This window comes from Marmota flaviventris, chromosome 3 (assembly GCF_047511675.1).
Source record: "Marmota flaviventris isolate mMarFla1 chromosome 3, mMarFla1.hap1, whole genome shotgun sequence".
Taxonomy (NCBI): domain Eukaryota; kingdom Metazoa; phylum Chordata; class Mammalia; order Rodentia; family Sciuridae; genus Marmota; species Marmota flaviventris.
The window spans coordinates 161677170-161749258 of record NC_092500.1 but is presented as its reverse complement, the minus strand read 5'-3'; the positions used below and the strand labels follow the sequence as shown (position 1 = coordinate 161749258).

The following is a 72089-nucleotide window of genomic DNA, read 5'->3' as shown; positions in this document are numbered from 1 at the left end:
TTTAGGTTCTGCGCCTTCTAACCCCAGTGCCTACAGTTATTTATACAAACGTCACATCAGTCCTGGTTCCCTGCTATCTTCAGACATCCCCTCCTTCATCCACTGCATTGGACCCAGAGATGTACCACTCATACCTCCACCTTTCAGAGCTGAAGCTCAGGATCCTCCCCCAGGTGGTAGAGTATTGATGGTTCTCAGACCACAGGGTCCCCCTACCAGGTGACTGCTCTCAGCTGAAGGAAATTTCTTTCCAGGGCAACTCTCAGTGCATGATTAGTTGATGGATACAGAGGAAGACATAAAGATCCAGCCTCCTCCTCAACTTCTGGTAAATGAAATTTTTTCTTATCCCTGGACATTGCTATAGGAGTGGTTAATTGGTTCTATTGTGATTCCCTCTGCCCAAACCTGTTTTCTTCCCTCCAGATACATTCTGATCCTAAGAGCATTCCCTAAAGAACTCCAAGCATGCCAATCACTGTTTAACAGTCAGCTTCCCAGGGAACCTTGTCTGTAACAATAGCAGTTTCTTAACATGGAAGAGACATATAGTCCTAAGGCTTACTTACTTTAAGGCTCTTAGTTTTATACAGCAGTCAGTTCCAAAGGTGAGCAATAGAAAAATTAGCATACAATATATTGCATAGAAATGCATTTTTACCCTAATCAATTCTAAGGCATTATGCATTTTTAAAGACAAGTTATGGGTTCTTTTTACTATGCTTTCCACAAAATCTGGGGGTAGAGAAAGAAAGGAGAAACTGTATGTGATTAACTTCCCAGTGATAAAAGCATAAGTCTCCAAGTCAAATATCTTTTTGAAATCTTTTTTGTTTGATCGTTCATTTCTTTCTACAAAGACAACACAATTTTGTTCATGCATTTTAAAAAACTCTTTATGCCATAAAGAAACACTGCCAGCAGGAAAGAGAACTAATAGATTCCATCTATGAAGTTGTTTTGATATTTTGAGCAGGCTTTGGCCATATTCATTTGTCTTTGATGGCTCTTGCAAATTATGAGTCAAAAATAGACTATTTTCAATTTTATGAAGCAGGTAAATTACAAAAAGGAAGAAATCTTCCCTAGTCCTCATTAGTTGATAAATCCTCAGGGCAGTTTTGAGCACAAAATAAATACTTAGTAGTATTTATTAAATAAATGACCAAATGATTGATGAGCCTCTGTGTTTTTAAAACTCAAAAGATATAACTCTAGGGGTTGGGGTTGTGGCTCAGTGATAGAGCGCTTGCCTAGCACGTGCGAGGCCTTGGGTTCGATCCTCAGCACCACATAAAAGTAAATATATAAAATAAAGGTATTGTGTCCAAATACAACTAAAAAATAAATATTAAAAAAAGATATAACCCCATTGACCCTCATTTGGGTATATTTACATAATTTGTAATAAAATTGATATTATTTTCCCCTTATTTTTTCACTTTCTACATGATTGGTAATAGTTGACAAAGCCATAATCAACTTGAAAAGCACATATTCTTTCCTTTATATTAGAAGCAGAGCCAAGAAAAGGAATCAAGTCTAGAATGAAATCCTGTAGTTATTAAATAAATGTTATTTAATATCTTCAAAGGAAATATAAGACAGTTTTTGAGATAATTAATTTTCTTTGCACTAATTTCTATCACAATTTCCCATCCATTATTTCATTAATAACAGAAAAATAACACAAATGAAGAGATTAAAAATGTGTTTCTTGTATTCTTACATTATTAAAAACACATTTACTGCACTTTAGTTGTGAGTCATTGAAGTAAATTGAAGATCCAAAAAAAAAAAAAAGAAGCTCAAAGAGTTTGCAATCTAGAAAGGAAAAATATGAGACCTGCATAAACAATAACAGTGCTACCATAAAGATAAAGAGCCACAAGGTATAGTAGAAGAGGCCAAGTGCCTTGCAGAGGGAGTTAGGCTTCCCAGAGGAGGGGTCTCCACAGCTGAGCTGATCTTGAAGAATGAGTCAGTATTCACCAGGTTTAGAGTCCAAGAAACTATTGCTTACAATAAAGAGTTTGAAAGCAAGGATGGTGGGGATCTGTCAGAAAAGAGTAGATAGGTGAGATAAATACCTAATAGGCTCACCATGGTATCTCGATTGGTTGGAAATGGATGAGGAGTGAATGAGAAGTGTTGGGGGATTAGGGCGGATCCTCTGGGGGAATAGGGCGGCTCCGGGATTAGGGCGGATCCTGCTGCCTCAGGCGCCCGCAGGGTTCAGGGAGAATTGGTGGAGGGTGTGTGTTCCCGGGAAGTGTGTGTAGAGTGCCAGTGAGAGTTCTGGAATAAAGAGTTGCTGTTTGAACCTACAAGGCTTTGAGGCGGCTCAGTTATTTTGTGCCCAAAGAGACTGAGGCAATGAGAGAAGAAAATTACTGTGAGAGAAATGGGGAATAATGAATATGGCAAAATTCTAAGTCAGATATAAACAGGAAAACTACATAACCCCAATTTAAAAAAAAAAATCAAGGAAGAAATAAACAAACAGGGAGATATGCCATGTTCATGGATAGGCAGACTCAATAATATCAAGATGTCAATTCTTACCAGCTTGATCAATAGATTTAAGGCAATATAAGTCAAAATCTCAGCAAATTATTTTGTGTACATTGCCAAACTGATTCTAAAGTTTGTAAGGAAATTCAAAAGACCCTGATTAGCCAATTCAATATTGAAGAACAATGTCAAAAGTCTGAAGATACCCAACAACAAGATTTAGCATAAAGCTACAGTAATGATAGCAGTATGTATTGGTGAAAGAACAGACAAGCCAATCAATAGATCTGAGAGCCCAGAAATAGACCATATATGATTGCTGACATAAGAACAAAAGTAATAAAATGAAGGAAGAACAGTGTTTTAAATAAATGGTTATGAAAAAAACTAAACATTCCCATGCTAAAAAAAAGAATCTTGACACAAACTTTATATCACTTACAAAAATTAGCTCAAAATACATCATAAACCTCAATGTAAAACATAAAACCATAAAGCTTTAGAAGATAACATTGGAGAAAGTCTCCATAACTTTGGATGGCAATGACTTCTTAGATACAAAGGAATAATTCATTGAAAAAAAAAAACTTCTCCTTAACAGAAAACTACCAAACCACAAAGATCAATAATAAGAGAGATAAAAAGGAAAAAGGAACATATTAAACAAACAGTAAACAATCAATAAAAGGACTGAGGTAAGTTTTTAACTGTCAATAATAACCTTGACTGTAAATACATGGAATTCTCCAGAACCATCATAAAGACTAGATAAATGGATTTAAAAATCAAGACCCAACTGTTTGCTGCCACAAGAAACTCACTTAACTAGCAAAGATACACATACACTGAAAATGAAGGGCTGGAAAAAATATTCCATGAAAATAGAAAGTTGCAAATGCCATGATTTTATTCTCTTTTATTGCTGAGTAAAATGTATATATGCCGCATTTTTTTTTAATCCATTCATCCACTGAAGGGCATCTAGTTTGGCTCCACAGTTTACCTATTGTGAATTGTGCTGCTATAAACATTGATGTGGCTGTGGGCATTTGCAGGTAAATGGATGGCATTGGAGAAGATAATGCTAAGTGAAGTTAGCCAATCCTAAAAAACCAAATGCCCAATGTTGTCTCTGATATAAGAAGGCTGACTCATAGTGGGGTGGGGGTGGGTGGGGGGAGAGCATGGAGGGGAGAGCATTGGGGGGGGGGGCGAGCATGGGAGGAATAGATGAATTCTAGATAGGGAAGAGGGATGGGAGGGGAAGGGAGGGGCAGGGGATTAGCAAGGATGGTGGAATGTGATGGATGGACATCATTATCCAAAGTACATGTATGAAGACTTGAATTGGTTGTCAACACACTTTATTAAAAAAATAAAATCAATTTAAAAAAAGAAAAAGAAAACAGAAAGCTGTTTTAGTCAGCTTTTTCGTGACTGTGACTAAAGGGCCCAACCAGAACAACTGTAAAGGAAGAACGGGGCTCACTGTTACAGAGGTTTTACTCCATAGAAAGCAGGCTCCATTCCTCGGGGATCACTAAAGGTGAGGCAGAACATCATGGTGGAAGAGTGTAGCAGAGGGAAACAGCTCACATGATGATCAAGGAGCAGAAAGAGTGAGACTCCACTGTCCAGATACAAAACATATACCCCACAGCCATGCCCCAGTGAACCACTTTCTCCAGCCACACCCCACCTGCCTTTAGCTACCACCCAGTTAATCCCATCAGGAAGTAATTCACTGATTAGGTTAAGGCTACAACAGAATCCTTTCTCCTCCAAACCTTCTTGCATTGTCTCACATGTGAGTTTTTGGGGGACACCTCACATCCAAACCATAATAAAAGCAAAAGTGTGTAGGAATGACAGTACTCACATCAGACAAAACAGATTTTAAATTTCAAAAATTTGTAAAAATGGATAAAGTCAATATACATTTATTAAAAAATCAACTCATCAAGAAAATATAATAATTTCAAACATATATGTAGCCCATATTGAAATACTCGGGGCTGGAGATGTGGCTCAAGCGTTAGCACGCTCGCCTGGCATGCGTGCGGCCCGGGGTTCGATCCCCAGCACCACATACAAACAAAGATGTTGTGTCCACCGAATACTAAAAAATAAATATTAAAAAAATTAAATAAATAAATAAATAAAATACTTAAAAATATAAAGCAAATATTGTTATTTTTAAAGGGACAGATAGACTTTAATACAGTAATAGTTTGGAACTTTAAAATCTCACTTTCCTCAATGGACCAATTATCCATAGAGAAAATTAACAAAGATACCTAAGGGTTAAACAAATGGCCCTAACACTGAATCCAACAGCTGCAGTACACATATTCTTCTCATTGGCACATAGATATACCACATGTTAGGGCACAAAGAAAGTTTCAATGAGTGTAAAAAAAATTAAAACCATATTATACATCTTCTTTGAACACAGTGGAATAAAACTAGAAATCAACAATAAGAACAACAAAAATATAAATATATGGAATTTGACCAACATGCTCCTCAATAAACAATGCATTATTGAACAAATTAAAAGGAAAATTAAAAGATTTTTTTGAAACAAATGAAAATAAAAGCACAACATACTAAAACCTATATATACAGTTATTACTGTAAGCTTCTCACTAATGCAAAAGCAGCATTAAGTGAGAAGCTTACAGTAATAACTGTATACATAAAAATAGAAACATTTCAAATAAACACATAATCATGCACCTCAAGGACTTAAATAAGCCAGAACAATCCCAGAATTAGTAGAAAGAAATAAACAAATAACATAAGGAAATTGAATCTAAAAGAAAATATTTAAAAAATCAAAAAAGAAGAGAGTTGGGTTTAATGAAAAAAAAAAAAAAAGATAAACAAAATAGACAAAATTTTAGCCAGGCTAACAAAGACAAAAAGAGAGTAAATTCATTGTTGGGCAGTGCTGGGGATTAAACCCAGGGCTTTGTACTTGCTGAGCAAGCACTGTTCTACTGAGCTACAAAAGAGAAAAAAATTAAATAAATAAAATTAAAGGTAGAAAAAGAAGGCATTACAACTGATACCACAGAAATTCAAAACATCATAAGAAACTTCTATAAACAATCATACTTACAAACTAGAAAACATAGAACAAAAGAATAAATTTCTGGACACATATTACCTGTTGCAATGCAAACAGACCAATAATAAGTAGCAAGATTTTAAACAGTAACCTAAAATTTCCATTAAAAAAAAATCCTGGCCCTGATAGTTTTATAGCTAAGTTTTATAAAACTATTTAAAGAAAAGTGAATTCCAATTTTTGAAAACTATTCCAAAACACTGAAAAGAAAGGAACTCTGCCAAATTCTTTTTACAAGACCAGCATTACCTTAATATAAAAAAATAGACAAAGATCAAGAAAGAAAGGAAGGAAGAGAGACAGGAAGAAAGGAAGGGAGGGAATGGAGTATCATTAGTATTAGTATCATACTAGTTAGTATTAGTATGATACTAATATATGAAAATGTTCTCCATTCCACATTTTTAAAGAATAATTATCAAATAAATAGATTGCAATTTTTTTTTCCTAGAGTCAAGCAGAATGTAACAAAGGAAGGACATTATTTCATAGTCCTGCATTGGCCCTGCTGTCTTAGCACAGGTTTTAGCCTGTTTTGAGGGCTATTCCCTCATTTTGTCCCTCAGAAACTCCTGCTCATCCTTCAAGACACAGCCCAAGTGTCACCTCCCGTGTGGCCTTGTTTCTCGGTTCTCTCCTGGATCATCTTGCTGTGCTCCACAATTATCTCTACGAAGGGTCCTGTACCCCTGAATGGAAACCATTTATCCCTTTCTCCTTTCATTTTTTGCTAGACTGTGGGATCCTTAAGGATAGAGAGTTCATGGCTAAGCTATTTGTGTGTCTCCAGAACTTGAAACAATGCCTGGAAAATGCGTAGTCAATAAAGAAAAATGTTAAGTATCCTTCTTATGCTTCTGGCTCATTAAGTTTGAACCAGAATAGAAAAGTAGTTAAAGTATGCGTCAGGGATATCTTCTCTGTTAAGGGGACACTTGGGGAAAAAAAATTCCAATATCGAGAAGGTCATATTGTGTAGAAAGATAATGAAATGTGAAAATTGATGCTAGAATACAAATTTAAGGAATAAATGGCTTCTCGACCCCTGAAGTGAACTTAGGAGGGAAACAATGAGCCTTCTTTCTGGATTCATCTGAGCACTGTATCAGCTTCAACAACTTGCCAACAAGGCACATAAGTATACTGAGGATACTTGCCTCTTTCTTTTCTCTTAAGCATCTCTAAACCTTACTGGCAATCAGAGGATTATATACAAAGAAAATCAGCACTTAAAAGAGTTTTTCTGTGGCTCATTCAACTTGATCTTTTCAGTTTAACTTCTCCATGTATGCTGATAAGTACTTGCATTTACTTAACAACATCAACAAAAAAAGGCCAAGAACCTAAGTGAAGAACATTTCTCTTCTTGATTCAGTAAAATAGAACTTGTTACTTCATAAACATAGAGTGTTTAGTTCTTGTTAAGATTGTGTCTCTTTTTTTTCCCCAGTCATACATATAAAATGAATTGCACAAATGTTTTATTTTTATTCACCTAACAAAATTTAAAAAGTATTATCTCCAAATAGGATTATGTAGGAAGATAAGGCCAGTTTTAAGAGAAAACTTTAAAAATGATTTTTTCTTCCCCCTAGTATGTCAATAACCAATTGTAAATAACTTTAGTTCATAGAAATTTTTATATTGTACATGCAGTAGTTACTGCATATCATTAAAGTTTAGCTAGAATCAGAAGAAAGAAAGAAGGAAAGTTATAGAGCCAATGTTTTCCTGAGGATTGGGAGAGGGGAGAGAACAGTAAAGTGGTCAGATTTCGGTCCAAATTTCAAGTTATCTAGCCTGTACATGTCTGTGTGTGCACATAGTTGTGTATAAGACAGAAACTTTGTTAAGACCAAGGGCTGTTGGGTGGGGTAGGCTACTCTAGGAAAAAATTACTTCCTTTTCTCTGTATGTACCTAGGTAGTGCCACTTGAAAATAAACTTGGCAACTTGAAATATAACTTTTTGAGTCTATTGGTACCAGCTTTTCAGAGATCTCTTGCTTAAGGAAAAAAAAAAGTGATCTGAAGAAACTTGGTTTAACTAAAGAATGCTACCCATCAGCTAGCAGAGGTATATTGGTTCTAGCCCCAGAAATAGGACAAAATCTATTTATGTTACTGTCCTGAGTGAAAAATAGCAGGCTCTCTGCATTTTTTTAATATTAAATTCACAGTGTATAATTTAAATGCATGGGGTTCAAAATGATGCTGCGATTTACTAATACAATATGGAATAATGCAATCAAATTAAGTAACGTGCCCTTCAGCTCAAATATGAACAACATTTTTGTGATAAGAACATTTGAAACCTACTCTTAGCAATTCTGAAATGTACAATATCATTAGCTATGTTCACCAGGCTGTGTAATAGAACTAAAAGAAAAAAGTGTTCCTGCTGATAGATTTTCAACTCTTGAAAATCTCCCCATTCCCTGCCCACTGTCCTGTTCTGTGACCATCAGTCTACTCTCTGCTCCTGGTAGTTTGGTTTGGGATTTGAAAATTTCACATTTCAAGACCTATGTACTGAAAGTATAAAATATTGATGAAAGAAACAAAAAAAAAAAAAAACACATGGAAGTGAGAATATACAATGTTTGTCTTTCTGTACCTCACTTATTTCACTTAGCATAACATTCTTCAATCCCATCCATGTTGTTACAAGTGACAGGAAGTCCTTCTTTCATAGGCTGAATATGATTCCACGAGGTATATATGCCACATTTTCTTTATCCATTCAGATATTTATGAACACTTCAGTGGATTCTATAAATTGGTTAACATGAATGGTTCTGAAATGAAGATGGGTATTCAAACATTTCAACAAATTGATTTTAAATCTTTGGGGTAAACATCCAGAAGTAGGATTGTTGGATTATATAATTCCACTTTAATTTTTTAAGGAGGCCATCTGCTTACCCATAATAACTGTACTAATTCACCTCCCCACCCACAGTGTACAAAGCTTCCCTTTTCTCCACATCAATGCCTATTATCCTTCATATTTTCAATAATGGCCATTCTGACAGGCATGAGACAATGACTACATCATAATTTTAATTTGCTGTTCCCAAATAATGAGTGAAATAGAGAAATTCTCCTATGCCTACTGGTCATTTGTATGTCTTCTTTTGAATAATGTCCATTCAGGGTCCTTTTTGTTTTTTTGCTATTGAGTAGTTGGGGCTCCTTATATATTTTGGATATGAATACTAACTCCTTACTGGGCATATAGCTTGCAAGTATATTCTCCCAATACATAGGGTGTCTCTGCACATTATTCATTGTCATGCAGAAACTTTTTTTGGTTTGATGTAATCACATTTATCTATTTGTGTTGCTGTTGCCTGCATGTTTGTAGTCAAATCCAAAAACCATTTCCCAGAGCAATGCTAATGTAGTATTTTTCACAATGTTTTCTTCTATTAGTTTTGCAGTGTCTTGTCACATGTTTAAGTCTTTAATTCATTTGGGGTTGATTTTTTTATATGGTACAATATAGGAGTCTAGATTCATTTTTCAGCATGTGGGCACTGGGTTTTCCCAATATCTTTTATTGAAGAAACTATCCATTGCATATTGTTGGCACCTTAGTCAATACATATAGGATTCCATTTTTGGGCTCTTGATTTTATTCCACGGGTTGATATATCTGTTGTATTTTTTTTTTTTTTTTTTACAATACTCTGCTATTTTAATTACTATGGTTTTTCAGTACAGTTGAAAATCAGGTGGTGTGATTTCCAACTTTATTCTTTTTGCTCACGATGGCTTTGACTCCTTAAAGTTTTTATGTGGTTTCATATGAATTTTAGGATTGCTTTCTATTTCTATAAAAATTGCATTGGAATTTAGACAGAGATGGCACTAAATCTGTAGATCATTTTGGGTAGTACGGACACTTTTCATGAACATGGGATGTCTTTCCATTTGCTTTTTGTTTCTTTCATTAATATTTTATAGTTTCAGTGCACAGATTTTTTGTGTCTTTGGTTAAATTTATTCCTAAGCATTTTATATTTTCTTTATCTATTCTCTTGATTTCTCTTCTGGATAGTGTCTTGCTATTGTATTGAAATGATAGTAATTTGGGGTTTATTTTGTGTACTGCAAATTTACTGTATTCATTTATTACTTACAATGGATTTCTGGTGGACTCTTGTAAGGGTTTTTTACATATAAGAAAAAATGGAGACAATTTTGCTTTTTTGTTTTTCTATTGGGATAACTTTCATTTCTTTCTCTTGCCTGGTTGCTCAGACAAGGACTTCCAATACAGTTGAGCACTGTCTAGCAATGTTTATGTCAGTGACAGATTGTATATAGAAATGCTAATTCCCTAAGTTTATATTTTCTAGTGACACTGTATCTATCCTACCTCGTATAAGTACAAGCTATACTATTAACATAATGATGAAATCACCTAATAATGCATTTTTCATAATGTTCCCCATTATTGACACATGACTGTACTATTTTGAATAAAAATGGTAAGAGGGGCATCCTTATTTTATTCCAAATCTGAAAGCATCACCATTGATTATGAAATTAGCTATGGGATTTTCATACATACTCTGTATTAGGTTGAGTTTGATAAGAATTTCTATCATGAAAGGATGTTGAAATTTGCCAAATGATTTTAGGTATGTAATGAGATGTTCATATTTTTAATTTCCATTTTGCTAAAGTGATAATCACATTTATTGATTTGCCTGTGTTGAACCATCCTTGCATTTCAGGGATGACTCCTACTTGGTCATATTGAATGATCATTTTAATGTGCTGTTGAATTCAGTTTTTCAGTATTTTGTCGAGGATTTTGTATTTATGTTCATCAGGAATAATGCCCTGTAATTTCCTTTTCTTGCAAAGTACTTGTATGGCTTTATCAGATTAATGTTGGTCTCACAGAGTTTGGAAGTGTTTCCTTCTTGCTTTTATTTTTCCCCAGAAGTCGAAGAAGGACTATTAGTTCTTTAAAATGTTTGATAGAATTCAGCAGTGAAGCTTTCAGGAATTAGGCTTTCCTTTGATGAAAGATTTTCTATTACTGATTCCTTCTGTTCATATTTTTTATTTCTTCATGCCTTATTTTTGGTAGGTTGTAAATGTCTAAGAATTCACCCATTTTTTCTAGGTTATCCAATTTGTTGATGTTCAGTTGTTTCTAGTAGTCTCATAATCTTTTGTATTTCCATAATATTAATTGTAATGTTTTCCTTTTCATTTCTTAATTTTATTTAAATCATCACTCTTTCTTTTCTCAGTCTAGCTAAAAGTTCATAAATTGTTTCTTTTCAAAAACGCAGCCCTTCATAGTGTTGATCTACCCTACTGCTTTTCATACTGCTTGCTTTTGTTCTTATTATTTATTTCCTTCTGCTACCTTTGGGCTTAGCCTTTTCTTCTTTGCCTAGTTCCTTCTAGTGTAACACTAGGCTGCTTACTTGAGATCCTTCTTCTTTATTATTATTATTTTTTATTTATATATGACAGTGGAATGCATTACAATTCTTATTACACATATAGAGCACAATTTTTCATATCTCTGGTTGTATACATAGTATATTCACACCAATTCATGTCTTCATACCTGTATTTTGGATAATAATGATCATCACATTCCACCAGCATTTATAACCATCTGCCCCCTCCCTTCCCTTCCCACCCCTCTGCCCTATCTAGAATTTATCTATTCCTCCCATGCTTCCCCTCCCTACCCCACTATGAATCAGCCTCCTTATATCAGAGAAAACATTTGGCATTTGGTTTTTTGGGATTGGCTAACTTCACTTAAGCATTATCGTCTCTAACTCCATCCATTTACCCGCAAATGCCATGATTTTATTCTCTTTTATTGCTGAGTAATATCCCATTGTGTATATATGCCATTTTTTTTTTAATCCACTCATCTACCAAAGAGCATCTAGGTTGGTTCCACAGTTTAGCTGTTGTGAATTGTGCTGCTATAAACATTATGTGGCTGTGTCCCTGTAGTATGCTGTCCTTTGGGTATAGACCGAGGAGAGGGATAGCTAGGTCAAATGGTGGTTCCATTCTCAGTTTTCCAAGGAGTCTCCATACTGCTTTCCATATTGGCTGCACCAATTTGCAGTCCCACCAGCAGTGTATGAGTGTACCTTTTCCCCCACATCTTCGAAGACTTCTTTTTGATGCAGCTGTTTATTGCTATGAACTTTCCTCTTAGAAATGCTTTTGTGTATCCCCTTAGTTATTATGTTTCCATTTTCAAATCCTTTCCATCTGGGGCTTTGCCAACACAGGGCAGAGAGAGAACAGCAACACAAGCAGGGTGAGACTCTTTCTCTTACCCTTTTAATTTAAATTTCATTCAGTTCTGCAGCCCACAAAGGGGTCTGAGGCTTGTCTTGGGAGTGCTTTGGTTTTGAAGAGGATGGTCTCCTCAGTGAGTAGCTGAAAACTGAACTTTCTGTTGTGAGGGAAGAGGAGCTGGAGAATTCCTACTCCACCACCTTGTTGAGGTTAGCTTAAACATTCAGCAGTTAACTATATTATCTTACAGAAAAACACCTCTAAGTTGAACAACAACAACAACAAAAAAACTAAATTAAAAAATTGGTGCCATTCTGATTTAACTTTTTTTCTTATTTGCCACTTTTCTTTCAAGCTTCAAAGAAACACTTCTTTTCAGATGCTTCAGTTCTGATATATCAAGAGCTGACGAGCACTGATCTCTGCAATTTCTTTCTGAATAAACTCCTCAAGGATTTATTTCATGCTGTAGGCTGTGATTTCAAACTCGGTTTATTCCTCTTTCATCTATCATAGGGTGAACTGCCAAAGAAAATAACTTCTCTCTTTTCTGATTGTAACTTCCTTTGACTTGACTTCCAATTTATGATTCAAAAAGAAGGACAGAAGGAAAAGAGAAAATAAGCTACTGCAATGTTTCAGCAGTAAAATGTCAAAAACCACTTAGGCCTAATCACCTACAATTTAAAATGAGGCAATCATTCACAGGGAATTTATGTTTTTTTTCTTGCCAGTATTTCAGCTCACTTGAGTCCTTGTCAACCATTACATAAAAAGTGACAGCAGTTCTGCTTCATTTTGATTGAACTACACAAGTTGTGATTGCTAGAGTGGTTATGTATTTATTTGAAATGTTTGTTTCTTAACTATTTGTTTACAACTAAATTGTCGCTTGATGCAGATAAAGTATATACTTTCTGTCAAACTACTTTACATACAACGATAGGGGTACACATTGGGTGATTTCGAGTGATCCTTGGACAACATATAAATAAACATGTAGTTTAGGCTGCAGTTTCTACTAATGCAAACTCTGGTGCACTTAGCATCTCGAAAAAGTGAGTTTTCAAAATAACTGAATATACTTACTCAATGAAAAAAGGTCCTACTGTAAAAGTGTCCATGAGCATAGCTAATATTTTACTGTTTGCTGTTATATTTCATACATGTGATCTGATTTTTGTTCCTCTTACTGATTTTATAACACAAACAAAACAGACATAAGATGCTGATTTTCTTTCTTCCTCTTCCTCCTCTACCCCCCTTTCTTCCTGTGTGTGTGTGTGTGTGTGTGTGTGTGTGTGTGTGTGTGTGTGATTGGAACCCCTGGGATACTCTACCACTGAGCTATATCCCCAGCTCTTTTAATTTACAGGGTCTTGCTAAGTTGCCAAGGCTGGCCTCAAATATGAGATCCTCCTGCTTCAGCCTCCAGAGTGGCTGGGGTTACAGAAATGTGCCACTGCACCCAGAAGGATATGGATATTTTTATTTCTAAAATTACTCAGCTGTGTTCCATTAGCAAGGAGAGACATTTATATTTAAGGAGACTTACTCATCTCAGACTCTGAGCTCATGAATTTATTTGCCAGAGTTGTAATAAAAGATAACTAAGAAATAATTTACAACATGAGGGAAATGCAAAAGTTCATTTTCTAAATAACCTCAGAGTAAGTGCTTCCCCTAAGAATGCTGGCCGAATCAAGCTTCAGCTTCAGGACTTGTTGGTGGTGGTGGCAGGGTCCTTCAGGCTACATTTCCAAGATTCCCTTGCTAGCTGGTGTTTTATCCATGGGAGAATGAAAACAGGAGGAAGGGCGATGCTCTCTGGTAACCAGGCTTCTTCTTCTTCCATTTCCAACTCCAATCCTTCCACTTTGTATTCAGAAACAATTTGTATGCAATTCCCTACACTGAATCCCTTTCTGCTTGAAATATCTAGAACTGTTTCTGTTTCCAAGAGAGACACACTGAGTCATCATTAAAGACAGGGAATGACAAGTCATATTTAAAACGGTATCGATAATTTCCATTTTAGAACAGCCAATCTCTGGTTGCATCTGATGCCTTTATCCTTCTTGCTACCTCATAGAGTGACTGACAAAGAGATCATTTTTGAAGCAAGAGAAGTATCAGTTCTTCCACTTGTTATTCATATATATTTGATTTATTGGTATTATCTATGGTTTCTCTGTGAAAATCTCTTAAAGACATTTGCTCATTTTTGAAACTGAGTCTAATTAATAAAAGGTATTATAACCTGTATATCTCAGAATTTAGTACCAAACACAAAAAGCTGAAAACAAATAAAAATGTGTGGGCAACACAGTTGAAAAAAAAAAAAAAAAGAAAGAATACTGGCAGAGTGGATTTTCCAGTTTCAACAGTGAGCGCTTACGTTTTGTGAAATTCTGGATGACTTAGTATAAATGACCAGGAAAGCTATTTATATTTAAGTCCAATTTAATTATATCCTCCGCTTAACAATTTGTTCTGTGCTTAGTCATGTGCTGGGAAATTATACGTCTCAAAAAAAACAAAACAACCTCCCCCCCCCCCAAAAAAAAAAAAAACAGTAGCTGAGATTTTCATCTTTCTCCATCCCTGATATTAAAAGTTACTCTTGCAATATTATACCATAAGACATTAGCACCCCGTCGTTTCCAATTGCTAGCTTGCAGGGTCCCTATTGTCCCCGACATGTGCTGTTATATGTCGGAAAATCCTTCTGAGGTAGTTGGTACAAAAGTCCCATGGGCTTGGGACTGAGTACAGCCTGATGCAGATGGTAACTCTTGCAATTTGCTGACTGTGTGAGCTTTGGTAAGCTTTGGTCAGTTGATCACTGTGAGCTATCATGTATCATGTATGCTATCGTGTAGGAAATAATAGCTCTTATAACAGCCTTCTAATAAGTGATATAAAATCTATCAAATTAGCACTTAATACTGTCTGATGTGTAGTTTTAAATGCTTAACTAGATGTGACCTACAACTGGATCACAAAGTAAAAAATCGGAAGAAAACATGGAATTGATCATTTTTATCTACTATATATAATCTATGTATATATAATCTATGTATCTCACATATAATCATATTATCTATGATTCTTAACAATGTACTAGCTATTTAATATTAAACCAATTAATATTCTCATGCTGTCTCTAGAATTGCGAAGATATGCTGTCAGATTCTTTTGAAAATGATAATTTATTTATATATATATTTTTAATTTGTTCTAATTAGTTATATCTGACAGTAAAATGCATTTTGACACATCATATATAAATGGAGTATAACTTCTCATTCATCTGGTTGTAAATGATGAAGAGTTACTCAGGTCTTATAATCATATATACACATAGGGTCATAATGTCCAATTCATTTTACTCTATTCTTCCCCCACACCCTTATTGTGAATTAGCATATGCGTATCTGAGAAAACATTCTCCCTTTGGTTTTTTGGTATTGGCTTATTTTGCTTAGCATAATATTCTCCAGCTCCATCCATTTACTGGCAAATGCCATAATTTCATTCTTCTTTATGGCTGAGTAATATTCCATTGTATGTATATGTGTGTGTGTGTGTGTGTGTGTGTGTATATATATGTATATATATATATATCACACTTTCTTTATCCATTCATCTGCTGAAGGACACCTAGGTTGGTTCCATAGTTTAGCTATTATGAATTGAGATGCTATAAACATCAATGTGGCTGAGTCACTATACTATACTGATTTTAACTCCTTTGGGCATAAACAAGGAGTGGGATGACTGGGTAAAATGGTGGTTCCATTCCAAGTTTTCTTAGGAATCTCCATACTGCTTGGAAATGATAATTTCTTAAGATAACAAACTGGATTACATTTCACTTTTGTTATCAGCAAAATTTTATCCAACAAATAAAACACCTACTTCACACTTCCCAAAAGTGAAGTAACATAAAGTCTCTTTTCTTTGCAAGAGCTGGAGACGGCTAGGCCCCGACAGGTCACTGCCTATTCAGTCGCCGAGGCCCCTCTCAGCCCATGCCTGCCCCTTTCCTTTGTGGGTGCAGGAACGCTGCGTTCTACCTGTGCAATTTTCTCCCTGGGACAGAGCTTTCCCTGTTTCTGTTTCAGGTTCAGATGGTCTTGCAGGAATGACTGGACTTCAATTCCAATGAGAGTAACCTCACTTCAGCCTCAGATCTCAGCACATTCCATAAACAAGCTTTTACCTGAGAGTCCTGCTTTGGTTCAACCCTTTAAAAACTGGTCCCCACAGAGCTATTTGTTCTCTACAATTTGTTCCACTAGTCAGAACCTGGGAGAGGATGAAAATCTTCTATAAACTAAAAGCCAAATGTACAACAGTGTTTCCTAGCCCCTTTTGACATTGCTACTGCCCCTCCCAAGAGTCTTTATAGACCTTTAAAAAAATTCCCTCATCATAAAATTTAAATGTTCTATGTATGCCGTATATATAATTACCATACGTATATCTCCACTTAAAAAGAGTAAGAATTTTTTAGGAAGAATTAAGCTTTATAACCCTGGGAGCAGTACTGCCTCCTTTGATAATGATTACCATATAGTAAATGAAAGATTAGATACTATTTTCAAGACCCTTTGCTAGATATCTAGAAGATATCTAGATAAATAGTACATGGTACGTTTTTAGTTTCCAGTAGCCTTTTAAAAAAACATATTAGTCAATTGTTTATACATGTCTCTTTTGAAATTGCCTTTTTTGGTAGTTGGCACCTGCAAAGTATCTTTATTCCCTCAACCTCAATTATTAAAATCTCTCATCATTTCCTAAAAAGAAAGTGTTATTCAAATCTTGAAGCACTGAATTCAATATGACAGTCAGTCATACTTTCAAGTAATAATTGTTAAAAGATTTATACTAACCTGTATTTTTTTCATTTAGTTGAACTTTTCTTCCTTCATATTCGTTGATCAAGAAATCTTTATCATATGCAGGGGTAGGCACATGCTTGTAATCTTAGTGACTCAGGAGGCTGAGGCAGGAAGATCTCAAGTTGGAGGCCAGCCTCAGCAATTTAGCAAGACCCTCACTCAATAACTTAGAGAAACCTGTCTCAAAAAAATAAAAAATGAAAAAAAAGGGACTAGAGATGTAGAACTCAGTGGTGAAACACCCTTGGATTCAATCCCTAATACTAGAACAAAAAAGGAAAAGAAAAAAGTAATCTTTTAATTAAGGCAACTTATTTCATTATGCTTCATACAAGTAGTAAAAATAAGGGGGGGGATTTAAAAGTGTCAAATAAAATATTACTAAGATAAATTCAATTAAGTTAGCACAGGCAACAATATACCCTCTAATTTATTCTATCATTCATTCATTCATCCATTCAACAAATGCTCAATAGTTAGACTCCCACGTGCTACACATTATGAGCCAGAGAAGTTGGTGCTAAGTGATCATTTCTGCCCCTCTTTGTGTCCCCTCCTTTTCAGGTTAGCTCCTTACAAGAAAAGCCTTGGTGTTTTTTTTTTTCTTTGATAAACTCCTTACTGAAAGACAGAAGACACTGCATTCCCTCCTTCCTCTCCCCAAATCTTTGCTATTATTGACAACAAACTATTAAAAACTCCCCATCTGTACCTTTTGCATTCCAGAGCATTTCTGTTTGGAGCACAAACAAAGCTTCTCCTTGAAACAACTCTAGCCACATAAGATTTGGGGCTTTCCTTCCCACATTTTTTTTTTTTTTTAAGTAGAGGCTTCATCTTGCCAGGGATGAGAGAATACAGCTAGATTCAATTAGTTTGCTTCATATACCACTCAAGAATATTTCTTTCTTCTCTCTCCTCAATACCTTGTACTTGACACTGGTTATCATAACATAAAATTCATGAAGAATTTATAACATGAATTTCCTCAAGATGAGGTGCCTAAAAACTAATGTAGTTGAGCTAGATGAAATCTGAAATCTTGGCCTACAATTGTTATTTGGGAAAGCAAGGAAAAACGTCTAACTTCCTAGCTTTCTAGTGTCTACACCATTGTGTCTAGAAAGAAAAAAAAAATCCTCTTATTATTATGAGGTTAATAATTGCTTACAGTATTTCTCTATGAATTAGTGAATAAAATACAGAAGGAGCCCAGGTGGGAACACGAGACAGTGATGTCACCCTAGGACAGAGTCAAGAAGAAAGCCTAACACAACTGGCCCCCAGGAGTTCCCCTGCTGGAAGGGGAATTCCACTGGGTGGACAGCCAAACCTGACATCCTTGTACATAGAAAAGTGTTTCTCAGAATCACCTCACACTCTGCAAGCTCTTGCCATCAAGATGGGCCCCAAATAGCATCAGGTGAGGTCTGAAATAGCAACTATATGTATCTGATCTTCTGATCCCAGAGGAAATGGAAATAAAATTTCTTACCACACCTGCAGGCTCTTGGACTGCAGAGATGCAATCCTTACATTATTTTTGCCTGTACTTACTGCAAATGGCATGTGAGGTGGCATCCTGCCTAGGTAGCACGAACACAAGAAGATTACTAATTTCATAGGTAAGAATTCTTGTTTGCAAATACCAATATGTCAGCTTTAAAAGTAATTCGAATGTAAATGGATTTTGTCTACAATCCTCACTGCTCTGGAAACCTAAGGTTGAGCAAAAGTGGAACCTACATATTTCAGCCCATTTCTATGGGGGCGGGAGGGAGTGGGGAGTGTGGAAAGAATGTCAAGACAGATCTGCAGCTGCCTTGTATTTTGCCACCACCAAGTTAAGACCTAGTATGGACTTTTGAAACCCAGAGTTGCTGCTCTTTAGCCACTTTATAACATAGATGTCTATATTTTTAGTCCCAGGAATCAAGAACCACAATCTAAAGGGATTTATTCACAGTTAGAAGAACAGATTAAAGGCCTACATAAAAACTGATGGGGCTGCTTGAATTTGCTTTTTTCTCTACCATTACTAGGAGTTGAATTCCTTTAATATTAATTAAAAGAATTCCACATATTAAACCCAAGAAAAAATTTTAAAAACATAAACCTCATTAATTATTTTTTGACAGTTCCTCAAAAAAATCTTTACCTAAATGTATCTATCTGGCAAAAATTCCTTTTTAAAAAAATAGATTTCTGGACATGACTCTTGCTGGATGTATACCTACTCCTTGTTTTTTCCAAGTGTCTTATTGAGTATATTCTACTTATAAAGTTGAGAAATTGATTTGATGTTTAACAAAGAGATGAGTATTGGTCAAGTGAGGAAGAAAGGAATATCAGGGGAGAAAAGGTAGATAAGTTTGCAGAGACTTGGTAGATTTCTGAGTTTGAAGTCTGGAAGAGATCTGTGCACAAAAAATACAGTTAGTCAAACACAAACCCCTACAGCAACTCTTGCATTAAAAGGCAGGGAAAGGAGATGAGAAGTCGAGTCGCCTCACTGCATAATTCCGGGGCCACCATCTGTACTTTTGTGTAGGTCAGTGGCATCTCTTGGAATTGTGCCATTGGTAGCCCATCTGAGAAAGAGCAATCAGTGAAAACGAAGAAAAAAAACAAAAGACAATTCGATATAATAGAAACCAAGTGGGGAAAAAATGCAGAAATTAGAAAATTTTATCAACCATACAAAATACTGAGTGTGATGAAGACTGAGTTCAGATCACCACAGTTGATTTGCAAGTCACTGATGACATTGATGAGAGCAGTATCCGTCAATCAGAGGGGGGAAAGGATGGGTGAGAATAAGCGAAAGAGAAAATGGTAGAGGAGGAAGTAGAGACAGAGTACAAATATTGTGAAAGTAAGCGTTTTTTTTTTTTTTCCCCAAAAGAAAGCTCAGAAACAAGGCAGTAGCTGGTGAAGTGGTCCCAGAAAATGATTAAAAAATTACTAGAGAAATGTTCCAATAATGGAAAATGATGATGTAGAAAGGAAGAAGGGAAAATTGCTAGTGATTCATATTAAACCAACTTTCAATTCCTGAAATAAACCCTACTTTTGGCAATGTTGTTTCACCTTTCCTTAAATATTTGCTGGATTTGTATTGTTAATTCACTTCCTGAGGAGTATTTTTGTATCTATATTTGCAAGTGAGATCTTCCTGTAGTTTTTCTGTTTTGTAATTTCCTCGTCAGATCCTCGTCAGATTCGGGTATCATGTTTACTCATATCAGCCTGAGAAATAAGTGACCTTGTTTTTTCTTTGCCATTTTATAGAAAGGTTTGTATGAAACTGCATATTTCTTCCTAAAATATTTAATAGAATTCACTGGTAAAGCTACCTAAGCCTGGGGTATTCTCTGTTGATTTTTTTTTCCCATTTGATTTCTATTTAATAGTTAAGGGTCTTCTCTGTTATTTCTTTTTTTCTTGTGTCAATTTTCATGTTTATTTTTCTAGAAAAGACTTTTAAGTTGGCATGACATCATTTGTAACATCCTCTTAGTTCCATATACATAGCATTATGCTTATTTTAATTACAAGAAAATATTTATCAAGTAGTTTTCCTTTATAATATCATCATAATATATAGTAAAAAGTAGAATTTCTAGGACCAAAGGTATGAAAAACTATACATTTTGCTGTTACTCTCCATAAAACTTAACACTAATAGTAGTGGAAAACAATGATAATTTTTGTAATTTCTGCCATACAAATGATATTTGTCTTTTTTTGGCCAATTTAACATATTGAAAACTACTTAATTTTAATAGCATTTAAACATTTATTTGGAAGGCTAAGCATTTTTTGAAAATTTTTAGTTTGCCTACATTTTGGTGAATTGACTGACACATCCTATGGGTTTCATTTGATTTACATGCTTAAACACATAAAATTGTTTTTTCATTTGTTCTTTTTAAGATATACATGACTGGTGTATTTTGACATATTATACATACATGGCGTATAACTTACTCTAATTAGGATCCCATGTTTGTGACTGATTGTAAATGATGTGGTTTCACAGGTTGTGTATTCATATATGAACATATGAAAGCTATGTCTGATATGTTCTTTTTCCTATTCCCATCCTCCGCCCTTCCCTCTATTCTCTTTTGTCTAATTTGATGAACTTCTATTCTCTGCACCCTTATTGTGTGTTATCATCCACATATTAGAGAGAACATTCAGCTTTTGTTTTTTGTGGATTGGCTTACTTCACTTAGCATGATAATCTCTAGTTCCATCCATTTACTGGAAAATGCCATAATTTCATTCTTCTTCGTGGCTGAATAATATTGCATTGTCCATATATGCTACATTTTCTTTATCTATTCATCTACTGAAAGGCACCTAGGTTGGTTCCAAAGCTTAGTTATGGTGAATTAACTGCTCAAAACATTGCTGTGGGTGAGTCACTGTAGTATGCTGAGAGTGCAATGGTGGTCACCAGGGCCTGAGGAGAGTAGAAGATGAAGTGGGGAAAGGCTGATCAGTGGGTGCTAAGCTACAGTGAAATAGTGTGAAGAAGCTCTGGTGTGAAGCATTGCAGAGTCGGGTGACTATAGATAACAATCATGTACTTCCTATTTCAAAAAGCTAGTAGAAAGAATTCTGATATTTTTATTATAAAAATGATAAATGTTTCAGGAGATATATTTAATCTGATTTAAATATTACACAAAGCATACATATATTGAAACATCACATGGTACCCCATAAGCATGAACAATTTTTTATATTTTTGTGTCGGTCAAAAAACGCATTTTTAAAAATAAAGTTAAAAAAATTCTGCCAATATACATTCTACTGTCATGTATAACTAAAAATATTGTTTTAAAAAAAGTACATCTATTTTCTACTGATCATTCTAAGTCATTTTTGAGAAACAAATGACCTGGATTTCTGTTGTAAAATAAGATTATGATACCCTTGAAATACTTTCAAGTCATTAACTGGAAAGACTTGTCACCAATGCTTGCAGCAACCATATGATATCAGTAGACATAAACCATTCTTCGTAGGCTCAAGAGGCTGAGGCATGAAGATCTGAAGTTCAAAGCCAGCCTCAGCAACAACCACATACTAAACAACTCAGTGAGACCCAGTCTCTAAATAAAATACAAAATAGGGGTGGGGAGGTGGCTCAGTGATTGAGTGCCCCTGAGTTCAATCCCCACCCAAGAAAAAAAAAGAAACCCCCAAAATTGGCAAATTAGTATCTAGAAACTAAGGTTTCAATGACTGTGTTTCTGATCATAGATATGATTGATAGTGCTAGCCCATGAGAGAATACTCTTAATAAGGAAGACCAACATAAAGCAACCAATTATAATCAAGTGTTAGGACAATGATTGGAAGGAGAACACTTTATGAGAACTATCTTCTGTTCTTATATCACATGCTGCATTCAGATAGAAATGAAGACTTTTTAAATGAGCTTTTGCAACAGGCACAGGTGCTTGTCCACACTGGGAATAACCATTGACAGAGCTACATGTAAAAGTATCTGGAGATGTTGTCTAGAACGTTAGATAAGTATTAACTAGCGTGATTGAATCCACTTTTTTTGTAAGGGCTATCTATCACTTTTGCTTTTCTATATAACTAACAAACATAATTTATGCAACTGTGGGAGTTGTATCTGCCAGGGCTGTACCCAAGGACAGGAAAGGGAGAACAGGGCTAGCCAGTTAGGCTGAAGGGCCTGATGGCATTCTGGTCTTGCCTACATTTCTCTTCTAAAACCTTTTCTGAATTATTTTCTGCATTTCACTACCTTTTTTCTTTTTAGTATTTGTAGAATGTCCTTAGATTTTGTGAACTTGTTGAAATTTCATTTTTGTCACAATATGGCTAGAATAAGTTCTGGAAAATGGAAACAATTCAATTTATTAAGCTGAAGTTAGTGCCTCTTTCTTTTAGTGTAAGAATTTCTCTTCTACAGTCTGAACCTTAAATTTCCTTTCGGGCAGAAAAGGTATGCTAGAGATTGTCTAGATGTCTAAGACCACTAATTATTTATCCTACTTATGGCTACCATCATTTGGAAGTTTTTCCTACAAAGCTATTGGAAACCTAACATTATTTAGGCCAAGTTCTTTGAAGGCGTTCACACATAGGTTCTTACAGTTATGAAAATTCTACAAGAAATTGAAAAGACGTATTTATAGAATGAAATTTTGGTTTAACAACTTGATGTTTCCCAAACTGTGGTTTGTAGACATATTCTTGTGTGTCCATAATAATCATTAAGAAAAAAGATGTGTATCATCAAATTGGGAATATTTATATATGCTACCCCTGCTCCAAAAGGGGGAAACCTTGAGAGGGATCCTCTGTGCGTTTCAGCCCTTTTCTTTCTCTCCCTTCTGATATTACTGGAGACAAAATGAAAGCCAGACCCTCTCTGCCAGAAAAAAATGTGTATCTCACAGATTCGGGAACCAAAAACTTCAGGTATGGAACCACAGACGTCACACTAAAGGACACAGGTTTCCCAATCTAAAACAAAAGACTGAGTATTTCTTCTGGGCCCGTGAGCCAATAATCGTCTTCTCAGCAAGATGAGGTATGTCTGAGATATGTATGCTACCATGAATTTCAGCCTGCTCCCCTCTATGAAAGCATTTCCCCAAGTGTGAGCTGTGGAATTATGGTACAGGAAGACATTCCATTTGGAAAGTAATATATCATAGTCTACACATTAGATTAAGCCATATAAAATAGTCCTTAATTCAAAAAAACAATATTCAAAAGTATTAATTAAAGTAATGCCTAAAACTATTTTCTTCTCCCCTTAAACACTTTTCTGCCCATAATCGGATGAACAGATTTGAACTTATATTGTTGCCAACAAATATAGCAGCAATTACAGTCAAAAAACCAAACTGTTGAAGAAAATTAATCGTTTACTTTGAATGAATCAGACACTGCAACAGCTTCCATAATTATGTCTGACAGTACCAAATCATGTCTGAGATAAAACACTGCATGACACATAATCAAACAAATAATTTGCAAGAGTCGTGGGAGGGGAGAGAACAAATGCTCCCCAGCACTCTTGTACGTCATGGGAGCACATGACAAAAGGAGTTAAAGAGGTACAATAGGCTACTGGTACTGAGACCATTTTAGACCATCTTATCACTGGAATACTACAGAACACCATCGTCTATTTATCACATAGTAAGGATTCTATGCTGATAGGATTTGTTTGTATTTGTTCTATTTTATTATTATTTGACTAACATCCTCTGTTAGAAACAATATTTAGCCCATCTAGCCTCAATATAGAAAGCTTTTACCACATGAACAAAATCAATTTGTTCTGTTTGAAGGACAGAGTAATTTGATTAACTACAAAGTACTATAATGCAAAGTTTATTCCCATTTCATCAATCTAATATAAGCAGAAATGAAATGTAGTCAACAAGTAAAATATGCACAACAACCAGGCTTTTTTATACTAGCCTTCAAATGTGTGTACATACAGATAGATATCATACATATAATGGTATACATATAATTTCGCAGAATATCCAGAGCATTCAACATTTTTCTTCATTGTTGATTTTTATTAAGTGTTTTACCATTTGATAAACAAATTTATACCTCATTTCCAGGATACTAAGTAATTGTACATGTCTAACCCAGTAATAACAATTTAGGTACCTAGTGCACAAGATCAAAAATAAGATGTCGTTGCTGGTAGTAGCTCAAAACAAGTACTTTGGTCCAATAGATAACATTATGAAAATGTTTTCAACTTTAATTTCAACTACAGTACAGAAAATGTTTTGTTTTTTTCTAGAACATAATTCATATAATCCATATCCATAAGATATTTTTGACATTCATGATGTATTTTTCATATCCTAATTTGCATCCATATACATTCCAGATCAGACTAGGTGAAGAGTGAAAACAGACAGTAGAATATTTGCAATTTATCTGAAGAACACAAATGTGTAGGTTTTTTTTTTTACACTGAATATATAAAATTATGAATAACGCAGCATTATCTGACAAGAATTCTCACAAATAACTACTTTTAAATTTCCCAGCTTGCATTCTACCAAATTATTTTTCATATTTAGACCTCACAGCTTATCAACGCTGACAAATATGCAATGTCAAAATAAATCTTTTATAAACACATTGTATGAACACATAAATAATTCTATAAAATATTAATTTATCTTTTTGCCTCTTATTTAAAGTCTGTAATACTATATGAACTTACTTTCCCTATACTTATGGAAGCATATGACTACAGATTTTTGAAAAATTCTAAAAACCCTGAGTACATAAGGATAGTGTCCTAAGTAAACAATCTTCTCAAGCCTTCCTTAGGTGCATTAGATTAACAGATTAGGAAAGAGTGAAAAGTAGACATGCTTTTTAAGGATTTTTTTCTCTTTTTCTCATATTCCCTGACTTGAAGCATCCAGTTGAGAGGGACTGCCATTTCTGTAACAGAAGCCAATAAAGGGAAACTGTGTAAAAGAACTAAAGACATTAAAATTAGTCTTAAAATTTGTCTTAAATTTATAAATTGATAAAATCAAATAGAAATTCCAGCCATTATTATTGAAAGGAAATAAATAAAAATGACATTATGTCTGAGATGCTCCCTCAACAGTATCACTGCCATTTTAAGAAATCCTCCTTAAACATGCTAACATTTTTAGTGCCTGAAGATTTTAATATCACCTCTTTATAATTATTACATACCTTAAAATTCCAGTGAATTGGAACTCAGAATTCTACTCATTTCTTGCTCACCAAAATGACATTAGTTTTTAAAAATATATGTCTTCACCAGCTCTAACCAAGCTACAGAAAGTAGGACAGGAAGAAGTAGGTGTGTGTGTAGAGGGTAAAAATCACAACGTGGATGGGAAAAGTGAGAGAATGAGAAAACGAGCTATACTCCTCATTGCCCCCAAACAAGACTTCCATACAGACAACCTGCTGGGGCTTATGATTCACCTCACTCCCATGTCCCTTTAGTATTGATAACTTATGGTTATCACTACACAGACACATGGCAATTTGACATAACCACACAAAATATTGTTTTTATAAAATGTACTGTTGTGGTGTACATGTTTGTCCCCTCCAAAGCTCACATTGAAATTGCCATTATGGGACTGTTAAGAGGTGGGACTTTTAAGAGTTCTTAGCCTAAGAGGGTGTGCTCCACTTTCTGAATAAGGTTGATGATGTTATAGATCAGCTTGTTTCTGCCACATGCTTATGTAGCAGTAAGACCCTGGCTAGTTGTGAGCACCTTGATATGTTTCCCAGGCTCTGTAAATGTGAGCCAATACACTCCAGCTCATTGTAAATTACCCAATCTGGGGTATTCGGTTACAGCAGCACAGAATGAAGTAAGATATGTCCTGTGGCTAAGTTCTAAAACTGCCTTACTATTTCTAGTAAGTTACTATGGGCCCATCTTTTCTAGAAAAGAAAGGAAGGGAAGATATAGTTATTCTTCTTAATTAAAAAAAAAAAAAATTAGCTTAGGCAGCCATTTTACAATTGGAGTCTTCATGCTGCTCTAACAAAATCCAAACTCTGGGTAGTTTATAAGCAATAGAAATTCAGTTTTCAGTTCTGGAGGCAGGGAGGCCAACATGAAGATATCAGCCTCTTTGGTGTCTGGTGAGGCCTGCTCTGCTTCCAAGGTGGTGTCTCGTTGCCCCATCCTTGCCAGGGAAGAACATGGGGTCCTCACACAGTGGGAGAAATGGAAGAGCACAAGAGAACTAAGGCAGCCCTCAATCCTCCAGCCTTTTGTAAGGCACTATTCCACTAATGAATGAAGCCTTCATGATACAATCGCATCCCCAAAGGTCTCATCTCTTAACACTGCTACGATGGGCATTAAGCTTAAACACATGCATTTTGGGAGGAAAACAATAAAATCATAGTAGTTGGATTCCTCTTTTTAAACTCCAAAGACAAATGTAGTTGACAAAAGAGGACCAAGGATACAAATCCCCCCCCCCACTGTGGTTTAACTTCTTCTTTTTTTTTTTTTTTGCTGTCACAAACCCCACATCTCTACTACTAGCCAAACAGAACTCAATGAAGTTCCAGAATGAATGGGCACAAAATTGAAGAAATTTAATTTATCCTAAAATATTTGCAGACTAACAACAAATTCAGGAGATAAAGTATAAGAATGTTATCTTTAACAAACTATTCATGTATTTCTAGGTACCTCAAAGTTGCAAAAGCCCTGAATCAACTACAGGAAGATAGGCATATTGGGCCTAAGTGGCTAAAGGTACCAAACTAAATGAAAACATGGGTTAATCTCATTTATTTCTATAACCAGACATTATCTACCAACCAGAAAAAGGCAAGGTCATAAATTAAGGTGGGATAAGTGGCTTTCAGATCACTCCCATGTGCCACACAAATATATACAAATATTTTCTAAGTATGTTAAGGAATGAAAATACTGTGAAGTATCAATTTAATGAAAGTGCTAGCCTGAGGGAAAAAACCTAGGTTCAACTTCTTGCTATCTCAGTAGCTAAATGACCTTAAATTACTGAGCCTTTTGAAACCCTTAGTAAGGCTCATTTATTAAATGAGAAATAGTTTAGACTAATTTAGCTCTAAAATTCCATCATTTCCCATACATATACACTTGATGTAAAGTAACAGCCACACTTATTTAATTAAAAACTCTCAATTCTTTCAGTCATTCAATAAATATTTATCAAGCACCTAATCTGTGCCAGGTATGTGAAAATCTGGGAAAACATGGAAGACATAATTCCTAAATACGTCTTAATGTGAAAGTGGTTAAATAGTAAATGCTTCTAAATAGAAATCTGCATATATAATGCAAGCTTACCTATACATAATTAATAAATATTAACTTTAGTTATAGTCAGAGCTTCTGCCAGGATGATTTTCCTCCTCTATATACTCAATTGCTTTTAAAAAATTATTATGTAAACAATTACTGCTAAACTGCATTTAAAATCAAAATCAATTCCAAAAGTATAAGTTTATAAAAATAGTTTATTTTTAAAGACTCTCAATAGGACTTCAACATCTTATTTTCAGATTATACCAAAAAAGGCAATTGAGTGTTCAGTATATTTTAATTCATGATGGAATCTGTTCCATATCGAAGAATATATATATATATATATATATTGTCTATTAGGTGGGGGAAAGCATGATTCAAAGTTTTAATTAAATATTACATAATTGGATTTCACCCCAAATATTTAAGCTGAAATTTTCAAATGAATACAATTTCACAAGTTACAAATATATATCAACTTACAACTGAAACATTTAGTATTTTTACAGTGTTTTTAAAAATCTAGTTCCATAATCACTTTCTTTTCCTTAAAAAAAAAATCCTTAGCATATGAGAAGTTTACATTTCGCTGGAAATGCATACATGCACCTAATAGTAAGATCCAAAATGAGAAGAATTACTATCTCCAGGAGTGGGTGGGGGAGGTAGTGGTGGAGGAGGGGGAGGCGGGGGCAAGGAGTATGGTAAGTTAAGCATTGGATGAGGTGCCATGTTAGGTGCAGCCCAACCCATGTTTATAGATGGAGGTGGTGGAGGAAGTGGAAAGTTATGCATGTCAAACACAGGCGGAGGAAAGGGGTATTGTGGCATAATAGGATTATCTTGTCTCTGAGGTGGAAATCCCAAAGTCTCTTGAGATACCATATGTTCTGAATTATAAAACTGCTGAGCTGGAGGCCTGCTGTGGCAAGATCGAGGGTATCTACCCCTAGAAAATCCTCGTGTGAATTCCCTGTTGCGATATCCTTTTGAATGTTCTGAAGAAGGGCTATAAGCATTCCAATTCTGATGAACTTCAGCAAAATCTTCACCTTTGAGTGGGGAAAAAAAATATATACATAAAACCAAAATTAAAATACCAAAAAGCACTGTTCGAAATTTTAATAATGCCTTTTTTAAAATTACCAAAATATGGCAGTTAAAACAATGTTAAATTTGAAGTTGTCAATTTTAAATAAATTGAAAAAGTAAAACTTAAAGCCCAAGGATTGGGACAAAGCAAGACAGAAAACACTGAAGACAGTGACTCCAGCCAAACACCACAGAAACATCCACAGCACCATCCCACTTACACTCTCAAAGGTAAGCAGACAGCCCAGACTTCTACCCTTGACTACCTGTAATGAAACACCCAATCATCCTGCCAGGACAGTGTCAGGGTCAGAGTGAGCATGGCCCTAGTAACAAAACCTCCTCAGAGTGATGGTGGAGAGCACACAGAGCCAAAACTTCCACCTCCACCAGCAGCAGCACTGTGTTCTTCCCTTTGTGCAATGAGGTGGTGTAGGAGAAGACTCAGCAGAGTCAGGACATTCACTCAGCCCAGTGGGAAAAGGTTATCCTTTACTGATGTCAGTGACAACATAACTCCTACTCCTACCAGGCACTGGAGAAGATCTAGTGGGGTGTCAGAACTTCACCCCTGTCTTACAGTAATGAGGCACCCCTTTCTACTTGAGTGTCAACAAAGGCTAAGAGGAAAACCTAGGCTCTGCTCTACTTCCTTTCCCTACTAGAACAGTATCTGAAAAACAGACAAATGTGAGCTAAATCATACGATTTACATAAGATCCAAGTCTCATAAATACCCAATATACCCAAGCTTTAATAAAACATTATTAACTCACCAAAAAAAAAAGGAAAATTTAAAACTCAAGAAAAAAGGAAAAACCAGCCAGAGCAAAACAAAGATATTAGAATTAAGAAAGATAATGCCTTCACAGAAATGCTTCAGCAAGAAATGTTATGCACACCTTTAAAGAATGAAAATAAGAAAATCTCAGATAAAAAATAGAATAGAAATTTTAGATATGAACATTATAATAATCAAAATAAATAAAAGTGAACAACATTGAAGGAGAAGAACAATACTAGAGGATTAACACTACCCAACTTCAAGAGTTACTATGAAACTACAATAGACACAACAATGTGCTATGGAGAAAGAACAAACAGATCAACGAGACAAAAGAGAGAGCCCAGAAATAGACCTATACAAATATTTAAAGTATATAAATTTACATACTCAGCTAATATTTGACAAAAGGTACTTTAATGGCACAAAGGCGATTTTCAACAAATGGTGTTGAAACAACTAGACATCTGTGAATGAAATAGAATCTGTGAAAGAAAGAAAAGACAGAAACCTTAACCCTTCATAAGATTTAATTCAACATGTATAACAGACCTAAATGTAAAAAATCACTGATAAGCTGAATTTCATTACAATTAAATTTTTCTGCTCTCTGAAAGACAATATCAAGAAAATGATGTTAAAAAAACAACTTATAGACACAGATGATTTTAAGAAAACTATTATTAAAAATAGACAAAGAATTCTTAAAACTCAAAAATAAGAATCTGATTAAAAAATAGGCAAAAGACCTCGACACCAGACACCTAACCAAAGAAGACATATAGTTGGCAAATAAGCATATGAAAAGATGCTGTTATACATCAACAGAGAAGTGCAAATTAAAACAATGAGATACCACTACACACTTATTAGAATTGTCAAAATCCAGAGCACTGAGAACATCAAATGTTGGCAAGGTTATGGAGTAACAGGAACTCCTATTCATTGCTGACAGGAAAGCAAAATGGTACAGTCACTATGGAAGACAGTTTGTAAGTTTTTCTCATAACTAAGCTTACTTTTAACATATGGTACAGCAATCTTGTTTCTTGGTATTTACTCAAATTAGTTGAAAACATATCCATCCACACACAAACAACAAAAAAAACTTGCACATGAATGTGTCTTTATTCACAAATCAATTTTATAATGAACCTAATACTGATATGTAAAAAAAAGAAAGTCTTAAAAAATTGATGGATGAGTTCAAAAACAGAATACAGGGAACAAGGAAATATCAGAGAACTTGAAAATAGAAAAGTGGGAAATACTCAAGAAAATCAACTGGAAAAACGTATTAGGGTTGTGTTCTGAAAACTACAAAATGCTAATGAAAAGAAATCAAACACCATCTAAATAAACAAAACTGTGTACCATGTTCATGGAATGTCAGCGGAGCTTGGATGACAATTCTTTCAAAATTAATCAATATGTTTACTGCAATTGCTATCACAATTCCAGCAAGATTTTTTGTATATACAGAGAAGATTATTTTAAAATTTGTAAGGATAGGCAAATGACCTAGAATAGCTAAAAATTATTTTAAAAAAGAGAAAGAAAGTAGGAGGTGTCACTCTGCCAATTTCAAGACTTAGCATTAAGTACAATAATAAAGACTGTGGTATAGATACATAACAATGGAACAGAAAAGAGAAGCCAGAAACAGATCAACACAATATAGCCAAATAATTTCTGATGAACCTCAAAAGGAATTCACTGGAGTAATCATAGCTTTTCAACAAATAGTGAAGAAACAATTTGACATCTATAAGCAAAAGAATCAACATCAATCAAATCACTTATCCTATTCAAAATTTAACTCAAAATGGATCATGAATATAAAATGTGAAGCAGAAGACTACAAAACTTTAGAGAAAAAAAGAAAAAATCTTTACTATGATTAGGCAGGAAGTTATTAGACTTCATAAAATGAAAGCTGATAAATTTGGCTTTCATAAAACTAAAAACTTTTGTTCTGTAAAAGACCCTTTTAAGAGGATGAAATGACAAGCTACAAACTGAAAAAAATATATATAAAGTACATATTTGCCAAAGGACTCAAATACAAAAATTTATTTTTAAAAACTTAAAATAATTCAAAAGGAAAATAACAGAAATACAATTAGAAAATAGAGAAAAACATGAATTAACATTACCACCAAAGAGGGTAAATAGTTAAAAAATGACCACATGAAAAGATGGTCAATGTTATTAGCCATTAGGGAAGTGCAAATTAAAACCACAATTAAAGATCACTTACACCTAAAATTAAAAATGACAACACTAAATGTTGGTGAGAATGCAGAGAAGCTGAGTCACCAGTGTTACTACTGATGACAATATAAAATAGTACCAAACAAAAAAAAAAGGGCATGACAGTTTACAAAACTAAGCATGTAATGCAACTATCATATAACTTAGCAATTACACTTTTGTGTATATGACCCAGAAGAATGGAAATTTATTTTCACACAAAAATCTATATACAAATATTTATAGCAGCTTTGTCCAAATGAACAAAAAATGCAAACAACTCAGATATCCTCTAATAAATGAATGTTTAAACAACCTGTGGTATAGTCCCAACATGGAATAGTACTCTTCAATGAAAAGGAAAAATCTATTAAGTGTATCTATAATAATAAATATAACAACCTGGGTGGATGCCAAGAAAATTACAGTCACTGGCAAAATCAAATCCCTAATTTTAACATGCTATATAGCTCCATTTATATAACATTCTTCACATGACACTGTATTTTAGAGAAATGAATAACAGATAAGTGGTATGAGCTGAGGAAGCAAGACAGCAGGAAATGGATATGACTATAAAAAGGAAACCTAGGGAGCTTGCTGGTGATGGAAATGTATGTTGACTGCATGAATGTCAAAAATCCTGGCTGTGATATTGTACTATCAAATTTTACAAGATGTCACAACTGGAGGAAACTGGGTAAAAGGTATGCAGCATGTCTCCTATTATTTCTTATATCACAAAAAGTTTAATTTTAAAAAGCTATCACTAACTATTCCCTTGTGACTCTCACCCACCCATATCCCATGTTGCACGATTTCTCCAATAGTTCCTGGATGCCAGAAAGTAACACAGAACATAGAAATGTCTTTCAGCTTTATTACTGATAAACCTATATAGATCTAAATGAATGTAAATAAAGACTACATATTATATTCACTCACCTGGCTCATTAAATTCAGATTTGAGTTTTTTCCGGCCTTGAATCTGAGATTTTTTTCTCTGTTTGGCTTCTTTTTCTTTTTCATCATCACTGAAGTCTAAGGCCTTGCAGATGAAAGTAGATTTACATCACACAGATTTGTCAATTCATACTTAGAGACTTAGAACAAACCTGTAAGACCTATTATTTACCAACTGACCTTGACAAGTTTCTCCTTTCAGTACTTAATATTTTCCAGTAATATCTCAACTAATTAGAAATCTTAAAAAATCAAGTTTCTTTGTTTTTGACAATTGCCTAAAGACTTCATTAATACAGGCCATTAATCAAGCTGTTAAACCATCAATCAAGGTTTATTAATTCCTAGAAAGTTTTGGGTAGGTAACTTTACATCATCAGGTATAGGCACTGCCTGGCCAGAAGTCTGACCTCCAGCTTACACTTAAGATTGATCATAATGCCAGTTGCCAAAGGATGCCAAAATAATGATTGATTAGTTAAGACTAAGCAAATTTCACACACCATCAGATCCAATATAAAAATAAGACATTGCTTTGTGACTCATTTATTTAAAAACATTAATATAACCATTATATGCCAGTCTCATTCTACACTCTTAACAGGTTTCAGTAAAGCCAATAAATATAAAATAAGACAAAGTTAGGGCATAAAGAATCATAGGGACGTTATGTAGATCCACTCCCACCAGAAGCAGCAATGTGTTCTTTCCCTTCCCTGGCTTTCAAAACCAGACACAGAACTACAGGATCTAAATTCTAAGAGGAAATTATTTCAAATTACTAGCGTAAAATTCACATTTTACGGGGAATTGGAATTCACCATTATACACCTGTCAGAAAATCAAGATTTATGTCATGATATCTTTAGTTCAGATATATTGTTTTTCTACTACCACTAGAAAACATATTACCTTTCACATGTAGGCGTATGTGCACACTTAAAAGGAAGAAATATAATATATGTAAATGTCTCTGTATGGCATTTTTAGTATGCTCTTGCTGAAATAATATAATATTTTCCAGATAAAATCCTCCATGAACCACTAAGACCATATACCTACCATTATCATTTTCAAACACATCAACTAAATTTTAGTACCTTCAAATATAAGATACTTTTTTTTTATTATTATTATTACTGATCTTAATGTATTAAGATTTTTAAACTCAGGTTGAATCTGGCAACCACCAGACACCAGAAAGTACTGAGATCAGATGGAAGACGTTTATTTCTTTGAAACTATTTAGTCAAATGAGAAAACAAATAAACCAGCAATACAATGAGTAAGTATTATGGGGTTGGATAAAGAGGAAAAAAAGGAAGAAAGCCTTCTTGGTAAAAATAACCCAAGATAAACATCTCATGAGTTAGCTGTGAAAATAAGGGAAAGGAAATCTTCTGGAAGTGGGAATGATATGTGCAGAGGCACTGAAGTATATGGTGTGTAAAAAAAAGTCAAAAGGATTCTGTAAAGCAAAGTGAAAGCTTCTTATACAGCAAAATCAAAGAGACAAGGTTGGAGAAGTTAATAAGAACATTATTGTGCCATTTTAAATACCCATGCATCATCTCAAAGCAAGAGGGAAGAAATAAAGAATTTTAATTTGAAATAGTTTATTTTAGAGAGATTACGTTGGCAAAATTTTGCTGATTTACTTTTCCTTGTGTTCAAATTTGCATTCATTAAACATTTATTCAGTTATAAATTTCATATGTTTATGTTAGAAATGGATATAAAATAAGATGTATTCCTGAGTGATTTTTAGGACCTTAATGCATCTCCAACATTTTCATAGTACATTATTTCTCAAATTTTCTTTTATATGTTAAAGCTTCCTATTTTCAGGGCACATAATTTATTTTAGGCCTCACAAATTCTAATCAACCATCAATATCAGGCAATATCGACAAATATTACAAAATCCAATCCCAACACAGTTCATGATCCAGTCTGCCACCTGGAAAAAATAAACATCATGAAGCACGTGGGATTTCATTTTGTCATTAATCTTTTATGAAACCAATTTCATAAACACTTTACATTATCACAATTAGTAACTTCCATGTTTAGTCTGGAAATAATAGGCATGTATTAGAATATCTGAATTTCACAGGAGATATATTTCAAGATCTGATTCAATCTCCAAAACACTTCTGAAACAGAATTTGAGAAATAAAATGCTCTAAACCTACCAGAGAATGTTAAGTGAGTGTACAGAGCATTACATGTGTACATGTTAACTAGAAAACATAATCTCATTTCAATGTGGATAATAAGCTAAGATCCCTCCCTGGTCAAGTGACTCATACCTGTATAAAATTCTCTATGTGGGTATAAAACTACCTCAACAAAATTAGAAGTTAATACACACCATGAGCATGGCATTGCTTGAGAATATCTAAAATGATTAGCTGAATCTGCAAATATCAAAAATCAATAATACTGAAAAAAATTTTTCAGAACTAAGTACAAGAAAATCTGCTTTAACATCTCCATGGAGAGTTAAACCAAATAATTCTACTAAATAATTAATTCATTTACATATTACCCCCAAATTAATTTCACATCTCTAAACAGACTAGATTATCAACCCATCGTTCCATGCCTTGTTGGAATAGATATAAAAATATAAATCAAGGAGATCTTGTTTCAGAAAGGTAATTATGCTATAAAAAATGGGGAGGTAGGTAAGTCTCTAATGATTTTATATGAAGGGTGCATATTATGAAAAGCTTCACAATAATGTTTTCATGTTCCATTTGAAGAATTTACTAAAACAATTAAAAATTTACTAAAAATAAAAACTTTAAAAATAAGATAAAATAATGCCTTTACGAGTTACCAACGAAGTTAATACAACAGGAAACACAAGGTAAATGAGGGGATTATTTTTTAAAACTGTATTAGACTTAAGTCATGCCTACTTTATAAAACATTCAGAAAGAAGCTTAATACTTACATCTGGTGGTGGTTCCTGATCATTCTTCCATGATGCATCTGATCCCCTATCCCTGAAAAAAGAATTTTAATAAACAAATTTAAAAAGTACTTATCAAAAATATGCTGTTAACAGTGCTTACATAACATTAATAGTATGGAAAATAAAGAAGATGAGCGCAACTGGCAATTTTGCAATACATAAAAATAGCAAAAAACAAAAGACCATTTATGTGTCCTTTACCTTATTTCAGATGATATGAGAATCTCATAAGAAAACCACAAAATTTGGACCCATTTAAGTATTAGAATTAGGGAATTAAGAAGAGAAACCAAGATTGTGGTGTGCAGATAAACATGGTTTTACTTTTGTGATACCTGAAGTTTGCATAAACTCTGTTCAGGAAATGTTTGTTCAACATCAATTACAAATCAGAAGTCACTCAAGCAGCTACAGATGCAAAGATATGAAGTGTTCCCTTTTCCGGGATTTTACAGATCTGATGCTAGAGCTATTGATATAAATCCTTCTCTCCTCATTCTGACTGACTGTAAGTAGCCCAGACTTATTTCAACAATTAAGTGGCCCAGACTTATTTCAACAGGGATTCTCAAAGCACGGAAAGTGAAAGAAAGACTAATTTGGGGAGGATGAGAAGAAACACTGAAAATTCAGAAGGACAGAATAATCAGAGGTCTATGTGGAAGGAGTAAACGGAGCTGAAACTTAATTACTCCTGGTGGAAATGTTTCACATTCTATAAAACCAAGAAAAGTACATATAATGTATATGATTATAATTTCTTAAATCTCACTTTTAAATCTTACCTTTTTAATCTTATTAATTTCATGACTTCAAGCAATATAGTTATTCAAATGCACTAAAATATTATAAAGTACTGTGACTGGATGTTCTTTCTCATTGCTTTAAACTAGATAATAAGTAAGGGTCTCAGGAATTAATGCCACTAAAATCAATGCACAGATGTCAGTATGGTGGCACAAAATGAACATCAAGTTTGCTTTAAATATTTGACTTGGATCTTTGACATTATATATGATGTATTTTTTTTATCAGTTACATAAGGTACTTATTTATTCAATTGTCATTTTACAATCTGTGCATTTAACACAGCTCCAATATTCCTTTTGGAATATATGACATCTCATGACCTGAAATGGCTTAGCCTGGAGTTCAAATATGTAATTGGGAAAAATTCCCCAACTAGTACATCTACCACAGGAAATCAAAAAGCCACTAAAGGAAAAATCAGACAACATTTCTGAAAGCACTTTTAACAGACAGTATATGGAAAGCTAAAATTAAATTAGCCTTGCTAGGCTGGTAAGTTAAGTAGTGCACAGAGTTCCCATGAGAGACACCAGAGTGCACCATCAATGGGGTTTATGCAGGACGATCTAATTCCCAACTCTATAGTTTATTCCTATTTAATAAACATTTTCAGAAAACATTCCAACTACCTGTGTTAAGCTAAAATATTTATTGTTAAAGGCTAAGAATATCGTATAAACACAGCAGCATCTTGATATCTGTAGCAGATGGAAATGTTAATTATTTAAAGCATTATTTTAAAACATATTAAAACCTTTATGACTTAATGTCTATTTAATTCATCTTTCCTGCTAGCAGTTATTTAGGGAAATTAACCTTACACAATCTGAAGAGATTGAACAAAATTATCTTTCAGATAATTATGATCTTCTTAAACATGAGTTTAATCAATTAAAGACTAAAAATTTCACCTCTGAAATAACTAAAGAAATTCAGTGACTTAATTTAACTTGGAAGTGGAATAGAGACCTTAAGCTTTGCAGCATAGACTAATACTTTGGAGGAAGACCCAAGGTTACCCACTGACGAAATTTCCTTGAAAAACTATATCTAAAAATACATAGCCTGTATTTCAAATTTCCTATAACAGGAGAGCTAAAACTTAAACAAATCTGTGTCAAAGTGCAAAGTCTTTTCGGATTTAAGACCCCCTCTGCCTCCCTCTTCTGTGGTCTTCTTCCATTCCTAATTTGACTATATTTTTGTAGTTAATTACAGCTTTCTCAAAGCACTCAACTTATTTTTATAGAAAAACCTATCCTATTTGAACTCATATACCATGTTTAGATAAAAAATTAAATTATGGGCTGGACTTGGTGGCACATGCTGTAATCATAGACACGTAGGGGAAGCTGAGGCAGGAGGATTTCAATTTGACATGGGCCTGGGCAACTTAGTGAGATCTTTTCTCAAAATAAAAATTAAAATAGGCTGGGCACAGTGGGAGCCCCCTGAAGTTCAATCCTTAGTACCACCCCCCTTCCAAAAAAAAGAGAAAGTAAAAGAAGAGATTAAATTATATAATTATCATAGTATGTTCTACTGATTTAAATCAGCTGTACAGCTAACACTTGCCAACACAATACTTGAAAAATAGACAATAAACCAGAAAGAGTACAATTAGGCAGAAATTTTGTGACTCACATACTACAGGGATCATTCTGCATATATAGAGACAAAATGGAGGGCACTAATTTGTCGGAGAGGTCAACCTTTTTATGACAGCTTTACATTCAACTTCTCAGTGACATATTTTAATTGTCTCTCTCCATAAATTTACAAATTATAAGCAATCTAAAATTTAGTCACTTTTTTTCTTGGTGAATATTTTAGTTTTATTAAATAGTTAACTCTATGAATGTAAACCAAACAGAATTTTATTTAAAATCTAAAGGAACATTTTAAAATCAAAATACCAATGTTGAAGTAGTTACATACAGAACATAATGAAAAAAACAATGAACTAGAATTCATAAAATTTACAAGATACAAATGTTCTCCCAGTGCATAAAATTTACACGATACAAATGTTCTCCCAGTGGGCTATCATTACATCTGGAACAAAAGATGCAAATGATTTCTACCTATAAAATGTGATAACAAATCATAGAATTATTCTTAAATGTTAGATAAATAAAGAACTAATATGTCAATAAAGTACTTACTGTTTTAGTTTTTCTGTGAATATATATTGGGTGAAGTCTTTCATTGATGGAGCAAAATACATAGTCTCCCTTATTTTAATACCTTTACTTTCAATGTGATCTGAAGAATTAAACCGTAACACATAAAACGGATGTGCAACAGGTCCAAATATTTCAAATATCTACAAAATAGAAGAAGCATAAAGGTCCGTTTTAACATGGAAAATGATCTGAAATTTTAGCAATATTTCTTTTGAAAAACGCCACTTGTAGCTGCTAAAATAAGATAATTTTGCCAATGTCAGAGCAATGAACTTATCCTTGTCCTGTTTATATACTCAGTCTTCATATTTTGATTATAAATGCAGCTTATCCCAAATTTCCTTATAAAAATTTTTTCTAAGCTTGTTTCTTAACAAATTAAAATCATTATAGTGGTTGCCTTATAGATGCAAATTATGAAATTTAAAAAGTATTGTCCATTTAAGTTGTAAGGTACAAATATTATAACTGGTAACTTTTGAATTTAAGATGCTATCTGCAGTTGTACTTTTATAACTGGGAAACTAAAGTAAGCTTCTGCAGATCAACTCTTCTGTTTCCATAGAGTGTTAAACATTTTAAAAAATTAAACCATGACTTTTTAAAAAGCAGTTATGTATATAATTTTAATGGCTATATAGCACAATTTATATTAATTTGTCTCGTTACTGTATATTCAGGCAGCTTCCAAGTTGTCCAATAGAAGACATGATGCCATGATGGACGTCTTCATATGTACATCTCTAATTTTGAAAACTTCTAAAAACTGATTTGGAAGAAGCTGAATTATCAGAACCAATTAAAGCTATTGATGTAAATTACTAAATCCTTGGACAATTTATACCAACTGGAAAGTGTCTATTTTATCAAATCTTTGATTTTGATATTAAGTGTTCTCATTTTGTGATACACAGTATAGTATTCCAGCTTTTGTTCATTTTCACTAAGGCATAAAACATCTAACACAGCAAGGTACACCATTCTGAAGGTTATTATACCCTAAAAACAAGTAGTAGCATTAAAAGCAATTAAAATGCCAATGTATTCTGAATTAACATCAATAATTTAGAACTGATAAAAAATTTTAAAAGTAAAACAAATGATCTAATAAAACAACAAAAAATCATCCTTGAGAGGTTTATATAAACACAACAGACGTCTAGCTGACACAGTGGCACATGCCTATCTATAAAAAAAATTATGTCAACAGGGTTACAGAGTCTAGTTTGAACTAAAATGTAAATGACATTCAAATTCTTACACAATGAAGTGCTTATGAGCCACAACTATAGTGGAATCATCATAAAGTTTTTAAGTGAAATAATACCACATTCAAGAGGAAACAGAAAGTTGAGCTGTGAAATAGATATGTGGCATGCACCAATATTGACCTGTACCCCTACCTCAAACAGTCACAGGAAATTTGGCCAAGTCTACTTAAGCAATTTAGCAAACAGTTATTTAAAAAAAAAGAATTTGATAATATTTTAAGTAACTGTCAACTACAAAATATAGATATATCTGATTGCTAAACTATGAGGAGAAACTTTAAACACAGCAGAGCTCAGGCCAGCCCATGTTTTCTCATACAATTCTACAATGAGTAATTTTTATCCCTCCTTGGTAACTTTGGGAACTTTGTAATTTCCAAAAAACTTAACTTGAAATAAAAGCAAAACAAATAAAAGACTGCAAGGAGAGTGTGAAAAGAAAAATTTAGGATAGTAACAATGGAGACATTTACTTTGAGGTGGTTGAGCAGCTTTATACCTTAATCAATAGTACATATTCTGTAGCAGAAGTGCTCATACAATGGATTTCTGTCACACAGAAGTTAACATATACCACTACCACAACATGGTACAGATATAACATGGAATCTGTTGGGAAAAAACTGAGGAACACAGTATTAATGAAGTGTATGCAGTCCCTCAAATTCTCATTCCACAGGATAGGCTGGGCTTAAGACATTTTGTATACAGCATGGCCAAAGTCCCAGCAAGTGTATGTGCTGGGCCTGCCTGAGCCAGCAGACTGACAGGCACAGAAAACACTCTAGTAGGGAGAATGAGCACCACCCTATTCTCCCTCTCTACAAACACACCATGTCACACACATAAAAGTCAGTCTAAGAGGGACTAGTAAGTCACAGATTCTCTAAGTAACAAGAAATACATCCAGGAATCTCCAGGACCAGGAATAGCACTGGAAGACTGTGCATGTAGAAGGCCAAGCCTTCTAAAATGCTGCTGGCCTGTTCTACTGAGCCAATTTTTTACTACACTATGAGAAGGTGAATGCAAGTGAGGAAAATTAATCTCCATACCCTTTCAGGATTGTCTTATATCAATCATTTTGTGATTTTTTTAACGCCCCATTAACAAAAATGAAAGAATATAGACAGGCAGGGTATCCCAAGTCACTGGTCAAATCAAGTGATTACTTCAATCACTGTGTGTATCCTATCACAAGTTAACATGAAGTATCCATGAGAACTGAAGGAGGCAAAAAAACAACACTGCATCCATATAACATGGAGACCTTCAGGAACCCATCATATCCTACCTACAAAGACTGTCAATATAAACTGATCTTTAAAAAAAAAAAAAAAATCAGTAAAAGTTCCTTAGCCAATGATATTTGAGAGGGAAATAGATCCCAATACTTACCAAAGAGAATCAATCATTACGGGAATCAAAGGGCAAATCTAGAAATAGTAATCTGAGATTATCCTCCTGACATTAGTGGGGATGGCAGTGGGAGGTGGGAAGGAAATGAAACTGAGTTCTAAGGCCAATTTTGCTCAATTTTATCAAGTTTTCTCTCAGTTTTAAAATGTACTGAAGGAAAAAATATCCTTGCTTCTGAACTGCAGTGCAATGGATGGATTAATTCTGATAATTCCATGTGATTTTTTTGGTAAATACCCAAAAGGTCTGGTTAAGAAATATTTCAATGATCAGGGAACTTGATAATTATCAAAATACAAAATTCTTTCTGGGAACAAAAAAGATCCCAGACAAGCTAAATGCAAAAAATAAATATTTATGATGTGGGTGTCAGTGAATTTTAAAAAGATAAAGAAGCTGGGTATAGTGGCACATGCCTGTAATCCTAGGGACTTGGGAGGATGAGTCAGGAGAATCTCAGATTTAAGGCGAGTCTGGGCAAGTTAGTGAGACCCTGTCTCAAAATAAAAAAATAAGGAGGGCTGGGGATGTGTTCAGTGATAGAGCACCTGCCTAGTATGCACAAGGTTATGGGCTCAATCTCCAATACAGGATGGGGGTGGGCTACAAAGAACATAAAATATCACTGTGGCTGATTATTTTTGTTGTTAAGGAAGAGCAGAGGACAAAGAAAGCATGAGCAATGGCTCATGTTATGCATCTAGATAAGATAGCTAACAAGCTTAAAGCACATCCATTTCATATCTTGGTCACTGGTTTGTTTTATATTCTAACCCTTCCTATCACCACCACTACTTTGGGGAATCATTTCAAGGTGCTCAGATTTCTAATGAATATTTTTTAATGATTTGTCATTTCTCAAATTTACAAAGCTTCCTGGGTATATTTAAAGATAAACTGAATTTTTGCTTGAAGCCTTATGCCATCTAAGTAAAGTTAGTGACCTATTATATTTTTATACTGCTCCTTTCAAAGACAAATGACACAAGCTGATTATTATTAATCACACTTAAAGGTCTGAAAATTCAAATATATCCGGGATATAAAATGTCGGTTTAGAGGGTTTAATTAGCAAAGTGTTTGGGTATTTTGAAATTAAAATTAGCTAGTAAGAGAGAAAGGCAACCATCATGAATATCATAATAAAAGAAATTAAGAAGTGCTCAGCTTCAATAATGTCCTATTCAGAAAATTAAGAACTATGTTTCCCTTGCCTCTTCTCCCCTCTTTTTACGGCTCTTCTTTCCCTTTTTCCTCCTCTCTAGAGCAGAAAGAAAACTTTGATTTTTGCCAGGGAAGAAAATAGGTTTCTCCTACAAAAGGGGACCAATGGGCATGAACAGCCTTTCCCATCATGATCATCTGCTCATTTCCCATTCCTTTTCTCTCTCAACCCACCCAGAGGTCAGTCTATCTCCAATCTTTTACAAAGGCATTGGCAGTTAGCAGAGTTTGTACTATATACTTCAGTACTTCTTTCAAAATTTGAAAATTCTGAGACCCACTTTCAAAAATAAAAAGCCACACTACCATCCTTTAGACACTAACAAGTCCTCTTTCCCCTCACAAACTTTCTCAAAAAATGCCAAAAATATTAGTTCCTCACTCCAATTAATTCTTCTACCAACTGCTTTGCAATTGAGTGACTCACTGCTTTGGTTAACTGGCCAGTCAACCTAAAAAATACATTTAGGTGGTGAAAGGCAGCAGGACACTGATAAAAACCTGACCACTTTCTAAGTTGTGTTAGAATGAACAACAGAAAAAGCTACTGAAAACAAAAAGGCTGTGTAAGTTAAAACTTAAAATATTTGGTTTTTCTTGATTTAAAGTAAATTAAGTATAACTCCTGGAACAAAAAAAAAGAAAAGAAAAGAAGAAGAAGCCAATTATTGCTCATTTGGGAAACCCCAATAAGTTATTTCACCAGAAAAACAGCTGGTTACTTATCCCCCTTCCTCACAAGTCAATACACATTTACTTATTAGAACATAAACTTAGAAAGAACTATTTATATTCATTGAAATATTGAGGTGAATAAAAAACTCTGTCCCTATTGTCACATAAAAAATGAACACTTGGTTAGTACTTATACTTTTCTTCCCGGTGCTGGGAACTGATCTCAGGGGTACATTCCCAGCCATTCTATAATTTTGAAACAGGATTTCAGTAAGTTAGTGAGGCTAGCAATGAACTTTGGATGCTCCTGCCTCGGCTTTCTGGACCACTGGGATTATAAGCATGTGCCACTATGCCTGATAGTACTTATATGCTTGATTTTATTAGATTTTATGTCTTATGCTTATTGTCAAAATTGCCTATGTGCTTAGTGAAGTATGTGGTTTTTCACATTAAGGATGAACATGCAGGTTGTTCTACTACTTAGATGTTAAAAGGCCTGGGCGTGATGGCACATGCCTGTAATCCTAGTGACTAGGAGGCCGAGATGGGAAGATCCCAAGTCAAGACCAGCCTCAGCAACTTAGAAAGGCCCTAAGCAACTTAGTTGGAACCTGTCTCAGAATAAAAAATAAAAAGAGCTGGGAACATACTTCATTGGTAAAATGCCCTGGGTTACATATTCAGTTCAAAAAAAAGAAAAATGTTAAAAGGGACTGAACCTTATGGTGGTATTGAAAATACACATATTCATAGTTCCCTAGAGGGTACTTACAGTGACACTTCACTGCTGTCCCTGAAATCTTTTCCACTTGAAACAGACTCTGCTCTTGGCTTCTACCTGAGAAGGCCAAAATCTAAAAACTGAGTCACAAACTCACTGGGACTCACAAACCAAAAATGATTGAGAACTAGTACCCTAAGGAAAGTCTTCCTCACTCAGCTCTGCAAACTAGGAGGGCAGGGAACTGTGTCTTATTCAGTATGTATACCTAAAGCCTAGCAAAGTACCTGGTAAGAATGCTATGTGTGTGTATTCTGTGACTCATGGAGCAAAGATAGCAGTATGAAACCAATTTACAGATTTATAAAGGACTGAAGGAAATCAAGAATATATTAAATATGAGAGCTCTAGATTGCTCATCTACTAAAATTAATAAACTCTTCTTAGCACCAATAGGGGAAGTAAAAAAAAAAAAAAAGACACACAATAATTTGTAGGATTTGAATTTTACAAACCTTTCCTGCTGCTTGTCGATCACTTTTAAAAATTACAGTCTCCTCATTAACTGGAGGTAGGTTATTCATAGACTCAATTATTACTGAAAAACATAAAAAAAATTATTTCAAGATTTAATCCAAAGATAGTGTAGAATTTTGGTGAGAATTTATGCTTTAATTACAACATAATTTAAAATAAAACTTAAGGTGGGGTAACATACACCTTAGCAACTATTTCTCTTCAGTAAACAAAATATAATCATATAACACAGGCAGCTAACCTGTGATATTTAACACAAAAACTTATAATTCCAAAAAGAAAAATATAAAATATAATAGAAAATTCGAATCACTCATTAAGAAGTCAAAAAATCCAAGAGTAAATTTTGTCAATTTTTGCCAAAAATAGTAAAATCACATGTAGTTACAGAAGAAATCAGGTTTCTCACTCTGGAATTATTTCCTACAAAGCATTGATTATTTACTGATAAATAAAAATAAAAATGTTAAATTAAGTGCTTAACAAAACATTTTCCCCTGAACAGATGAAAAAAGGGCAAAAAGTTCACAGTAATTTATATCATTACATTTAAGTTCCCTTATCAAAAAAAAGCATTATCCCATTGGCCTATTCTTACTTGTTGCTCTAATCTTAAATATTTGTCTCATGTTTATTTTTCTTTTTGTGGTTGTATGTCAGTTATTTAACATTTTTGACAGTGACACTTCTCTGCGTCTATCTAGATGGATAATATCTAATTAGCCCCTATTTTTAAAATTCAAACAGAAAAACCCAGCATGGCTTTTAGAACTACACCGTACAATGTCAAATCCTTTCTTTTCATCTAAGGTCTTACTTGAATTCATAGATTAATTTTGCCTAATGTATTAATAGTTTTCCTTTTTTTAATTTGGTCAAAATTATGTTAGATATGTTAGGCTTTCAAAACAGGTTGATATACAATAATAGCATGTGTTGATTTTGATTTATTCACTCCTTATTACCCAGTAAAGTTGAAAATTTTATTAGTATATTTCACTTGTGTTGGTCACAATACATTTACAAAGCATTATTCCATGCACATCATACAGTTGATTTTTCCTTGAGGATCAACGCTATGACCTATAATTTGTCTGCAAACATTAAAACTAATAAATGCTCAGCTGATACTATAAGAAATTAATTATCTATTTGATTTATCTATATATATTATTAAGAACCACAAGGTAAACTTAAAAACTAGTACATGTGATGGCGTGGGAACAATGAATAGAGTTTTAGTAACCCAAATTTTGATTAATAAATTGAAAACTATAAAATTAATTTTTAAAAACACTGACTGATACGGACACTGTCAGAAAGGTCAAAAGATGGAGTCCTATTTCAACCAATGACTTAAGACAACTGATCTTAAAAGAGTATAAGTGACTTGAATATTTCTGTGTTTCTTACGATTCTCTAAACTAAGAGGGTTCTTGGGCAATTTACTACCTTCTCACAATTCAAAAATTCTATGATTTCATTAGCGCTGCATTCTACTCTCAGGTGTGTCTCATCATGAAAATTAATGGTACCCACATGAACCTCAAGACTCTTACACGCCTTCCTTACATCTTTGAGCCAAACATATCTAAACTATCCCATTCTTTTCATATTTCATGTCATAAATATCCATTTTTTTTTAAAGAGAGTGAGAGTGAGTGAGTGAGAGTGAGAGAGAGAGAGAGAATTTTTTAATATTTATTTTTTGGGTTTCAGCAGACACAACATCTTTGTTTGTATATGGTGCTGAAGATCGAACCCGGGCCGCACGCATGCCAGTGCGCTACCGCTTCAGCCACATCCCCAGTCCCATAAATATCCATTTTAAATCAAAGAATTTCAAATTTACATGTTTGTGAGATAAAAATTTGAGGTACTAGAAAGAATGGCTCCCCAAAAGATATCCCCATGTTCCAATTTCTGAACTTAGAAATATGCTCCTTAAATTTAAAACAGAGACTTTGCAGATGTCATTAAATTTAAGGACCTTGCGATGGGGGTAGAATGCCAGGGATTACAAAGGTAGGCCCAATCCAAAGAGTCCTTAAAAGAAGATAACCTTCCTGGGGTGTGGTCAGAAAAAGAGGTAATGATGGAAGAAGGGTCAAAAACAGATGCTACATTAATTACTTTAAGCATGATGGAAGATAGCCCATGGGCTAAGAAATGTGGCCTGCATTAGTCCAAAAGAAACAAAGAAATGGATTCTCCCCAAGAGCCTACAGAAAGCAGCTCAGTCCTGCTGGACAATTTGATTTTTGCCCATTAAGACTCAAAGTCTCATAACAGATGTGTGGTCATGAGTGGTCTACAAGAACTGTAAGATAATAAATCTGAGCCGGGCATGGCAGCACACACTTGTAATTCCAGCTATTCTAGAGGCGAAGGCAGGAGGATAGCAAGTTTGAGACCAGCCTCAACAACTTAGCAAGACCCTACTCAAAATAAAAGAATAAAAAGAACTGAATGTAGCTCAGTGGTAGAGTCTGTGGAGCAAGCTTGGGGACCCCGAGTTCAACCCCCAGTTCTTTGGAAAACATATATAATTAATAACAATAAAAAATTTATACTGTTGTAAGTCACTACATTTGTAGCAATGTTAGAATGGCAATATAAAACTAATAGAGGAAATTCTGAAGAGAGTATGTCAGTAAATGCAGACTTTTAATTTTTATAGAAAAAATGTACTTCTCTATCATTTAAGTAAAAACTGAATTTTATACCTCAAACTTAATATTATAAAATAATTATAACACAAAAGTTTATTAGTTACAAAGCCCTTGATTTAATTATTAGTATATGCTTGTGGACACAAGTAATTTTGTTAATAAAATTACTTACATACCTAATTGTTCAATTATACTTGAAACCATCCCAAGAGGTTTTAATTCAATATCTTCAGGCAGAATAATAGTGAGTTCTTCAACAGAAGGCAGCTCCTATAATAATATTTAAAGAGAGCATTAATCTTACTCCAACTTCAACAACTTAAACATTTTCCATTTAAAATGTTATACACATTTCTGAAGATGTAACATTAAGCACTTAAAACATCCTTATTGTGTTATCCTTTTTACTGGCTGCATGGACTTCTGATAGCACTTCTCCCATTTAAGTGACAAAAGTATCTCCACAGGTCTACAATATACTCTCTACATCCAATCCAGTTAGAGTATAGAAATAAATATTCCAGACTTTCTCCAATCACATTTCAACAAGAGACACACAAACAAAGCCATTATCATTAAGGACCCCCGAGACATTCCATTAGAAGAGAAATAACTCTACTAGCAATTATAATTGCCCCCAAAGAGTTCTCTTTGAGTTGTCTTATCAACTTGATTAATTAACCTCATGGTGACTAACCAGCAGACTATACAGCAATCTTTTCTGGGGTGTATGGAGAAGAGGTGAACATCTGGCCTCTTCAGGAAAAGAGCAATGAAAACTGTCAGGCAAACACAGAATTCCTAGAAACAGAATGTAGCCTGAGAAAGCTGTGAAGGTGTTACCTGGTATTTTCTCTAAATTACAAAATAAATTTCTTATTTTTAAAAAATAAAATAAATTTGAAAAATTTCTCTTCTTTGATCAGCTAAAAACTACAAAAATTCAGTTGCTAACTGAATAGAGATGAAGTTGAAGAGAAATCTACGAATAAAACTGATATTAGCCATTAAATTAAAAAAACAGAGCTTTTTGGTCTTGACCCTTGCCAAATTATATTAACTCTTGGAAGGAAGTTGTTCCTAAAGAAGTCTTGTTTGTTTGTTTTTTGGGGTATCAGGGATTGAACTCAGAGACACTCAACCACTGAGCCACATCCCCAGCCCTGTTTGATATTTTATTTTGAGATAAGGGTACAAAATGAACTAAATATTGTACAAAAAACACTTCAGAGACAAGTAAATAAAACCAGCTTTGTACAATTTCAAGTTGCAAGTTTGTCTTTGAAAGTCCTAGTAAGTCAAGTAGTATGTATTTGCTTTGAAAATGGCAGATATTTGGGGAACTGAATTAAAGGAAAACAGATCTATTTGTTTACTATAAATGAGCATGCTAGGAGAGGAGAAGTAAAGAAAAATATTCCAAATTCCATCAATAGGAATTCAATCAAGAGTATACTTTCATGGAGATTTTTGGCAGATCCAAACATATAAAGCTTTAGAAGATGCAGAGGGTTCAGATCTCTCTGCAAGATTCGCTTGGATTACCACATCAGATTATGTGTCAATGCCTGGATGCTATTTGTCACCATCTCTTTCCTAACTATTAAATTTAAAATAACTGGACTACCTCCAAGCCTAGTTACTATTTACCAAATTATCCTGCTGCTTTTCTTCTATCAAAATATCTTATTGTTTAACATTTCATTTGTTTACATACTTATTGTCCATTTTCCTAACTAGACAATAAATTCAACAATAACTAGGACCCAGTCAGTCATACTTGTTGCAATAGCACGAGAAAGATAATTGGCACATAGTAGTAGGTGTTCCTTATACATCTATTAAATGAACTGACTGACCTCATCAGACTAAGCTAATAAATTTCAGAAGTCAGTCTTTTTTAGACAGAGAAACCAGAAAATAGAAATATAATTCAATGCAGACTTTTCAAGGAATGAAAAAAAAGACCTAAACCCTACCTTTTCAAAAATAAAATTAAAAAGGCAGATCTTCCAAGGAAGATAAACTACCTAGAATGTATGCATAGATACCTCTGGTTTGCAGTAGCAAATATTACTATAATTATTAGATTAACACGTGGCTCCCTGATAACACAGCAGCTTCCCCTGGTACAATGTCAAGTAAATCTCTCAGCCATATAATCTCCTTTAATGGAAATAAAACTCAATCACTTTGCTTTTCCATGTGTCAGAAAGGAAGGTGTACAAGTGACAGAGAAGAGAAAAAATTTGCCAGAACACATTCTGAGGGGCACTATCATTTTGACATTGCAGAAATGATGAGGGAACCCTGGGATAGAAAGACCTTCATTATTTAATAAGCAAAAAACCAAGTATGCTCAAAATGAGAGATAAGAAAGCTATCTCCCTAATGAAGGTTAGGGAGATTAAAGTATTTACCCAGATTACCCTACTAGCCTTGTGAAAAGAAGAATAAATGGGTGGAAAAGTCCCCTTTTATTTTACATATACAATTCTAGACACTTAACTACATTTGTAAATTTAATTAATTAAAATTCAGTCTCCAGTCACACTTGCCACATTTAAAGTGCTCAACAGTGCTAGTATTAATATAATAGAACATGGACATAAAACATTTCCATCTCTGCAGAAAGATCTATTAGCACTGCTACACACTCTCACACATCAAGAATCCTTCATTACAAAACATGTAGCAAAGTATCAACAGCATCAATATATTTCCTGCCATTAATACAGGTATAATTTTAAGATAACACTATAACAGCATGTATCCTAAGTCTTAATGCTAATCTAAATACTCCATTTGGGAAATAAAGATTTGTGATAAATCTGCATTATCATCTTGTTTTTGAAAATTAAAATACAACTAAACACTTGTCTTAGATGTACATTATCTGCAATTAGAATAAATGTTAATACTATCATTTAAAATTAGTATTATAAGTTGTTTACTGCTCAATGTCAAAGAACAGTAAAAATTTTTTTCTGGACATAATCATCCACTACTTTTACATGTAATAACAAAAAGTAGTCATGGAAAGGAAGAAAAATATTCCATTGACATTGTCAACAAAAAGAAAAGAAACATGGAAATAAAAATTGCCAGACATAACACATCACTTGGTAACTGAAATACCAAAATTATACATACTAAAGAAATTCATTTATTTCCTACACAGTCCAAATCAAAAGGTATTTTAAGAGGCAATCTAATCCACGCAAATAAAATTTAAGAAAGCTGACATTAGATGATAAATGCATCCTTTATCTTGACAAAATATGCTACATTATTGTTATTCAAAAACTAAATAATCAGAAAGTTCAAGCGAACAGAATCCAATGTTGGTATAAACATTGCTACTAAAACCATGGAAATCTTAAGTATCATTCCCTATGAATCTGCTCCTCCCAACTGCTGGGTCCTCAGGCAAGTGACTTAATTTCTGATACCAGTCTTCTTATCCAAAAATAATGAAGAAATTCAGTAAAAGTTCTACATAGTACAAACGCTGATACAATTTTTAATATGTTGAAGTGCAGGAATAGAAAAGACAGTACAATTAATAAAGAAATTATATACCAGACTTGAACAAAATAATTACTATAATCCTGTGATAAGACACCATAACTATGGCAGCAAAAAAAAAAAAAAAAGCAAGATCTTAAACCACACTTTTGAAACATACATGAAAGCAATCATTGTCTGTGTCGTAAGAATATTATTAAATTCTCATTCTCTAAATATTTGTATGAGCTACAAGGTTACTCTGTGAAGTAAAATATTCAAATAAGTAGTACACAACATTAAAAATCCATCCTATTGAAAAGTAAATTATAGACATGCCAGTCAAAAATGAGTGTCTAAAACTTCCAGCATAAAAATGGAAGGAGCTATTATGTACAAAAAAGCCCTCTGAGAAAATGACATTCATGCTTTATAATTTGGCCTTGACTTCCCTAGCTCTTCTGAAGGCTTACCAATTGGGCAGGGGCGGGGGATGGGAATCAGTAATTTGGGTATCTTCTAAAGCAAAATTATCTAAAGAACATGAATTTGGATTTTTACTCATGAAAGCAGAATAAGGGCAGCACAGGGTGGTGTGTAAAGGAATCAAATATTCGAAATGGAAACTAATTCTTTTTGGTATTCATTTGGGAAGAATTGAGAAAAGTGGGGAAGATAGAATAAAATTATTTGACCACTTTTTCTCCTATTACCCAAGAATAGAGGACACGCACATGGCAGCCAATTACCTGATGCTACTGGGTGAGCCTTCACTTTTCAGATATGGTTGGAAAGTAGGATCCCATCCCTGGAGTATTGAGAGCCATGATTGGATTTTTTTCCCTATAGCTGGTAAGACATATTGGAAAAAAGAATGGATTAGGTCTGTATACTTTGTGCAAAGTCTGACCACATTTAATATTTAATTTCTAACTAATCAACTTTTCCAGGGAAGAGTAATTTTACAAGTTTCCATGGATTGCAGCTATTTCTGTAGCTATCACCAACAGCATTAATTTTGCCCTCATTTATTACCCTATTGTTTCTGACACTAACTGTAAGCTGGCCCATTAAATATTATCACCTAAAAAATTAAAATCAACAATTCTCTGCAATGTCTTTATATTTTTCATTTAATGATTATAATGTTTCCACCCTGTTCTTCTCCAAAATTACAGTCATAGAAACAAAGTTTATAAAAATATCTTCAAAAAGCTGAAATAAAATTATAGTCCATTTCAATAAGAAAAAAAAGATCCAACTGTAAATGTAACTCAAAGTCTACCTTTTATGTTAAGTGAGGAGTCTATATTTCATGAACTGCAAAATTCCATAGTCCAAATTTCTTAAAAAGGTGAAAGGTGAAAAAAGTGCTTGTTTAGAACTAAAAATATTAATTGTATGGATAATAAATGAATGAACAATAAACATTCCCTGGCTCCTACAATGTTAAATGACATTGAGAATAAAACTGTCATGTGACACACTTGTTCTTTTTCCTTTTAAGTCCACATGCTCTTCATTATCACCTTCCCAACCAGAGCCATCTTTCAATCTCCCTCATATCTTCCTTAATCACTGCAGTGCAAATCATCTCCCCTTCCACTCGATCCTATGGCTTCTTCCATCCTTCTGACATTCTGCATTAACTCTGATGTTACTTTTCTCTCAGCCTAATTATGTAGGCTCACCCTCCAGCTACATTCTCTTTTAATTTACATTTGTCTTTATCCAGTACAGTAGTCAGGAGAACTCACTTATTAAAATCTACTGGGGAATGGAGGAATCTAAAATATAGAATGTTTTTGTATAGTAATAATCCCATATGTATATATACACAGGACATATATGGACACTACAGTGAATAAAACAGTATGTATTTGAGACTTTTAAAGACATCATCCATGCTTCCCATAAACTCTTTAGAAAGTGTTGTACAGTGAAAAACAAAATTTTATTTTGTAAAAAACATGAATATTGAAGAGCACAAAATATTAATAAAAAATAATCTCAAGTATATATGCAATTCCCTAAATATCAGGCATTTTGAGAAGAATATTAATAAGTACCATCACATTCTAGGATAGAATGTAAATTCCTAATTTATCTACAGTCATAAAAAGCTTAAATTTAAAGAGGCCTGCATTTAGGACAAAACTTACAAAAAAGATATCTGTCCTTGAAAACAACACATTCAATTAATGTTAGGTGCAGAGCAAAGTATAATACAATTTCATAGCACTGGGAGATCAAGTAGATACGAAATATTTCAATAAAACTTCTAACCACGTAAGGTGACCCAAGACATTTCCTAATATCCATTATCAGGATGTTTTAGAATGTGTGTCTATGCTGCAGCATCAGCAAGAGAATATATTACATAAATAATATATTATATAAATATATAAAGTGCACTTTTTGATATAACACAAGTAATCTATAAATTACGAAAATAAAATTTCTCACAAATTGTTTATCAGGATTAAATTTTTTCTTCACTATGCTACATTATATGCATAAATATACATCATCATCATTATTATCCTTTTTTTTAAACTCCCATAAGCACTGGGTCATAATTTTAAAATATTAGGTACAGGCTTTCGGGTTTTCAGAAAAGAAAACAATAGACATGATTTATAAAATTCATTTCTGGTTAAGACTTCAGAAAAACACAAACCCAACTGCTTTTATGATTCAAAATTTTCAGTTACATTTGATATATTCGAATAAAGAGTTCAGGGCATAAACTGCTGAGAAAAACTTTAAAAAGGACCTAATTTTCTAATTTATCAAACATCAATAAATTCTATGTAGTTTAATATAAGTCCAAAGCTATAGTATGTGCTGCCTTACAGTTACACTGTAAGTTATATATAAACCTCGGTATTAAAGTTTATGTTTAAAAGAATAGTTCCACTTGGTTAAATTTAAGACCACATTACATAATTGAAGAAAGCCAATTAAGACTCCATTTTCGAGGTCTTTGTGGCTCCCAGCCCCCATTCCCCTCACCACTTCCTCACACTGTTGTTTTTTTTTTTAATTGGGTTACAATCAGATCTTCTTGAGAAGACAAGATTTAGTTATAAGCCAATACGGGGAGAGGGATTATATTTTGTAAGGTTTAATCTTAAAAGAACAATCTTAATGTTACTTCACTGTAACTCCTATGCATCTACAACTAAAGATCTGCACAGTTAGTACAGAATAAGTATCTCTTATCTGAAAGGACTGGTACCAGAAACGTTTCAGATTTTTCTTTTCAGATTTTGGAATATTTGCATATACATAATAAGATATCTTGGGGATGGAAACTAAGCCCAAAGATTAAACTCATTTGTTTCATACATACCTTATACATGTAGCTTAAAGATAATTTTCTACAATATTTTCAATAATTTTGTATGTGAACCAAAGTTTCATGATGTAGAATTTTGACATTCAAAGTCTCATTACGGTGGTGTGTCTCACTGACATTCAAAAAGTCTCAGACTGACTATCTATTTATCTATACCTTCAGATTAAGGACAATTAATTCTAAGTGCAATCAGATTGCTAGACTCTAACTTTCTAAGAATGAAAAAGCTTTAAAGAGACAGACCCTGAAAGGCAATTCCTACTGGATGAGCAGACTAAACAAAGGTAAAAATGAGGCTCAGCATCTCTAAATAACTACAGAAAAATGCCTAGAACGCTTCAGAAAGACATGGCATGAAACAGTTAAATTGGGCATGTCAAAGTTCTAAAGATCCCTGAAGGTCTAACACAAACTCTAAAATTGCTATTAACTATTTGGAGCATTTTAATTTATATGTACCTTTTTGCAAAAACAACACGGCTAGGAGAGTTCATTAATTTTCTTCAGAATTTCATAAAGTTATTAGATTAATAAGACTGTACAGAGCAAGCAGCTCCCAAAAGCCAAGTGCTACATCAAGAGTTCTGAACACAACAGCACACACTACACTAGGTAGAGCTAGTTGTAGCAAAAGAGGGGGGTTGTCATTTTTCTATAAGAACAAATCTAAGTTGGAGCTGGGGATGTGGCTCAAGCAGTAGCGCGCTCACCTGGCATTCGAGGGGCGCTGGGTTTGATCCTCAGCACCACATAAAATAGAATAAAGATATTGTGTCCACCGAAAACTGAAAAATCAATATTAAAAAATTCTCTCTCTCTTAAAAAAAAAAAAAGAACAAATCTAAGTATAGGACTGTACCAAAGCAGGCAAAGAAATATGAAACTAATCAGTTCATGGGAAAGTTGAAAGTAAAATATGCCTTATTTAGAACCAGGGACAATGAAATCCAGAAAGCTAATATTAAAAAAAGTCAACCTACAGGTAAATGGAGGAAGCTAGTCAATAAAAAAAGAATGACACTGAACAAGAATGTTCAAGAGGCACTTAAAAGAAACAGTGTGGCCAGCACTAATAGCTGCCTTAGTTTTCGGTGCTTTCTCACTCAAGCAAGTTTGCTATAAATCTTTCTGTTCTCTTGAAGTAATTTGAGTCTCTTCCTCACAAATATAAACACTTCTAAGTATTCCCTCTATAGAGTATAACTAATATGCTGACTACCCAGCTTCCCCTAAAAGGGATATAAGCCTTCCTTTTCCTGCGAGAAAGAAACCATTCCATATGGTTTATATGGGGCTGGTAACATGCACCCCCATCCTCCTCAAAATACACACATTCACACTCCCTTCCTGTCAACTGGCTCTTAGACATTCCCACCCTCTCTCACTAGCCCATGAGTTCTTTTAATCTTCTACTCTCCTACACAGGCTCTCACACTCTCTCCTACACACTAACCTACACAGATTTATGCCCAAGCAATCCAAATACTCATCCCACTGGCCTCAATGCTTTGTTCAAGGCTGTGTACCAGGTCCCCAGGAAGCTAGAAAAAGTCCTCCCCATGACTTGCCCATACTAACATTACTGGCCAAACTGCCAGCCCTACAGAGCAACACAAAAAGAGGTAGAGTCCTAAAGACCCCGAGAACTTGTAGGCATACATACCACTCTTGGTATTCAGGACCAAATCCTTTTCCCTTGAACTTCGGAGCTGAAATCCTGAAGGAGTCCCGATACATCCTTTCAGGGCTCTAAGTCAGAGATTTACAGCATCCCCAGGAACTCATCAAACCTCTACTTGTTTCTACCAGCAGAATGGTAAAAGGACTAAAAACTTTGTAGTAAGTGTCCTTCCTAATCACTTTTTGTAAACATAAAGTGAACAGCTAATTAAGAATTCAACATTAAAAACTGAAATTGTTTCTTCCATCCTACTCAAAGATTCCCTGAGTAGCACAAAAAGGAACAGACCAGTTCACTGTTCCAAGTTTTAAAATCTAACAATACATTTTCCTAGTAAAGATGGAATTTTCTGATGAGGTGAACACATATACACAAAATTCAATAGCACTCTGGCAATTAAATTTGTCTGTGTCAGAATCCATTAGATATTACAAAAGTAGAAATTGAACTAGTCTTATTTACAGCCTCTGGCATATGGCAGGTGTGCTACAATTTCTTAAACAAATGAATAAATGAACTATACCTATTCAGACACTTATTCTATCATCATTGCTACTTTTCACCATTTTTACCATTATCTGTAAAGCACTCTACTGGGCACAGAGAAAATGCAAAGATCAGATAGGAACTCAGTTCTCAAAGAACATCCAAGCATTTTTGTGGCCAAAGACCCTTTATGAATTTTGGTGAAAATATGGGCACTCTATTCAGCAAAATACCTAAGCAGATACGATAAGATTCTGCATAAATTTCTAGGGATTCCCACAGTAAGAATTCCAGACTTAGTAAGATAAATAACACAATGATATAAATGCATTCACAAAACACTGTGGTTTTTTATTTGTTGGTTTTTATACACTAAGAAGAAACTTCTGAAAGATGAAACAATACTTTCAGAAATTAATTATATAAATTGGGAGCCTTTGTATAAGAAATATTAACATGCTGTGTAGCATGAAAATATAAACAACTATATACAAATGCAAAGGTTTTCTTTCAACACATAAAGCATAAATGAGATTAGAAACTTTTTATTATGAGAAAAAAATAACAAATATTGGCAGAATCCAGTCATGAGAAAGACACTGACTGCCCTTAGGTTTTACAGTTTTTGAAGTCTAACATTTAACTATCTTTATTGATTTAAGTGTTACATAATAATTAGGACTAGTGATCATTAAACTTTTAAATAGCATCAATAATAACTAAAATATATGGATGAATGGAGTAAGAACATACAGCAATGTAATCTACATTTTGAAATTCTGAGATGAAATTTCTCTTGGGTTACAGGTTTCAATCAGATGACTAGCATACTCCTCAGCTTAAGAGGACATAATCTCACAAGACTAACTTTGCCACCCAAATTTATCAAGCACCAAAATATACCATTCTACAATAAACAAGTTTTCTCCAACTATAATTTTAGAAAAACTTTACAATTTCAAGTGAATAGAAATCCTAAAAAGCTTAAGCTATTGAATTTTGCTTACTACCTCTCTAAAAACAACCAATTAAAAAGAAGTCAATTACTATTAAGAAAAATTTTCAGACTTGTGGACAAAACACAAAGCAAGTCTATAAACCTGCATCAGTAATATCTTTTTTTTCCTTTTTCTTAAGTGCTTTTCCACTGAGTTATACTCTCACACAGACATATTTTCCAAAGCAAGTGAAAAAAACAGAAAGCACCAGAATGAAGTTGATGTCCCAACAAGATCAATCGACAAATGTCAAAGTTAGAAGCAACCTCAGAAATTACCCAAACCATTCCTCTCTTTTATGTATGAAAGTCAAAGCACAGCAAAAGCATGCTCAATAAATTAAGAAAAGATTCCAAATTTATGGAACAGACACAGGCCAAACATAACCAATATAAGTACCACAATAATGTATTTTAAAACATGAAAATTAAATTTAACAAATCTAAGTACTTACATTAAGAAGTAATTCATCTTTTGTTTTAAGAGGAAAATTCTTATTTTCTTTCTCAACTTGTAAATCATCATCTCCATCTGACAACACTGGAGGAAGTGATATATGAGAGGAAGAGGAAGATGAGGAAGAAGACGATGAGGAAGAAGAGGAGCTTGAACTATCTGAATCTGTTTCACTGTTGGAGGAAAAAAGTTGAAAACTTGGTCAGTATTATTATGCTATTAAAATAAGATCATTCATCTACTTTACCCTGCTTACTACTCCAAGTCTAATTCAAAAGCTAGCATTTCAAAGCTTATTATGATATTGAGAAAGTAGTCTTTATTCTACCAATAACATTTTCAAAATCTCTGCTATAATCCAGACCCTTACTGCCATAGTTTCACATGTTACATGTCTAAGTATAGTTAAGTAAGTGACAATCACTGCCTAAAGGATGCTCTAGGCAGGGCACCTTTCTTGGTCACCAATGAAAGAGTTTCTTCTGCCTTTAGACTACTGGGGAACCTTGTCTTCTCTAGTAGCTGAACAGCCTCTCCCCACAATAATCACCCCTTCATCCCACTGCTGTTATTTTCAGAATTTTATGACCCTCCATCCTAATCAGTTCATGCTCTTGCTTTTAAAGAATTGTTCGAGTACACATTAGATAAGAGGGAATTATTAATTTTATATAAACAGTATTTATGTATTAGTATTTTATAACAGTATCGTGTTTGAGAATGTTTCCCTTCAAGAACATATGCTGAAATATTTAAAATCTCATGATGTCTAATAACTTTAAAATGGTTCAGCAACATATTAAACAGTTAAAAAATGTTAAAACTGTTAAATCAAGGTGATGGCTATACTGGTTTGTACTAGTGTGTGTGTGTGTTTGTGTATACACGCATGCACACATGTGCGTATTGGGGATCAAACCCATGGGCACTGAATTGCATCCCCATCCCTTATTTTGAGACAGGGTGTTAAGTGGCCCATACTGGCCTTGAACTTGTGATCAGGACTCCTGTCTCAGTCTTCCAAATAGCTGGGATTATAAGCATGCATCATTGTGCCCAGCTTCTTCCACTTTTCACTAGAAAATATTCAATCATATAGAAAAGTTTTAAAAGTTTTTCTATAAATTTATACTACATCCAAGATAAAAATCAATGACATTCTTCACAGGACAGTCCTAAAATTCATTTGGAAGAATAAAAGACAGAGAATAGCCAAAATCAATTCTAAGCCAAAAAAGCAATACTAGAGACATCATAATACCTGACTTCAAATTACAATGCAGAGCTATGGTAACAAATGCATGATACTGGCATAAAAAGACACATAGACCAATGGTACAGAATAGAAGACACACAGACCATTGGTAAAGAATAAAAGACACAGAAATAAACCCACATATCTATAGCCCAAAACATATACTGGGAGAAAAGACAGTCTTTTTTCCAAATGATGCTGGGAAAACTGATTATCCACATGTTTAAAAAAAAAAGAAAGAGAGAAAAAAGAAACTATATCCTTATCTCTCACCCTGCACAAAAATCAACTCAAAATGGATCAGACCTAGGAATTAGACCAGAAGCTAAGCAACTATTTTCTCAATAGGACCCCTAAAGCTCAGGAAATAATTCCAAGGATTAATAAGTGGATGGCATCAAATTTAAAAGCTTCTGCACACCAAGGGACACAATTAGGAATATGATGAGAGAACCTACAGAATTGGAGAAAATCTTTGTACTCTTCTGACAGAGGATTAATATCTAGAATACATAAAAGAGCTCAAAAAACTTCACACCAAAAAAGCAAATAACCCAATTAATAAATGACAGACTCAAATTAAAAACAGACAGTTCTCAAAAGAAATACAAATGGCCAACAAATACATGAAAAACGTTCAACATTGTTAGTCATTAGGGAAATGCAAATCAAAATGAGATTTTATGTTATGCTAGTCAGAATGACAGTCACCAAGTACACAAATAATAATAAATGCTGGAGAAGATGTGGAGAAAAAAGGAACACTTTCACACTGTTGGTGTGATACTGTAAAATAGTACAAACATCAGTATGGAGGTTCCTCAAAAGACTAGACATGGAACCACCATATGACCCAGTTGTAACATTTCTCATTATTTATCCTTAAGAATTAAAGTCATCATACTAGCATGATACATGCATACCCATGTTTATAGCAGCATAATTTACAACAACCAATCTATGGAACCAGCCTAGGTGTCCATCAACGATGAATAGATAAAGAAAATGTTGTATATATACACAATGGAGTTTTATTCAGCCATAATGAAAAATGAAATTATGTCACTTACAGGAAAATGGATAGAACTAAAGACCATTATGATAAGCGAAATAAATCAAAACTCAGAAGGTTGTTTTCTCTCATATGTGGAAGCTAGAGAGGAAAAAAAGGGGGGAGGGCTCTCATGAAAAGGAAAGGGAAATCAGTAGAGGAAAGGGACCAAGAGGTGGGAAATGGGGTGGGATGGGCAAAGTGCTTGGGAGTGATAATGGACAAATTATAGTGTATTATGTGCATGTACAAATATAAAAAACAAATTCTATCAGTATGTACAACTATAACGTGCCAAAAAAAATGTAGGAAAAAAAAGTTTTCCTGTAAATTTATACTGTATCCAATATGAAAGTCATGCTCCTTAGCATGAGATCTTAAGAGTCTTAGCAATCAGGTTCCTGGTAAACTCCACAATCCCATCTCCCACCACTTCTCACATGGATCCCATATCTATCATACAAACTCATATAACTTTCCATAGCCCCTAACATTTTCACAACACACCACTGCTTGCGCTATTTTCCTTGCCTGCAATGCCCTCAACCCAGAAAAATTCTCTTTATAGTTTCAACTCAAATATTATCTCCTATGAACCCCCCCCTCACCAAATTTACTTCTTTCCCTAATTCCCACAGCAATTCTCAAATTGCTACTATACTCTATTAGTACTCTAACATAATTCTTTGAAAACCATGCTGGGTTACCAAAAACCTGAAACTAAATACCACATATATGTATCAAAACGTTGTCTAACTACTAGTACAGGGCAATGGTTGTACCACTTTTCATTTTTTCAAATATTTGGTACCCCCTTCCATCATCCGCATATGGTCAGTACTGTCCCAACATTGTTCGGTTTATTGGAATGACATACCCCAATGCCTGCCTTCAAAACTTGTCCCCAGATCATCTAGCACTTATTTCACTTTCCTAGTGACATGGACTCTGAAATCCCATAAGATGATTATAACCTTAGAACTGCCAAAATATCCTGCCTTGTTTATAAATGGCTTACTTGCCCCTCTCCTCTATACATTCCTTCTTGCTGTATTTAAATTCTTCATCCTTCTCCATACCCTCTACTCTTAGTTGATATTACCCTGAAAACTCCTTTTCTCCTCACTGTGTATCCTCAGTACCTGCCCCCACCCCCCAATTATTCAAATATTTGTAGGTAATGTTCAATGAGGTTTTATAACAAGCCATATACTGGAGCCTTCTCTCACAAGACACAGGGAGGGGTTGTTTTATAAAACGTATTTAGAGCATAAAAAACTAAATAACTGATTAGCTAATTTCATGAACTTGTACTCCCTACAAGGATTCTAAAATTAACATGATTTTCAAGAACTTCAGAACACACAAAATAATGCTTATGATCCTCATTTCATCTGATTAAAAAAAAAAAAAAAAAAAAAAAAACAACCCCAGGACTACACTCTAGACTTAACACACACACTAATAATAATAATAATAATAATAATAATACCTGTAACTCAGATCTGACCCAAAAAGTTACAGCCACAAGGGTATATGCCAAACTGAATAGTTAAAAGAAAAAAAAAAAAAACAGACTTCGAATTGAAAATTACACTCCCCGTACATAAAACCACTTTGGCTATCAAATTTAGAAAAGTAGCGTGCAAGGCAAGAGCTAAGCAAAGGGCAGTGCAAACTCGAGGTCAACACGTGCGCCCCGAGTACCAGCTACCTCACTGCCCTCTAAGCCCACCCCGGCACCTTCTGGGCTCATAGGTGCCGCTCCCAGCGCGGGTCACACAAGCCCCATCCCCGCAGCTCCGGGGCTCCTAGGCACTCCACCTGTCAGAGTCCGAGTCCGAGTCCGAGGTCTCCGAGGAGTGCGGGGTCTGCGCCAGCCGGGTGGCGGCCGGGCCGGTGATGCAGGCCCCGCAGCGCGGCAGTTCTGGCGCAGGCTGGGGCGCAGGGCTCCCGCCCGCCTCGGCGCTCAGGGAAGGCGGTGGTGGTTGCTCCCCTGCAGGCTGAGCCTCCACGGCCTGCTCACGGTCTGGGCAACCCTCTTCCGACTGCAGCGGCGGCTGCGACCCCGGCGCGGGAACTGAGTCCGGAGACCGCACCTCTGCACCATGGTCAACCCCAGAGCCAGGGCCACTGAATTTCAGGGTTTCCAGCTGAGCGGCGGCAGCCTCCACCACCTCCATCACGCCGCGCCAGACACCGAGAAGGTCTCACGTTCCGGACCTGCAGACAATCTCTCGTCTCCCGCCAAAGAAAGTAAAACTCCCTCTGCAAGGGACACAACCGCGCCAGACGCAAAGGTCCCGCGTTCCACAGGTAACTACACGCGGAGAAGCCTAAAGACACGCCCCCGGCGTTATTCAGCGGCACTTCCGGGAGAGCGTGTGACGTAGCGTGACGCGACGGCGCGACGCCGTTCACTGGAGGCGGGCCTACCAGGGCCCTTGGGAAGTAGGCCACAGTCCATAGATTTCTTTGCTGCCTGTGAACTTTCTCACACATGAAAGGCCAGAAAGCAGGGCTTTCTGTACCTGAGTCTCGGCCACTTTTACTCGGAGCGCCGATTTGAAGCCTGATTAGGGAACAGGAGAGGTGCCCGAGGAGTGCTAGGTTGTGTACAGCAGAATCTTAAGCCAGTTGTTTTTGTATTTGTCCCCTCCACTCCCACCCCAACTCCAGGAACTAGGCATTGAACCCAGGCACACTAAGCCACATCCTCAGCCTTTTTTGAGATGGGATTTCAACAAATTTTTAGGGCCTCGCTAAATTGCTGAGGCTGGCCTCGAACTTTGGACCCTCCTGCCTCAGCCTCCCCAGTCGCTTTGATTACAGGTGGTTGTCATCATGTCCGATTTAAACCAGGACATCTTGAAAAGACCTTTCTGGTAATTTAATTGAAGTTAGATTTCTACAGGTAGAAAGCACATTTATCAAACATCTCAAAGAAAAGCTGGACTCAGTGATGCATGCTTGTAATGGCAGGGACTGAGGCCAGAGGATCACAATTTCAAATTCAGCCTCAGCAATTTAGCAAGACCCTGTCTCAAAAAAAAAAAAAAAAAAAAAGGATTGGGGATGTGGGTTAGCGTTGAAGTGTCCCTGGATTCAACTCCCAGTGCTGGAAACAAACAAAACACCAAACCTACAATTATTCCATTTCTCTTTTCCCCAAAGTACTCCCAAAATAGCAGTAATAGCCAGATTTTGCTGCTTGTTGATGTTATGTGGATGTCCATATTGTAGTTGACTCTGCTTCTCAGAAAGAATGGGATGACACCAACCTGGGAAACCTTTTGGTTCCTGCGTTTCCTGAGAAACCTTTAGTTTGGATTGTAAAGAGGGTAAGAAAAAGTTCTTATCACAGAGTAAGAAAGACTTCTCTGTTTTCCTATTAGATCTTCATTGTGATGTATCAGTTACTCGAGTAATAATCATTAGTACAATTTGCTAACCATGCATATATTATCAAGGACTGTGCTAAAGATTTTATAAATTATTCATTGAGAATTTATTATAGACCATCCATAGTAGTAGAATCTTCACACAAATTTAAGGCAAATATAATCAATCACTCTTCAGCATCCAAGGGGAATTGGTCCCCAGGGCCCTGCAAATATCAAATTTTAAGGATTTTGATGTAATAGTTAAAATGATGTAATAATTTATAATCTATACACATCTTCCTGTCTGTATGCTTTAAATATCTTTGGGATTATTTAGATATTTACAATATCAAAAACAGTATAAACAGTATGTAAATTATTATAGTATGTTTTAGGAAATGAAAAGAAAACATTCAGTGTTGACAAAATTTTAAGAACTATTTTCAAACATTTGTTGGTTGAATTTATGGATGTGGAACCTACTGATAGGGTCAACCAAAGAAGGCAGATAATCATAATTTTAAGGAATTTACAATCTAGTAGAAGTAAAAAAAGGTAAATGTACAGGAGATAACTAGAAAGAAATTTAATAGAAGATGCAAGTGTTGCAGCAAAGGGAACTTAGGTAGGGCTGGTGAGCTGTATCATGGAAATCCTCCCAAGTGAAACAGGAATTTAAATTTGAAATAGTACGTAGTATTGTAGTGATTTAGTAGAGCTCAGAGTTTCCAGACAAATATAACTTCAAATATCACTTTTACCATTGTGTTCAACTTTCAGTTTTACTATTGTTGTGTTGTTGTAACTCACCTTGAGTGGTAAGTTATATACCTAAACATCAATTTCCTTTGTAAAATGGAAAAGAAAAATACTATCTCATTTAGTTCTTGGCATATTAAATAAGTTTGTATAGAGGAGAATGGCATGTTGTGTATATTTAGTGTGTAAAATTGAACAATTCATACATAAACCTATGAATCAAATAACACTTCATTGACAATGACAAAATGTCTGTTGCATTTTTCCAGGAATTAATTGATACAAGTCTGAATCAAGGGATGAGCCCATGAAATAGAGGAAAGGTAATTCTAAACATCTGGACTGAATCAGCACACTCGAAAATTCCTGACCAATGGAACTAGAAAGTTGATATTACCAATAAAAATGAAGTAGTTGGAAAGAGATAATAAGCACATGAATTTGAGTGAAAACTGGTCAGTCATTTGTGCCATTGGACATTGAAGAACAGATTGGAATTCAATAGAAGGGTTAAGACCAGAAACAAATTCAAGAATAATTCAAGCACTATGAACTGTGAATACAGGCAGGTAAATAAATCATAGTCCTTGCCCTTAAGAAACTTAGCTAGTTTCTTAGTTTTATAAAAAACAAGTTGGAAAACAAGTAATATGTACTATATTAGAGGAATATAGAGGAATGTACATATGGGAAAAATTAAAAAGAAGGTACTGGGAAAGCTAGGGAAGGTATCGAATACTACTAGAGATATGTCATGACTGTAAGATTAATGACAGTCATAAAGCCACTTAAGCATCTAACAGGCCCATAGTACACATCACACAGCAGAATGATTACAAACTGGCCCCAGGGACTTCCAGGAGACAAAGGTACCCCCATACAGATGAAACTTCCATGAACCTTAAGAAAAAGTTTATCCTTAAGCGAATAGCTTAGAGTTTAAGCTATTTATGAAAGAAATACCTTATAACTGATATTGTCCAAAATATAGGAATAAGAGGAGAAAAGGAGCACCAAAACCTGATAGTGGTCATGGTGAAGGACATATGTAAGTTGGTCATCTGACACCCTTATTGTTATCTGGCCTATGCCACTGGTCTGCTCCCGCTTTCCACCTTGGAAGACCATAATAAACTGTTTGAGAATCACAGCCACTAAGACTCAACTTTGACTCAAATGGAACCAAAGGGAAGAAGGGGCCGCTGAGAAAGTAAACTAGGATCACCCTGTCCTCTACCCCCTGCCTCTGCAACAGAAGGCTTTACAATGAATGTGATATTTGTGCTGGGACTTTAAAGAGAACAATTAATTTGTTAATCAGAGAAAGTAGGAAAACTTCATACAGGAAACTAAATAAGATATTTAATTTCTTGCTTCAAACCCTGAATATTTGATAACACTTGAAATAAAATCCAGACTCCCAGCTTTGATTTTCAAAACTCTATCTGAGGTGGAGGCTACTTCCGCTTCTATATTTTACCATCTCGCCCTCCTTTATTGCCACAAATTTACTGGTCTTGATCACCCTTCATCTCACCAAGTTTATTCTTTGCATGTGGCATTTTCACTTAGTTTTTCCTCTCCCCATAATACCGTGGCTTATTTACTCTTATCTCAATTTTATTTTATCTCTACTCAAATATAACACTCTAAAGAGAGTTTTCCAGAATATTCAATCTAAGAGTCCTTCAATACCAGTCACCCTCTAAATTATTGCTCATCGTTTCCTTTAAATAGTACTTATCTTCAAGTTGTTGTATTTGTTTACATCTTCCTTGTCTCTGTTTTCCCATAAATTAAAGTCTCATGAACCCAGGAATTTTGTCTAAATTCACAGCTATTTCTTCAGCTCTAGAATCATAGTAAATCCTATAAAGGTTTCTGAATAGAAGAATGAAAGAAAGAAAACAAATAATAGAGCTTTATGGGACAATTGCAGTAAGGAAGATGCTTCACATATAAAGGTACAGAGAATATTAAATTTATCTGTTCAATTTAAATTAATATGATTATATAAGGAATGCTACAGTTGCAGATAAAAATTTTTGTTTATGAAATGGGGATGGTCTCTGGGTTGCAGAATAAGAATAACTGTACCTATGCCTAGCTTCAAAATAGGTCACTCTTTCACAATGGGTATTTTTTCTAAGTGCCTGAATGTTCCAAAATGTCCTGAATTTACCTCCAGCACTTCAGAGCCTGCCTGTCTACTGCATTATTTCTAACAGCTGCTAAACTTAGCCTGAAGTCTTTAGCCTAAGGCTAAATCTAACAAAACTCATTGAAAGACTGAGGAGCTTACAGGATCACTAAAATTAAAAGAGAATTTACAGTGAATTAAATTTTGAGTTAAAGGCCAGTCACATTTCAAAGTGAACATGTAAAATAGTCTTTAAAGTTCAAAAATAAAGTTCATGAGAGCATACATTTGAGTTTACCAATCTCTATGTATTCTAAATATTGAAAATTTTATGAAAAAAGACCCAATAACTTCTTAAGGCCATTTTTTTTCACTGTTTTGGAGTGCTTTCACTACTTAGAAATGCTGTGGCAGATAAGCAGCTTTGAATCATATGGAAATATGATGCAGAATCTTAGGCCTTATCCACTAGGCCTTTGACATCAGAAACTGCATTTTAATGAGACTTCCCATGTGATGTGCATGCATGCTAAAGTTTAAGAAACTCAGTGGCTGTGTCAGGGAGAGAACATCCCTAGACTAGCATACTGCTTGAAAATAAAATGAAGCGAACCCTTTTGTAAAAGAGTAGTTAAAGTGCTGAGCCACTGAAACTAAGATGAAGAGACTGAATATCTGTTTATTGATACCCGTAACTTGGATGCCCTATGAGTGAGATACATAAATACATAAATAGTATTTGTGTGTGTGTGTGTGTGTGTGTGCGCGTGCGCGCGAGCGCATGGTGCGTGCATCAGGTAGTTTTTCTAAGCACTTTGTAAATTTAAAACTTCTTTCCACAAAACTTTAAAGTAGATATAATTATTATCCCCATTTTCCAGTTCAGGAAGTTGAGGCTCAAAGAGGTCGGTTTTGCATTGGTGTGACCAAAACACCTGACAGGAACAACTTAGAGGGGTAAACATTTATTTTGGCTCAGGGTTTAAGAGGTTCAGCCCATGGTTGGCCGAACCTAGAGCTCTCTGGGCCCAAGGTGAGGCAGATCATCATGGTAGAAGGTCATGGTAGAGGAAAGCAGCTCAGGACATGGCAACTAGGGATCAGAGAGAGAGAGAGAGCGTGCACGTGCTCCATTCACAAAGACAAACTATAAACTCCATAGACATATCCCCTAGTGACCTACTTCCTCTAGCTACACCTTACCTAACTACCCACAGTTACCACACAGTTAATCCACTGATTATGTTACAGCTGTCATAATTATTTCACCTGTAAGCATTCCTGCATTGTCTTACACATGAGCTTTTGGAGGACATCTCATCTAAACCAAAACAGAGATTGAATGAATTTTCCAAGGTTATACAGCTGGTAAATATTTTTTATGTTCCTCCAGAGGAAGCATGAAGATTCTAGCTGATACAGTGACTGGGAAGGCAAGACTGTCTAATTATAAATGTCCATTTTGCTACAGATTTAAAGCCAGACTCTCTAATCAATTTTATCAGTAATTAAGATAAATTTTTTCCCATCCAACTATATCTTGAGTCATATTTCCAGACTGCTCTGTACTCAGGAGGAGAATAAAGGAATGTTATTTATTGGGTAACCAAAAGTCCATCATTTAAGACCAGGGACTAGAAAAAGCAAAATATATAGAAAATAAGTTTTCAGTAAATAAATAACAATATTCCACCTCTTCAAAAACAAATAACCCACATAATGTAACATTCTCCAAATGATAATTTCCAAATTAGTGTTGTCCAGTTGAAAATCTGCAATCATGGGAATGCTATATATATTCATTGCCCAGTGTAGTGTTCACTAGCCATATTAACTGTTAAGATCTTGACATATGACTAAAGCAATTGAGAAACTAAATTCTACTTATATTTAATGTTAATTACTTTAAATTTTAGTGTTTCTACAGATGAGGTCTGAAGATTCTAACTAATAAGGGACCAAACAGACAAATACATCTAGACCCAATAGACTATTCTGTTGCAGCAGCTACCATAGTGGACTGTTCCATTTGAAACCTTTAACATCCTTGCAAAAACTGTCAAATGTTTCTGTTAAGGTCAGCACCCTTCAGAGTTTGTTGTGGATAGTCCTGTGGTCTACAGTTATTATGTTTTTCATCCCTGTGTGATCATGGCTAGCACTGATTTTCAAATGTTGGATACTAAACTTTGAGGTCAGAATGTTTTGGGCTTTATGTCCCATGGAAGCTAGTCAATTTTCAAAATGGCCCATGCATTGGAACCAAATGTCCAAGTCACCAATTTATCCTTTTGTTTTTAACTCTAATTTTATTTGGTTAGTTTTCATTTTATTTTCACAAAAGCCATAGAGTATGTTTCACTTGTCCTACCCCCCTCACCAAAAAAAGATCACCAAAATAAGAGGGATCAAGTTTTCACAAATAAAGAGTGCTCCCATTGGACAGATTTAATGGAATACTGGAAGACAAAAGCTGTTTTTCAATTACATGGCACGAGTCCATATTCAAAGTGCCAATTACACAGTTATAGCCTCCAGACATCCCTGACCATCTGCCCATTAAAACCTGGAATAGGTCCCACAGCAGCATACCCTTGTAGCAAAGCCAAGAACCCACAAAACTTTGCTGAGAAGCATGCTTCTCTGAGAGCAGAAGATGATTCAAACAAAGGCACAAATTAGTGCAAAGTGACCCCCAACAGTGATGGAGTGTTAACGATCTCATCACTTTCTTGCTTAAAACCTTCTGTTTTGTATATTGATCTTATTTTTCTCACCTTATACTTTGCATTATGGTTTGGATATTAGGTGTATACTGAAAAGCACAAAACCAGAATGTTCAGAGGTAGGTAAAATGATTAGATCTTGAGAGCTGTAATCCAATCAGAAAATTAATTCATTTGCTAGACTAATAATTTTGTGGTGTGTGGTGCTAGGGATTGAACCCAGGGCCTTGAGCATGCAAATCAAGGACTCTACCAACTGAGCTATATTCCCATCCTGGAGTAATAATTTGAATGGCCCATTGGGTAGTAACTGAGATAGGAATTTAGGATAAAGACAGAAAAATACTAAGTCTAAAAGGAAACGTCACTGAGCCATCAAGAGGCAGAAGAAATACTTGTAATCTTGAGCAATAGGCTCTTGGCCCGTACCCTTGTAAAATGAGGGAAATACAAACGTGCAGGGAAGGGGGCCAGGGTTGTGGCTCAGCAATAGAGTGGTTGCCTAGCATGTGGGAGGCCCTGGGTTCGATCCTCAGCATCACATATAAATAAAGGTATTGTGTCCAACTACAACTAAAAAATGAAAATAAATAAATAAAAGTGCAGGGAAAACTGACACAGAATTGTTCAGCTCTATCCTGGCTCCAGTCCCGCTCTTAATACAACCCTTCTATAAATACTGGACCCCCAGCCCAAGGCAGGCTTCTCACTCTTGAGATAGCCCTCATTCTCCCTTAAATGTATATCTACTTTTCTAAATAAACATCTGTCTATGTCTTTGACTGTCACATACTGAATTTCTTTTTCAACTTGAATGCCAAGATCCCTGTTGTTTCTGGATTGAATTCCCCCTTCTCTCTAGGAACTCCTTGGACCATTCTCCAAAACCAGCTCTTCTGCTGTGATAGTTAACTATAGGCAGGTAGGACATGGCTGGAGGAAGAGCAGTGGAGTCCACCAACCATGAACTGGTCCTCTGAAACTGTGGGCTCAAAATTACTTTTCCTCCTCGAAGTTGTTCTTCTCAGGTAGTTCACAAGGATGAAAACCTGACTGACACATTATGAATGTTTTCAAACTTGCCTCATATGTTCTATCCCAGGCCAGTCCTAAAACTCAAATTCAATGCCTTTAGCAGCACACCAAGGACTTACTCCTCTCCCCAGTCACACACCAGAACAATCACATCAATGGCTACTATGGAGGGATCAAGTAATTGAGGGGAGAGTGACTGTGCCTTGCATGTCAGTAAATAGAGGAAGAGATCTGGTTGAAAGGACTCTCAGAGACATGCTGAACTGCTACACCCAAATCATACTCTGTAGTCTTCTTTGTTTCTTCTAGCAACCTCTTATAATTTTTTTTCCAATTATATCTCCTCAGATTTTGCATTCATGTGCATATATCTTTTAACCCTTTTGTTACTTGTCTTTATTAAATATTGTCTTTTTACTCAACCTGCACATCTCAGAACTATCTTGGCTAATACTGCTTCAGAATTTCTTCTTAATCTTAAGCATCCTCTAACCCACCAGCGCATCACTGCCAGCAGGGCTGCCACCCACTTGGCTCACCCATGCTGAACTGAGACAGGAATAGCAGGCACAAAGGCATAAGAGAAGACGGCATTAAGACACTGAGGTTTTTAATTGGAACTGCTTTAACAGAGGGTGGATTCACAGGTAATGCATTCAACACGTTTTTTACTCTTGATTTTTGTTTATTTTCAATCCTGTCTGAAGCCAGGGTTAATGTCCCCCTTTTTCTAAATTGTAGTTTACAGGCCAATTTTGGTATTTCTATTTGCTGTCTATAATTCAATCTTGGGGACACTAAAATTGATTTTGCTTTTCCAAGAAAAAATATTTTCTTTTGAATGAAGCAATATCAAAGTTAAACAGAGGTCAATCAATCATTGAATAGTTTCATGAAATAGCCAATTAGAATGTAGCAGCTGTCAACCCTTCCAATTTGGGAAAGAAACTGTAAAACAGATGTTTGTGCTTTGTTTGCTGGATGAGAGAAAATTATTTTCACCCTGCTTTGTTGAGATTTCCTGATGATTGAGGGAAAGTTCTTATAGGAAATATTTTATTTTTCTCTATATTCTAAATTCAAATATGTCAAGGTCACTGAATTAAGGATGATGGCAATCAGCGGATTATTTACTGTATGCATCATTGGAAAGGTAATACTTGAATGATAGAGTAAGGAAGTGGTACTTTGGCCTAATTGGCTCTGCAGTCTATTTGTCAAGGAAAGTCTGGTGCTCTGATAAAATTAGACAAGAGCATTTCACATTTTTCAGGGATCATGTGATTAACTCCTTCGTACTTCCCAGTCATGCCTGAATATGAGAGTAGTTTATCCATTTTTCACTGTTCATCAGGGTGTGCCAATTTAAAGAATGGTTGCTCCTTTGGTTGTTTACTGCAGGCAACATAATTCAACAATGTAGCCAGATTCTTTTAAACTCACAACAAGGTGAGCACTAGAATATTTCTCAACAGAAGCTGAAAGAATATTGACAAGAACTTGATATTGCATTGCATGGTGAATTAATAACTTCTAGAATAGTGATCTCCAGTTTTGTTTTGTTTTTGAATGTGTGGACCTCATCAGAAAATGATTTGCAAGCATGTACCCCCAAAACATGCAGATTCAGTTACTTGTTAGTTATATTGCATTAAAATTATATTAAGTGAATTAAAATTCACACAAAAGTGAAAATGAGAACACGATAAATTTCTTTTTTAATTCTTTTTCATTTTGTAAGATATTGATAAATTTTAAGTGAAACTTTAGGTGAAATAAAACATACTATTAATATAGTACAAATTTTAAAACAATGCAAAAATTTTAATTAGTGGTAAAAAACAATTTTGCTTCTTCTGAACACATTAAGGGTATTTTCATTTTTGAAAATATTTAGTCAATTTGTTAAGCACTTTACAAATACAGTTCAAAGAAACTATTTTCATAGCA

General features: G+C 34.8%; 1 protein-coding gene across 1 annotated transcript; it reads right to left on the bottom strand.

Annotated features, from left to right (window-relative positions):
- Positions 1-24314: 24314 nt before the first annotated feature.
- Naf1 (nuclear assembly factor 1 ribonucleoprotein) lies at positions 24315-62417 on the bottom strand. The gene is made up of 8 exons (XM_071610546.1): positions 61921-62417; positions 57789-57963; positions 47478-47571; positions 44608-44690; positions 38759-38919; positions 35763-35814; positions 32783-32885; positions 24315-28760 (listed from the first exon to the last, which is right to left on the bottom strand). Exons 1-8 carry the CDS (start codon positions 62277-62279, stop codon positions 28318-28320), a joined length of 1470 nt encoding a protein of 489 aa, XP_071466647.1. The 5' UTR covers positions 62280-62417; the 3' UTR covers positions 24315-28317.
- Positions 62418-72089: the final 9672 nt, after the last annotated feature.

Excerpts from the sequence above, each read along its gene's own strand:
- Naf1 (XM_071610546.1), bottom strand. The coding sequence starts at position 62,279 with ATGGAGGTGGTGGAGGCTGCCGCCGCTCAGCTGGAAACCCTGAAATTC. Across the intron at positions 57,964-61,920 it reads TCGGACTCGGACTCTGACAG|TGAAACAGATTCAGATAGTT; the intron begins GTGGAGTGCCTA and ends TTCCTCCAACAG. Across the intron at positions 44,691-47,477 it reads AAGTATAATTGAACAATTAG|TAATAATTGAGTCTATGAAT; the intron begins GTATGTAAGTAA and ends TATGTTTTTCAG.